The 72,089-nt window shown below is 32.0% G+C and overlaps 2 protein-coding genes across 3 annotated transcripts in view; one reads left to right on the top strand and one right to left on the bottom strand.

Moving 5' to 3' along the window:
• Positions 1-2,972, bottom strand: part of LOC127700831 (forkhead box protein F1-B-like) — an 11,728-nt gene extending 8,756 nt beyond the window's left edge. Inside the window, exon 1 of the mRNA XM_052204517.1 lies at positions 1,896-2,972. Within this exon, the coding sequence (XP_052060477.1) occupies positions 1,896-2,931 (1,036 nt within the window). The 5' untranslated portion in view covers positions 2,932-2,972. The remainder of the gene's footprint in view (positions 1-1,895) is intronic.
• Positions 2,973-46,557: 43,585 nt separating this feature from the next.
• LOC127700823 (protein unc-93 homolog A-like) lies at positions 46,558-64,168 on the top strand. Of its 2 annotated transcripts, XM_052204504.1 has the most exons (6): positions 46,558-46,721; positions 57,428-57,522; positions 58,499-60,135; positions 60,650-60,785; positions 61,848-61,979; positions 62,676-64,168. In XM_052204504.1, the coding sequence occupies exons 2-6, from the start codon at positions 57,513-57,515 to the stop codon at positions 62,924-62,926; spliced, it is 2,166 nt and encodes a 721-aa protein (XP_052060464.1). In that variant the 5' UTR covers positions 46,558-46,721; positions 57,428-57,512; the 3' UTR covers positions 62,927-64,168. The 2 variants fall into 2 exon arrangements, with proteins under 2 accessions (XP_052060464.1, XP_052060465.1); XM_052204505.1 differs by lacking the exon at positions 62,676-64,168 and having other exon boundaries at positions 61,474-61,978.
• Positions 64,169-72,089: the final 7,921 nt, after the last annotated feature.

Genomic DNA, 72,089 nt, shown 5'->3' with positions numbered 1-72,089 from the left:
GCGAGTGTTTTGTTTCTGGTAAACTTAATTAAATTCCAATAAAACTTATTGTTTTTATAAGAATGTTATCATCTTAGTAAGTTATTTAGTAACCAGAATTTTTTCATATATATAAAAGAGAATTTTGACTCATACGAAATTATCAATTTTCAAAGAAAAGTTTTTAAAACCTAATTTTCTAACGTTTAAACTTTATAAATGTCATTCGTCCAAAGCGCTTTTCTGGATTTACCTTCATCAGGAACGCTCAAAGCCAAATATTTGAAAGCCAAGGATGTATAAAAATTAAATGTTATAATTGAAAAAAATATACCAACCGAAAAATAGTTATATTTACAAAAGGATAAAACAAGTTTTAGTAGGACAAAATGCATATATATGAGAATTGTGGTGGAACTAAGCAAATTCCCCACTATCTTTCAACACATGCACATAAGTTCTAAAATTTCTATTTCTCATAAAAGACACTAATGTATCTAATTTTTACACATATACAAATGGTTATATATTAAAAGCGATTTATTTTTGGAAATTTTTATTCAATGTATTCAGTTTTATAAAACATTTTAAAAATTCGGCTCTCAGTATTTTGAGTTAAAACTCTACAAAGAGAATGACAAACGATATGTGAAAAAAAATCGGTATATTGAAGAAAACTTATATCTGTTTTGCTTGAAAAAAGTTGATACAAATGGGATATTCAATCAGAATTAATTTCTAAAGACGAAAAAGAATAATAAACATACTACAATATCGTTTTTGAACAAAGTCGTCTTCCTTTTATATATTTGAAAAAACACGACGAAAAAAGCCCACAGTTTACATTTCATTATTTATATATTTCCATTTGTAACATAATTTGTTTTAAAAAAATTATCATTATGGTATTAATCACACAAAAGATAATGGATTATGTAAAAATAATAATGATTATTACCCTTCATTAATTTATTAACTGCGGGACTAACATATCTTCTGTTAAAATCTGCAGTGCCGCCTACTGTGACAATGATGATACGACACTGACGCTAAAAGGGTAAATCTCGTGCCATGTCGTCATCCCGCAGTGAAGAGATTTATTAGAATTCCCCACCAATATTTTAACTGATTTTGACAAATTCTGAACAAATGATTTGTTTTCTCAATAAATAAAATTACAGATGTTACACTTCACCAAGATGAATGGAGTTTCCGTCAAATATTGTAGAGCTTTTAAAGAAAACTTGTTATTTTTTGTAAAGAAAAGTATATTTTAAGGGACGAATTTAAAATTGTGAATTACAAAACGCCAAACTCTAAAGCCCTTTCAGTAGCCTTGGGAAAATAACGAAAGAACTATTTTTCAAACCTTATCTCTAGGAACAGAATTTTTCTGTAAGTTTGAAATTTGTCAATGTATCTTATCAAAACATATTTGGCTTTTCAGACATGAGTAAAAAAGATAGTGTCATACACCAAGTAGATTAATGTAATTAATGTATTTCCCATTTTTGCCACATGTTCTAACTGCTTTGTTAAAATATACTGGCGTATGAAATTATTCTGGTTTCTCTTAGGATGTTGATTTATTAGAAAAATCTCAAACAAGATGTATTGTATTTGATTTTCGTATGTAAATGAATAAAAGAACGAACCGCATTTAATATTTTATTGGGTAATACAAAAAGGGACATTCAGTTGATGGTACAGCGCAATGTTCAAAATACGGAAGTCAAGTACAAAATTTCCCTCGTCAAATATTTCAATTTTTTCCCTGCAGTCTTGTTCGATTTCAGTCAAATATTTGATGTATTAACGTCTGAGACATCAGAATTTTCATGCATTAAAACTATCATGCTAGTTTGATTCGATTTTCTATTGAAAAGTTGTATTAAAAAAGAGCTTAAAATATTTACCGGCTAGTGCTAAATCCATGGCTTCTGATGAACTTGGTGGATTTGGTCCGTATGGAGAATGGTCACCGGAACTAGAAGGCGACATACTATGGATGGAACCAGTGCTTCCGGAAGGACTCATCTGTTGCTGCTTTAAATAAGCTCTTTGTGCGTTCCATGAATTAGAAATGTTTTGCATTGTATTATGGTCTCTTTCATACATCGAAGGTGTCAAATTATTTGAATTTGTCATATAGTCATTTTCTAAACCAGGCATACCACAGCCGGAAGAGCCATAACGGCCATTTACTGTCATATTAAAGCTACAATTTACGTTGACATTCGGACTTTGTTGTCCCATAGCTGTATAGTTACAGTGAGGTAGAGAAGAAGTAGCAGACGGCATGATATGATTGTTTGTGTCGTACGACTGCGGAACACCTCCAGTGCATGGCATATTCATTGCATTCATATTACTATTTTGGTGAAAAAGATCATAATGTGGTCCCATCATGTTCGGTGCTCCATTCATCCCTAGCATTCCGAAGGGTTTTAAGGCTTGACATTTTCTTCTGAAACCCCTTGGTCTTCTTCTGAAGGACCCCTCCTCAAACATGAACTCTGCTCCTGGATCGACAGTCCAATAATGTCCTTTTCCCGGACGTCCCAGACCTTTAGGTAACTTTATGAAGCATTCATTGAGAGAGAGATTATGTCGAACTGAATTCTTCCAACCTTGGTAAGCTCCTCTGAAGAATGGGAAACGTTGCTGTAAAAATTGATATATTTCACTCAATGTGCATCTTTTATTCGGTGACGCTTGGATGGCCATAACGATCAAAGCAATATATGAATATGGTGGTTTTTCTTGTCTGCGAACTCCAACTCCTGATTTCTTCGTTCCCTTTTGTTCCACTGACTGAGAATCTGGACTAAGCGAACAGTTTGTTGTTGTGGAAATCTCTTCCGAGCTAACTTCCGAGTCATTTTCATCATCTGACCCCTCTGGTTCGATCTTCGGAACAAATTTATTGTCAGTTGGCGGCAGAAGTTGCATTTGCCTAAGTTCTGTGATCTCGTTAGCACACGATACTGCCATTGTTTATTATTATTCTTGCACAATTTGTAAACAGTTATAAACAGTAGTTATATAAACACCGGCTAATCTGTTCACTTCAAAAGTCGATTTCAGTATCAATAAAATCCGAGAAATTTTAAACAGTTTGAAGAATCAATCAAAAGTAAAACTGGAAAATGTGAAAATCAATCTTTTCGGAAATCAAGCATTCTTATCAATAAGATGATGACTTGTTAGACATGGTTTTCTAAGATTAAGATAATACTGACATTGATCTCAGTTTTATGCATAATTTGGCACAGAAATTAACATCGTAAGCGATGCCGATGAAGCACCCTGCACGCGATATGATTGGTCAGCAGACGTGATGCTGGGAGTGTACTATTTAGATATATAGATAATCAGTTTAATTTCCGTAGTAAACAGTTTTAATACACATTTATATCAATGAAAAATAAAGTTTATACTTTTTTATTTAAATTTGTTACAAATATTTTGATAGTTTCGGCGTTAACAAAATCAACTAAGAAGTTTCTTCTGACAAAATAAACTATTTGATTCTAACGTGATTTTGCTGTGAAAAACGAGAGCTGAAGTATAAATACATGACATGAATACCAACACATTTTATTTAAACAAAAATAAACAAATTAAGTATTAATAATGCAATTACTGCCTATTTAATCTACTGTTCATTTAGGTAGAACATGAAGGTAAGAAAAATGTATACCTTCTTTAACAATTGCATTGGTTTAATATGCGTTTGGATTTTAAAATTAAACGAATAGATAAATAATAATAAATAAAAATAAAATTGTTTATAAATTTACACATTCACAAATTGTTTTAATAAACCAATTTATAGTAATAATGAATTCAACTGTAAATAATGTTTTTTGTATTTAAAAATAGTAACTGAAGATATCAATAAAACGAAATCTTCCTGATGGCATAATTTTGGTGTTGTTATAATTGTAATCATAGAAATTTTACTCTAATAAAATTGAGAATGGAAATGGGGAATAAGTCAAAGAGACAACAACCCGACCAAAGAGCAGACAACAGCCGAAGGCACACATTCAAAAAATTCAATCAGTCTTCAAATATGAGGTCAGATATGTTGGATCGCAAATTTCACATTTTTTTTTCTGATCAACAAAACATTATCTATAGGCCATTTTATAGCTTCTGCGTTCTTATTCGCCATCATCATCATCATTATCTAATGTCAGAAATATATTCAACAAAAATCAAGCAATATTGTTGCAAGGAATTGAATATACTATTACCAAATAGCCACCGTGGACAAGATGGCAGCCTGATATGACCGCAATGGTGCTATGTCATGTCAGAATTATCATGTCCATCTTCAGTCAGCAGACGGTATATAACACACGCATTTCTCGGTGATTATCATAGGAAATCATTTTTCGACAAATTGGTCACACCTATCTCATAAGTTTTCATATTCATCCAATCAGATGATCATTTATTGGTCAGGGGTTATCTAGTTTCCTCGGCGTGATATCGTCAAAAACTTATTAAATCGTATGGAAAATGACACATATGAAATACAGCATTCAATTACTTACTGATACCACACACGCCGATGTATTCTTCTGTTTCGTAATGACGTATTTTTAATGATGCTTTGATTCTTTTTTTCAAAAGTTTTTTTTCTAATTTTACAAGAGTTATCAGTATGAAAAACTCCCACAAATGTCAAGGGTAATCATGGAAATACATATATATTAAGTAATTAACTTTCAAACTGAGTACACGTTCGTCATGGATAAAAAACTATATTTCTTTTTTTCAAAGAATATTTTTTCTGCCATGATGTTTTACAGTGCAGATTGGAATCTGAAAGAACGACGTTTTACTGAGATAACCAATAGATTTCCGACAGACTATTATCATCAGTTTTCCAAAATTTCCAAATGTTTGTCCTGTTGTAGTCACGTTGCCCATTCGTCTATTTTGTCCCTTTGAATTACTAATACCAAATATTAAAACGACTATATGAACTGCATCTAAAATATTCGGTTCTTGCTAATTTTCTCGGTTGTTATATATATACTAGTATATAATCCCCCTTTTCATTGTAGCTTTTTTTAATAATTTGTCACAGAAAGTTGTAGAATTTCTTAATACTAGTACCTGACTTTACGACTCTGTTGTTTACATCGTAATGTACATTCAGGGCAATTTACATGTACATGTTTTTCCAGACCCAATACAATAAAATTGAGAATGGAAATGCATATGAAGCTAAATACACAACATTAAAATCGGGAAATAGATATATTAAATATTGAGACATATTTTTCCACTTCAAGTTCAGGTAAGATTATTATTCCAAATAACAAATTCCTCATTTTTACTTATCACATGGTTGGTTGACCAAGTCTTTTTTTAAATGCCAAAGCGCAAGAACACTAAACTGTTACATTATTGTTTGGTTAGGAAAACACGAAATACCTATATACAGTGCTTATAATTCAGTAATAATATCTTATGACATTATGACACTAACAGATCAATGTCTCAATATAGACACACACACACACACACACACACAAAAAAATCAAAAAGACAACATAAAAAAACCTAACCCAAAATCAAAAACGGGCAAGACATGGTAAACTAAGTTATGATAGATGTAGGTATAAATATTCAGGACGGTATATCGGAGTTTCATATCACTCCCGTGCACGGTTCCAAACACTATACACAGTGTTATAAACCTAGTTTCACAACATTCTTCAGTTTACAGAGTTTGGAACCTATAGGTTAAAAAAAAATTAAAAAAAATAAAAGCGCTTCGGACGTATGAAATTTTTATAAAGTGTTGTTTTCATTTTTAATAGCACTGGGTCGATACCGCTGCTGGTGAGAGCAAATAATCGACATATACAACTTGGTCACTTGTTCTTAAATACACCTTTATGTTTCTTATGTATACCCTGAGTTCACCTATGAAGCTGTGCCACTGTAAATTTCAAAAAGACTGAGACCTTTTAAAAATTGCCTTGCCGTGAAAAGAACAACCTGTTCCATTCTTTTTCAATATTTTTTTTATCTTATGAGTCGGGAACTCTAATGTGTATTTCAGTCCTTAACAAGACAAATACCCAGATGAGAATATTGTCGTTTTTTCAAAGTCTAGTATAAATGGAGATGTAGGTAAAAAATATATATATATATATAAGCTTTTTTTTTTATTTCTTATGGCTTTCATGCTCTCAAACCTTTTATACTTATTGTTTCCAAAAAACTGTCGGTCTCGAGTGTATCTGGTGAGGGTTAATTCAACGTCACGCGTTTTGAGAACGGAAATCATACGACGATATATTGTTGAAAGGTAAAATTAAACAAAATAAAAAATTAGAAAGAAAAATAACGCGAAATATTTTAATCGTATTAAGATGATATAAAGCCATTTGAAAATACACACAAGAAATACAAGACGCAAATATATTTTAAATTGTTTTTATCGATACTATTATTCATTTTGTTTAAAAAAAAATTAAAACGTAACTTGATAGAACAGTTATACGAACTAAAGATCTTAAATCCTGTCGTTTCTCTTTACTTATATTTTGACTTTGCACAAGGTCGTGCGTTTCTCAGACTGTTTATGACATCTTTATATTAAATCCGATGGATGTGTACTGATTGATATTTTAGTCTGGGGAGCATGATTTATTTTTAGTTTTAATTGGCCTAGAAGTAGCTTTCAGTAACTGCAAAAACTCTTATTTCGGTGCTTTGTGTCTATTGTTTTTATGTTAGGTGTTTTTGTGACTCGTACCGATCTTGTGAGTTAAGCTAATTGCAACAGCGATCAATTAAAAAAAAAACTTGCGAGAAAAAAGTCATGAACATTTCAGTATAAGTTACGATTAACTTTTGTCGTAAGATTTTTTGTAAAGAGAGCCTGATTTTTACAGTTTTTTCTTATGTTGTGCTGTTTCACCACTGCCTCAGATTAGGAGAGGGTTGAGCACTCATAATCATGTTTAACCCCACCACATTCTTTATGTGCCTGTCCTTAATACCGAACATATTGTGCAGTGGTTGTTGTCGTTCATTTCTGTTTTATTTGTTTTTCGTAAATTGCTTGGTTAAATTAGGCCGTTAGTTTTCACGTTTCACATTTTTCATGTTGGGGCCTTACGAAGCTGACTATGGTTGTCTTTTGTTAGTGTGGTTCATAAGTGTTTCTCGTTTTTTATATAGATTAGACCGTTGGTTTTCCTGTTTGAATTGTTTTACACTAGTCATTTTGGGGCCCTTTATAGCTTGCTGTTCGGTGTGAGCCAGGGCTCCGTGTTGAAGACCGTACTTTGACCTATAATTGTTTACTTTTTATACAGAGAAAAGTAAATGTACTAGTAACTGAAGTGTGGTTCAGGAGTCAGACCTTAAGTTATAGACTGTTACTCAAACTTAGCCTAAATATAGAGATTGTGACTTGGATGGAGAGTAGTCTCATTGACACTCATACCACGTCTTCTTATTTATAAAAATACATTTTTCTCATTATCATAGGGCGTACGGTGGCCTATAATTGCTTACCTTCACTTCATTTTAACTCTGGTGGATAGTTGTCTCATTGGTATTAATCTTACCACATCTCCACATTTTTATATGTATACAATTTTGTAACCGTTTTTAATAAATCTATATATATTTTCACCCAAAATGAACGACGATAAACGAGCCCAAAACGTTTTGCTTTAAAAATAATGTTTCAATAAAAGTTCTCATGAAATTCATTTGTTTTATTACATTCGTTCTTTTACTAAAAATTTCTATATTTGGGCTAAGTTTAAATAAAAGTCTATAACTTAAGGTTTGACTCCTGAACCACACTTCATTTACTAGTATATTTACTTTTCTCTGTTCTAATAGTTCATATAGTTCAGACTTGCCCGATTCCTTCGTACATTATTTAAAATGGAAGACCTTATTGAAAACTATTCCTCAGAAACTGCAATTATCTTAAATAATTTGATAAGTGTCAGATTATTTGTCCAATTTATCAGATTTTCAATTCCTGCTTTGAAATGAACATTCTCGTTAATTTCCCTCGTACATTTCTGATAATTATCATGTCAAGAGAAATATAACATATCCCCGGTGTTCTACGCTAAGTACTTCAAACATGTGGTACTACCAGAGGTAGGCGACTAATGTGTAATTTCAAGTTAAAACCAATTACTTATATTTCCACGTGGTAATTAAATGCTTTTCAACTTGTTCTGGTATACATAAATCTCTAGTTATGAAGATTATCAGAAACTCCCTTACTCTTTTTTGATAGTAAGATGTCGAATTGTTCTATGTTAGATCTTAAGAATTTCTTTGAACTGTTTTTGATCAGTCAAATGCGATTACAAAAAACTTAAATGTGTGGATGGTATATCAGTCAAAGGGATGGCATATCGACCGACCATAAACTATACAAAAATCCCAATATATATAGCTACAATATATATATACTGCGAGTTTCAAAAAGACTCATGTCGCCCGTTATTATATGAATATAAAAATAAGGAGATGAGGTATGATTGCCATTGAAACAACTATATCCAACCTAGTTCAACTGAAGTTGATGTAAGCAATTATAGGCAACTGTACGGCCTTCAACAATGAGAAAAACCCAAACCGGATAATCGGCTATAAAAGGCCCCGACATGAAAAAAATGAAACAATTCAATTGAGAAAACTGACAGCCTTATTTATAACAAATCAATTTACGAAAAATAAATATGGCAGACATGAACCAACGACAACCGCTGAACTACAGGCGGACTTGGGACAGGCACATCAACAAAATTACAAAGTAACGAATAATGAATTTTATCATACCTCCTATTTTTAGCTTAATCTTGTGATATTGAATTGTCAATCCCTTTGTTATCTTTTTCCTCTCTTTCACCCAAGAATAACAAAAAACAAATCAAAAAACAAAAACAGGGGTCGAATTTTTTTTAGATATTACATGCACTAGAAGTCCCTCTTGTCATGAAGTATTTTCACGATATTTGATTTCTAAACTCTTATAACACTAGTATTTTTCATTTTAGAATTGACGACAAATTGAACAGAATAAGTCCGACTTTGTTTAATAAAAAAGAATGACCAACGCATATAGATACAAACGTAAAATTTAAAAAAAATAAAAAAAAAATATGGAGAAAAAAAAAATTAGATAATTAGTCGAATAAAGGTCATCAAAATCATGACATGAGCATTATCCTTTGACCAAACACGTTCCGCTATATCGATGACGTCCTCTCTCTGAGTAATTCTTAGTTTGATGAAAATGTTGATCACATATATTCCATGCATTGAATACCATACGATACAGTTATTTAAGTCAGATTCATATTTGTACTTGGTTATTATCGGTTCATGTTTGTCATATTTGTTTTTAGTAAATTGTATTGTCATATATAAGGCCGTTATATAGTTTTCTTGTTTGAATGATTTCACATTTTTCATGTCGGGGCCTTTTATAGCCGATTATAAGGTATGGGTTTTTCTCATTGTTGAAAACCGTACGGTTGCCTATAATTGCTTACATCCAGTTCATTTGAACTTTGTTGGATACTAGTAAGTGTTTCATTGGCAATCATACCACATCTCCTTATATTTATATTACATGTATAGACGATGAGTGTCGGTTGAGAATTGAATTTATATTAACGACAAACAAGATGATTTCAATTTTCACATTGTGATCTTTCCATTTTTGAACACCGCCTTTATAAGGGTGATGTATTTTCAAGTTGATATGTCCAGTGATTGAGTTTAACTCGTATCCCGATTTCCTTGATATAGGGCAACTGCGTAAAATAAGCCTTTTGAAACAAGTGTTCCAATTGGGTAAGTTGAAGTCATATTCCTGTAGTGGAGCACGAGCTGCTTGATATCCCTAAGCACATGAGTTCACTCCCTGTGTTTCGTGTCGCTGTTATGTTAAGTTGACTGTTGAAAGAGTTGGAAGATACCAAGACCTTGTTGATAAATATTCCGTATCAACTTCAAAAATACTACATGATGGTCTTGAAGTACAGAATCTAGGTACTGACGTTGCTTATCATCTTAATAACGTGTTATAGTGTTCATTTTATTTGTCCTTGTACATTTTTAACCATTACTGTTTAGTCCATTTTTTGTAATATACGTTTGGCGTGGCTCGGTATTTATACATCCCGCCATTGTGTTATTGTGCTATGGTCAATTTTGTATTCTTGTCTTTCATATTTGCTTATGTACTTTGTCTATAGAGTGTCTTTATGCCATTTTGTTTTTCTTTGTTGAAATAGTTATTTGTTTTTATAGTGGTTAAGATTTTATTACAATGTTGACGGCTGTTTACCAATTTTTGACATTTTTAGCTATTATGTTTGTTTGTTTTGCTCACACATTGTTGTCAATATAATAATGGAATTCTACGCGACTGTCATACAAGTGAGAGGTTTAGCTAGCTATAAAACCTGGTATAATCCACCATTTTCAACATAAGGAAATGCCTGTACAAGTCAGGAATATGACAGTTGTTTTCCATTCGTTTGATGTGATTGAGCTTTTGATTTTACCATTTTTATAAAGGACCTTCCGTTTTGAATTTCCCTAGCAGTTCGGTATTTTTATTATTTTACTTTTTGTTTATCATTTCGTTGTTTTTCTTTTTACCATGATGTGTTGTTTGTTTTATTCGACTATAATGGGTTTTTAGCTCACCTGGCCTAAAAGGCCAAGTGAGCTTTTCTCATCACTTGACGTCCGTCGTCCGTCGTCGTTAACTTTTGCAAAAACCTTCTACTCTGAAACTATACTGGACCAAATTTAACAAAACTTGGCCACAATCATCATTGGGGTATCTAGTTTAAAAAATGTGTCCGATGACCCGGTCCGCCAACCAAGATGGCCACCATTGGTAAAAATAGAACATAGGGGTAAAATGTAGATTTTGGCTTATATCTCTGAAACCAAAGCATTTAGAGCAAATCTGACATGGAGTAAAATTGTTTATCAGGTCAAGATCTATCTGCCCAGAGATTTTCAAACAAATCAGACAACCCATTGTTGGGTTGTTGCCCATGAATTTGTAATTTTTAAGAAAATTTTAGTTTTTGGTTATTTTCTTCAATATTATTATAGATTGAGATAAACTGTAAACAGCAATAATGTACAGCAAAGTAAGATCTACAAATAAGTCTACATGACCAAAATGGTCAATCGACCCCTTAAGGAGTTATTGCCCTTTATAGTCAAATTTTTAAAAAAAATTTGTAAATTTTTGTAATCTTTTACAAAAATCTTCTCCTCTGAAACTACTGAGACAAATTTAACCAAACTTGACCACAATCATCATAAGGGTATCTTGTTTAAAAATTGTGTCCGATGACACCACCTACCAACCAACATGTCCGACATGGCTAAAAATAATACATAGGGGTAAAATGCAAGTTTTGTCTATTATTTTTTGAACCGTTATAAATAGAGAAAATCTGAAAGGAGCAAAAGTGTTTAGAATAATGAGCTCTACCTATTGTCCATACACGTCAAAACTGTTAGACACATTCTTATAGGAGATAAATGACAAATTTTACCATTTTTACATTTTTGCCTATTATCATGAACACTATGATATTTAGAGAGAAACATTTTTTTCCCGTTATGCCTTATATGATTTGAATTATAATAGATAAATAAACACTTTAAATCACAAAAATTATCAGCAAGGCAAGATCTATTAAGAAGTCAAATTTTGCTGATAATGTTAGTAGACTGTCACTCTTCATAGGAGTGATTGCCCTTAAATGAGGATTTTTTTTTACCCTCTTTTGTGTTTTGAGCAAAAACTAAAGAAGATAAAGAGAAACTAAACAGACTAAAGGATCAGTAATACAAGATCAACAAAATAGAGATTTTTGTCATGAAGTCTATTCTCGTCTACAATGTTGGAGAGTGTCCTTTGTTTGATATGCACATAGACCAAGGTGAGCGACACTGGCTCTTTAGAGCCTCTAGTTATATTGTCCCCTTGGTATTTCCGTCCCCTTTGCGATAGGATTCAAACGGATCGCATTTGTATATCTGCGCCTCTAGTGTCCTAACAATTGGACGTTCACAAACCAAATAAATAAAATATGTAAACAATGACTACTTAACTCACAATGTTTTATTATTAATTTGAGAAAAATTCCATTGGTATATACAGTTTATATATATTTGAAAGCAAATGCTATGTCTATATATATATTCTTTATTGCAAACCTGTATATCTTGACCAATCGCCTTTGTTTATTGCGTCAACTTTATGATAGTTTCAGTTTCACGAAATATGATTTTAAAATAACTTATTTATTTTCTTGAGTGTTGAGGTGGAACGTTTAGGAGAAGTTCTCAAATTAAGGCAAAATTATGGTTCCTCATTGTTATTTCTCTTAACTTCCTACAAATGGTAACATATCGTCGAACACCTTGAAAATGTTATTGTACCTTAATATTGTTTACACAATTTTAAATATGTAAATTATGTTTGCTGAAAATGGAGCGAAAGTGGTTTAACCGATCACATGTTTACTGTAGTTTGTCTCGGTTCAAAGTCTATATACCATTGGATTTTTTTATTGATATATATATATATATATGCAACACGGTGTCAGTATTTGTACCTTTATAAAAATGAGATTTGGTATATATGATTGCCAATGAGACAACTATCCACAAGAACCAAAGGACCAGGATTTAAACAACTATAAGCCACCGAATGGCCATCAACAATGACAAAAAAAACTATACCGTATTTTAAGCCAAAAATAAATGTGAAACAATTGAAAAGAGAAAACCAACGGCCTGTTTTATGATAAAAACAAAAACACGAAACAAATGTGGTAGACAGCAACCAACGACAAACACTGAAATACTGACTCCTGACTTGGGAAAGGCAAATCCAGAATGTGGCGGGGCTATACAATGTTTGTGAGCGCTCAACCCTACCCCTTAACCTGGGACATTGGTGTATAGCTCAACAACATAAGAACAAACTGTAAAACTCAGTTGGAAATCGATTGACTCATCAAATCGGCAAAATGCAACAAAAAACACAAATCAAAAATAATAAAAAGACAAAAGAGAACTCTAAGATCTATATAAGAGTACTCAAAGTCCCTAAAAGCTAGTTCAGTTTTCTTTTTATATCAACAAATATTTCACTGCACATGAAATTGTCTTAGTTGAAGGTCATACTGGGGTATATTGGGGCTTGTCTTAGTTGAAGGTCACACTGGGGTATATTGGGGCTTGTCTTAGTTGAAGGTCATACTGGGGTATATTGGGGCTTGTCTTAGTTGAAGGTCACACTGGGGTATATTGGGGCTTGTCTTAGTTGAAGGTCATACTGGGGTATATTGGGGCAAATTATTGGGTTGGTATGTTATTTACTATGCTAAAAACATTTTTAGAGATTTTCACTTCAGAAAAAAAGTTCAGAAAGTAAAAAAAATAAATTCCAAGGACAAAATTATCATTTCTGTCGAAACGAAAAATGCAAAGTGAACAAAAAATCAAGTGTGTTCAGTCATATCATTATTGTTTCAAATACCAAAGAGGTATGTCCACTTTCACTCATGAGGTCAAAATCCGAAAGTTGATGCCACTTAGAGAAACAACTTGGAAACTGACATTATACCTCAAATATCTTTAAAAGATCTCTCAACAGTTTAACACATGTTCATAAAATAAAATGTTGTTCAGCATAATTTATACATTGCTGTTGAAGACAATTTTCTCACAAAATGGAAAACGTAAAATCATTTTGATAAAAATTGCATTAAAGGATATATATAATCGAAGGGAATTAAATAGATTTAAAAGACGATGCATGTATCGTCACTTCCGATAGAAGTTTGGTTTTGGTAAAGATTGTTCTTCGTATATTTAATTTTTTTTATCAATATTTCAATATAAAAATAAGTTGTTTTATGATAGACAATGAGACAACTATCCCACCTCCGAGACCAAATGACTGCAACTATACAAGTCCACGACCGTTTTTCAAAATCTATTAAATTACAGTTTTGTGTCGTCTTAAAGATTTTATAATACATTATATCTGTGACTATACATGTTTAAGATACAACAATATATTGTTGCTACAATCTGAAAGTTTATAACTGTAAATTAAAGTAAAGATTGAACACAACTTTTTGTTAATGGTACTGATGTGAAATAAACTCATGGAATATTAAATTAGGTAAAGAAGAGATAAAAAAGAGTTCTTTTTGGCAGTAAAAAAGTAAAAGCCATTCAGAAGATCTAAAATTATCACAAAATATCATCAGATTTAACCAAAAGACTTTCAAAAATAGTATATCGACATTATTTCACTGAAAATAAAACAACGTTAGAGATGATAATACATCATTTTGCGTTTAAAGTCGATGGTTTTGTGTATTGTAAAACCTGGCTTTATCCTTTCCGTTGAGAGTTATTTCCTGATAGAAAAAATATGCTTTTAAGAATATATATCTTAAAGATATTATAAGTCATTACAGTTTTCTCTTCTTGCTGTGTTAGTATACTAACCAAACATGTTCCTTTGCAGACTGCCAGTTGACATTAACTTTCAGATAAATAAATATATATAAAGAACATGTAACGGTCAAAAATTTAATAAGTTTATATAGATATATATATATATATATATATATATATATATATATATATATATATAAAAGTCTAAATTGAAAACAACGTTCAAACCTATGATTGCGTTGGATAAAAACCGCAATTTTTATACGTGTGCATGTAAAACAAATTTCTTGGTAGAGGGGTCTAAATACAGCACAAACAACAATTTCCAAAAGACCAAAAAAAGTGAAAAAGTCTATTTTAACAAAACGCATTTGACTAACAGGTCGAACAACTGATGTTCTTAAACCCTGCTGACTGCCATTGGCGATTGCCAAATAAATTGATCACCAGATCTAACAAAATGGATCTTAATATCAATTAAATACCAAACAGAAAACAATAAACTTTTGGAAAAGATGGTATACCACAAACATGAGGTGCAAAAATTTGTACACCATATCCGGATTTCGACAATTAATGTCTCTTCAGTGATGTTAGGGATCGAAATGGTATTTGGAAGGCCATATAATTTACCTCAATTTAGGATAGACTCTTGGATTTTAAAGAGTCGAAATAGGATGAACGGATCATATAAACCCGAAGGAAAATATAATACAAGCCCAAACGAAAAAATATATAAAAGTCTAAATTGAAAACAACGTTCAAACCTATGATTGCGTTGGATAAAAACCGCAATTTTTATACGTGTGCATGTAAAACAAATTTCTTGGTAGAGGGGTCTAAATACAGCACAAACAACAATTTCCAAAAGACCAAAAAAAGTGAAAAAGTCTATTTTAACAAAACGCATTTGACTAACAGGTCGAACAACTGATGTTCTTAAACCCTGCTGACTGCCATTGGCGATTGCCAAATAAATTGATCACCAGATCTTACAAAATGGATCTTAATATCAATTAAATACCAAACAGAAAACAATAAACTTGTGGAAAAGATGGTATACCACAAACATGAGGTGCAAAAATTTGTACACCATATCCGGATTTCGACAATATATATACATATGAAAAAAAATCCGTTGGGAATCAACTATACATAAATTACAGTAAAAATTTCTACTAAAAAAAAAAGTTTTCACATCTTATGATATATGAGATGACCAGTAATTTGTCAGATTTCTGTCTGATTTTTTGGGTGATTGAAAGATAATTTTCATCTTTCAACAAAATTACAAGAAATATGGCCATTCACATTTCTTTGCCAGCTGGCATTTATACCATTTTACTTGATGGGATTTTTTTTACCAGTTTCAAAGACCACCTGCAAATCAATTTAATACAATTAATCCAGCAGCCAAGTTGGGGAACTTCTTAATTTGTTATTTCTCTAAAGCTAATTTTTGAAACTTCGTTGAAAGGAGCATTTTTTTTAACGTTTGGCATTTAATTTCTTCCGTCTTTTAACAGAGTCCTTAGAAAATATATTTCGATTTTTTTTTGTCCACTAAATTCTAATGAAAGCAGTAAAGTTCTAATAAACACCTCATAATTATTACTGAAAAACGTCTTTCACATTAACTTCTAAAATGAATTTTCAAATTACACTTTTTGACAGATGATATATTTTGAGGATGAAGCTGCAAAATATATATTTTTTAAGCTATTATTTTAAATAAAAGTCACACTTGTTATCTTGACAAGACGTTCAAGTTGAATTAAAATTATTTCATGTAGCGTTTCCGACAGAATTTAAATGTTTTTTCATAATAAAAATTTACAATTAAGGTGGAAATGGTAGAGAATTCACCTTTTTATAATATTATAAATCGTTTAGTATTTTTTACCTGGATCATGTATTATTTTGGTTTTTGTGGAGTTATATGAACTTTTTATTTTTTTGGTTTTTATTAAGCATTAGCAGATTTGAAAATCAACAAACTTGAACAAATAATAAGTTTAAAATAAAATTGTTTCTTTTGAATATTATAGCCAGTTAAAATAAGATGTGTAAAAGGGTTGAATGCGGAAAAAGCTTTTCGGAAATAGAATATCATTTAACGTAAATAAATATTGTATTTATCACTGTCAAAAATAATGCATTCCCATGATGTCTAATGACATAGCTAAGATTCATTAATCAAAATTAATAAATAATTATAACTCTATTAAAAATTTGTTGAAGTTAACTAATTTAACAAATCAAGATGTTTCATTGGTAAATATTTTTGAATATCGCTAAAGATGAGATCCCAGGGAATTATAGTGAAAATATAGCCATAAAGCTTTATGTTTATAGACAAAATATTATCTGCGCAGAGATGGCATTATAAAGCTGGTCAGAATTGTATTAAATTAGCAACTTATATAATTGGTTTGCCTCTTCGACTTGTCATGTACTACATAAGAAAAAATAATAATAACCCACAAAATTCTCTCATCTTCAAGTTAAATGATATAAAAACACCAACGCCGCATATTACAATTTACTTAAAAAAACCCAACATAAAACCTAACAATAATCTATATTAGTTAATCCTGCCTAAATTGTTTTGTCTATCAATCAAGATCGGGGATGTAACACAATTTTCAACTTTTCCTTAATATTTTGCAACCCTCTGGCCTATACCTGAGGGCATTGCATTTTTTTCCATTCAAGTTCTTGTTATTTCTTATACATTTCAAATTATAAAAAAAATTTCCCCGCCATTTTTTTACATTCTTGTATCTCAAAAAGCAAATGCACGTGCCTATCATGATGTACTTTACTTTATCTATTGACTTAAGAAAATGATGTTCTTTGGAATTTATGTAGCAAACATTTCTTTATGCTATTTAAAATTTTTGATGTAGTCATACGATACAAATAAAAAAAAAATGATTGAAAAATAATGATAATGTACATATAAAAAAATGATAATTTTGAGAAAGCTATAAATATCACTTATTTATAGCGGATGACCAACCAATTTGATATGTATGGTTTTTTGTTCTCGTCCTAAAAATGCATGAAATATTTGCCACTGGTCTTTAAACAAACAATTATCAACTGTTATATCAATGTATATTTTTATATTACATATGTCAATTTGATACTTCATTCTAATCGTGACGTATATAAACACTCTTCCGCCTACAAAGTAGGACAAATATGATATATAATACTGAAATCTGCTATCTCATTGAAAAAACATTTTCAAACTCGAATGAACAAAGTGTTTTTCTTAATTACTTGAATTTCTCAGACAATCACATTAATCATTTCTATTATACAGTGAGATACGGCATATCAATTGAACTAATAGATTCTAATCTTAATATCTATGCGCGACACCTTATATATAGAGAAATATACAGAACTTTGTTAAGAATGAAGCTTGCAAAAAACGTAGATACAAGCTTTCTTCTGAAGAAAAGGGTGTAAATCTATTTTATACAGCCAACTAAGAATTACGAGCGAGAACGCACAACTGTACATTTCAAGTTGTTTAATTTTTAACAGATCATCAGTTTATGAAAATATATAACAATACAAATTATCAAAACTTCAAAATAAAAGTTGTAAAAGAAAAAAATATATATTCAGTATAAAGTTCGCATAAAACTAACCCAGAAAGGATTTAAATATGAATGTTTCGAAACGTTTGCTTCGGTACAAGCTGGATATTACATTGAGAGAAATGTATAAAATAATTGTAATAAAAATACATGTTTATAACAAAAATATAGTGTTGTAAGATATTATATCATTTTAGGGCCTGTAACGTGTTTATCGAAGCGCTCTTAGGACTAGGACATGTCCTAAGATCATCTTATTCCTAAGTGGGTTTATCAAACATGTCGTAACTTAGGAAAAGTCATAGGAATCGTCCTAACTTTAGGACACCTATTTATGTGTCTTAAGATGGTCTTAGGATGGTCCTAATTTTAGGATATATTTCATGATGGTTTATTTGTAAACAAATACGACCGCCACCTATATATGTTTATTGATAGGGAGCAGTATTAATAATTTTGGTAGCAATAGACCACTTAGGTACTACAATAGTCCACAGAACTATTTGGGTGACATTGATATTATACGCAAGTATAGATTATCACGTCCGTAACACATGCGCTTAGGAAAAGGATTTTTATTTTTTTTTTGGGGGTGTATTCTAATTTTTTCTAAGTAAATATTCCTTAATATTTTAACTAATTTTCCCTTATTTAATGTGTTCTTGCTCTTATCCACAAGATATTACAAATACAGTAGTATATATATGATGCCCCTTCCTCGTGGAAAATAAGAATAGAGAGGCGTCACATATGAATAGATCACATTAAAGAAATGGACATAGCTTAAAATATTAAAGACTATTTACTTTAAAATAAAAGTTAGAAAAAAAAGATTCAGAAATAGGGGGTCAATTCCCCAAGCGCCTGTGAGTCGTAATTAAATAATTTATGTACTCCGTATTTATATGAAAGATGCACGAGATTTGCCTTTGAACTCTAAAGTATGAAACCGTGACACTTCGAATAAAACCCACTCAAAAATATATAATGATTGTTACCGAGTATCGTTTATTAGCTTTCACTATCTACAAATGATTTTTCAAGTATTATTTAAAAGGTTGTTATATTTTTTGTGTGTTTTTATTTGTTTCATAAAGTTTGAATTGAATGTCCAATTATTAGATACATATTAATAAATATCTGTATTATAATACTAATAATGTTTCTAATTTTTTATTTACTACTGGTAAAATTCGATGCATTCTTAAACATTTAAAATTTTAAAATTCTATTTTTCTTTTCGCTAACACTTAGGACAACGGTTAGGACATCCTAGCTAGGATAGTCCTAAGATAGCTTCGATGTGCATGCTGAGACATGTCGTAAGTCAGTCCTAACATTATCTTAATTTATTCCTAAGATAGGTCTTAGGACAAATCCTAGGACAGCTTCGATAAACAGGCCCCATGGTGCATTGCCAAAGCCACAAATATTGCAAAAACGGGGTAACTGATGTTTAATTCTCCTACAGTACTAGAAACAACACTCTCAGGACGGATGGAAGAAATCACACGGTAGACTTTTTGGGACGATCTATTGTTCAAAAATCAATAAAATGAGTTCCGACCACCCAAATTCCATATGATTGCTGAAACAAAATGATTTTTCAATTATCTACATTCTTTAATTGGTTAAATCAATACACAGTTTGAAGTGCGTTATTGGTTCGCGTGGCACATGTTCTTTGTGCTGAAATGACATGTGTTTTCTGTTTTCTGTCATATCGGAAACACTCGGACATTTTCTTTCTGACGTCATTAAATTGTGGGCAGGCGGAAGAGAATATTCATTCTAAATATAAATATTTAGATTAACTCTCGTGCCACTCACCTTTATTCTGACCCTAACATATTTCTTATGGAAACTTGTTAGAGAAATCAACAATCTGTACACGTATTTCAGAATCTCGTTAAGACTATAATAGTAAATCAACACTTTTGACATTCCTTACTGTATGAAAGAAGAAACCCCACATCTATATCATTCTAATTACTTGGAAAAAAGCTTGTTAATTTTATATATTTTTTCATGAAAACTATTTCTGATATCTTGATCACATTTGAAGTCTTCAAATCTTTCCCTGAAAACATGTCTTAGTACAAAGAAATGTGAATGGAACGTTAATACAACAAAACATCATACGTTTTATTTTGATTAAGAAGTCCCCCCCCCCCCCCCCCCCATAAAAAAACCCAACATTTAGAATTGAAAGTATCTATAGTATATTATAACTTACTACATTCGTTTTCATACTTGCTTCTTAATTGTCGCGCTACTTGATACAAGGTAGACATATTAATTATTTAGTTTCCGTAAGTTTTTTTGTAATGGAATAAAACTGTTTATAACATTTCTAGGACCTTACTTTGACAAAAAAATGCATAATGTATATAGTTCCTTATAGAATTTATTCATCCAATACTAAAAAGTGCTGAAAATAATCTTCTGATGAGATACTTTGTTTAAAATTAAGCTACACCAATCCTTAAATTTAAAGAAAAAAAGTAACTATTGGCATTTATGTATACAAGTTTCATCCTCCATGTACAAGCTTCATTCAGAAAAAAAAATACAGTCTTTTAAAAATATAATCTGATGTCAATCTAACGAAGAGGTCACGATAGTCTTGTAATATTCTGTACAGATTCCGTATGTCAATATCACCTTCTGGTATTTTCTGGTCTGTTAATATCTTATAGTTGTCTGACCTTTAGTATAGCAATGATAGACTTTTTATAATTAACAACCAAAATGTCTTGATATTTCTGACGAACGTTCATGATGACTTCAAAATGTTGTGTGCTCAATTTTGGAGAGAAGGTTGATTCTACGACAATATTTGCACGTAGTACCTTTTTAAAACTAAAAGCACCAGTTTAGTCGAAAAAGATACCACAAATTAAACCTCAAATTTGGAGAATTTGTTTTTAAAAAAGACCTGTTATAGTTTCTCTAAGTTAATACGCAACTGTGTTAGACTATATAACAGATTTTGGTAATTGTATATCGTTCAATACTGTATTCTTACCCCTAGATGTCTTTTGGATATTTGTGCCGTTGAGTTGGTGTCTCAATTTTTTTTTATTGCATATGCAAATATAGTACTGTTCAATGTCAAGGTTACCATTTTCTATGAAAACAAGAATGTGTCCATAGTACACGGATGCCACACTCGCACTATCATTTTCTATGTTCAGTGGACAGTGAAATTGGGGTCAAAACTCTAATTTGGCATTAAAATTAGAAAGATCATATCATAGGGAACATGTGTAATAAGTTTCAAGTTGGTTGGAATTCAACTTCATCAAAAACTACCTTGACCAAAAACTTTAACCTGAAGCGGGACAGACGGACGAACGGACGGACGAACGAACGAACGAACGGACGAACGAACGAACGAACGAACGGACGCACAGTCCGAAAAACATATCGTAAGTTGGGCATAACAATGAAAATGAAAACATTTTAAAGCGCATTTTCTAGATTTACCTTCATCGTAGCTCTTGATTTTGCCATTATATAAAGAGCTTTCCGTTTTGAATTTTTCTTGGAGTTCAGTATTTTTGTTATTTTACTTTTTAGAACCAAAACAGTTAAATATTTTGACCAAAAAGGACATATAATAATAGCTAAATCCATCTGATGTCGATTTGCCTGAGGGAGTTCTTAATAATTTATACATTTATAAAGCCGAATATTTAAAAGTCAAGTATGTAGCAGCAATATACCAACTTCCCCTGCATATAGGATATACTTTCCCCCAACTCATACGGTATTCAAGAGCTTGCACCTGCTACTTAGACTTTATAAAATGTCACCAGTATCTGAGCAGAAAATTGACGAACCAGGGTTATGTCAAAGAATGCCTCGTCCTTTTTCTAAAAAAGTTCATTTGAAGATACTAACCTTATTAATAAATTTTCCATACCAACTTCACAAATAAGGCATGTTGGTCTTGAATTATAGATTCTAGGTACTGACGTTGTTTATTATCTGAATTACGTGTTATAGTGTTCTTTTTATTTGTCCTTGTACATTTTTAACCTTTACTATGTAGCCCATTTTTGGCAATATACTTTTGGCGCGGCTATGTATTTATACATCCCGCCTTTGTGTTATTATGCTATTGTCAATTTTGTATTCTTGTCTTTCATTTTTGCATATGTACTTTTTCTATAGAGTGTCTATATGCAATTTTGTCTTTCTTTGTTGAAATAGTTATTTGTTTTTATAGTGATTAAGATTATAACACAATTTTTACTGCTGTACCCCAATTTTTGACATGTTTACTTATCATGTCTGTTTGTTTTGCTCACACATTGTTGTCCATATTATTGAATTCTATGCGACTGACATACAAGTGAGCGGTTTAGCTAGCTATAAAACCATTTTCTACATAAGGAAATGCCTGTACAAAGTCAGGAATATGACAGTTGTTGTCCATTCGTTTGATGTGTTTGAGCTTTTGATTTTGCCATTTGATATGGGACTTTCCGTTTTGAATTTTTCTTGGAGTTCAGTATTTTTGTTATTTTACTTTTTAGAACCAAAACAGTTGAATATTTTTGACCAAAAAGGACATATAATAATAGTTAATTCCATCTGATGTCGATTTGCCTGAGGGAGTTCTTAATAATTTATAAATTTATAAACCGACAATTTAAGAAAGGTTTGTTATAAATCATGTAAGTACCGAAGTACTGTGCATGACTACTGATCTGATGATACCATCGTGAACTGATAGAATTATTATTTTTCAGTCTTCAGGTAGCGTTCAACATATCCCAAGTTGTATGCAAAATCTTCATAATCTTAACATAACATATTGACTGTTCCTTGACCTTAACGAAAGTATCGGACGTATGGTGTTTATTATAATTCAAAGTTGAAATCTTGCCTATGTATCGTTTTATAAAACATATCAATTAAAAGATATAAGAATAGAAATTAATACAAAAACATTAGATAGACGGGGATACCGGTGATATACTTAATGTATAAGTAATTTCGCCTTTCTGGTGTATCTTATAAGTATACTATACGGTTAAAGAAAAAATAAAAGATGTGTTAAAATCCAGAATATATAGAAATGCTCATTTACTCTCATTTCTTGTCTTTCGTTTCTGCTGTTAAAAATAAAATAAACGGAAATTTAAAAAAAAACCAAATTAACAATCAAAATAAAAAATATTAAACAAAGAGTAATTTTATAATTAAGAGTAATTCATTTGTGTTTCCACTAAACCCCTTTCTGAAGATTATAAGGACATCCATACTTTTGTCTAGAACTGTACTCTAACAGGCTCAACCAAGTGTAGATTCTTAATGATCATAAATATTTACTCGAATCTCTTCAATCCGAGTCACAAACATGTAACAATATCAAAACGTTCGATTTCTCAACATTCCACACTACTATCCCTTTTCATGTATTGCTATTACGAACATGCATAGCTTTTTATTCAATAACATTTTTTGTCTATGAGAATTTAAAACGCAGGTATAGGTTTCTTGCGGAAGGTCGAGAATAGGATATAGAATTTACCAAATGAAAAATTAATTGAATTGCTCGACCCAAGTATTCGAAGGTATCTTAGGACTAATACATACCCTCAGATGGTCTTAATATATCACTTATAGTTCTAAGTGAATGTGCCTGTCAATGGTAACGTATAAGAACTGTCATTCGAATTCGCTTAAATGAAAGAAGTATATTCTAAATTAAACAGCCAATGCAGTACGGTTATGAGGAAAAACGCCTGTAATTATCAGTTCATAGAGTTATAGGGTCGCCATTAATGTTTGTTTTAATCGTTACAGTCTTAGTTTTTCAATTACTTGTTGACCTTTCGAGTCAAATTCTAATTGACATTTAAGGATTTTGGCTTTATTGTTCAGGTCTCTTGTGGTCATATAGCAAGTCAAGAATTTATACATACCCGGCTTTCAAAAGTTTTGCTTCATGCGTTTCTGATGAAGATAAATCCAAAATTTATAAAGTGTTATTTTCATTCACTAGAGACATGGTAACTTTGTCATTGTACCATCATGAATACTATTATATACAGGCTTTTGCATGTCCCTGGCTGATACTGCATGGGTATGCTTTCGGCATCGCATGTAAATGATTCAAGCATGTCGCTGCATGAGGTATTACTCCGTTTTTCATTTTCATTTTTATGTTTGTACCTTCAGCCCTTTTCACATAAAATCTTTTCAAGTTAAAATGACCATTAGTTATAACAACAATGTCGGTAAACATTAACGTTAGTTAAAATGTTGAGGACTTACGGCTGATTTTAATCGTACGATTTTTGTGAAAAGGGCTACTAGACATATAATGTTTCAATTGTTGTCGATAAACTGCCTTCATATTCCTCCCCTTTCATGTTTTTTTTCATAACTTTCTTGAAGAAAATAAGTATTTAATATACATATTCCTATCATATATACCTATAACTGGTATCTATGATGAGTTTATTTACAACCACTGGGTCGATGACACTGTAGGTGGAGTTTTCCTCACCGAGGGTAATAACCCAGTAGCAAGGACTTCTCTGTTAACACGAATAATAATTGATAAGGTCACAATTATAAACTAACTGTTTACAAAACTTTGAACTTTTAAAAACACGAAGGATTGTCTACCCCAGGAATAGATTACATTATCTGCATTTGGCAAAACCTCACGGAATTTTCGGTCCTCAATGCTCTTCAACTTCGTACTTTATTTGACTTTTTTTTAAATTCTAGAGTCCCTTATAAGTCTTTTGTAGACAGGACGCGCGACTGGCGTACACAATTTTATTACTGGTATCTATGATGAGATTATTATCATGTATCATACATGATGGGTCGTCTAAACAAAATCTCTTTTTTCTCTAGACGCATCAAATTTATAAAGTGCAAATATAATTACATTGATATGGTCACAATTATAAATCAACTGTTTACAAAAATTTGAATTTTTCATGTTTGCAATACTATGGATCTTCTACCCCAGGAATAGATAACCGTAACTGAATTGGTTAATCTTTCGAAATTTTGGGTCCCCAATGCTCTTCAACTTTATACTATATTTGGCCTTTTATAGACAAAATTAGCGCCTGGCGTACACAATATAATTGTTATATCTATGATGAGTATATTTCTAGCTCTAGATCTATAAACTAGAACTATAAACAACAAGATGTATTTGACTATTATTTTAAATTCCCCTTTGGTCATCATATATCTAGTCCAGTTTTTAAGTATACATACATTCATGGCTTTCAACATTTTGAGTAACTTTTTTTTTCGACATTTATTAATTGTTATTATCGTTATTTTATATTCAAAACCAAATGCCGAGGCAATAAATAATCCGCACTTTAATTATGTTAATTTTGCATTGAACTTAGGGTTCCCGATTCATATACTAGCGTTCAGAAACTCGCTTTTGATGATTAATAACATGATGAATTGAATAGGAAGAAAGATAATCCGTGAAAGACTTTTTCATACATTAAACATTAACAGTTACCGCTCTTATAACACATTGCAATGATCAAAGTTGGGTTAAAGTTAATTAACAAAAATACCGAAGGTGCCTTTTTAAATGGTATTTTCGGTTTTTCTTCGAATTTTGATTTTTGATTGTCCCTTTGGTATCTCCGTCTTTTTTTATTTAAAAGTAAAGATTTATTTGATTTAATGAACAGAGAATTATCGCTCGTTTTTCCACGAAAATATTCTGTATGTACACAAAGTGCTGATATACGTCAATGCTTCTGGTATAAATAAAAAAAAAAAAAATCTAAATTCATTATGTTGCAATTTGAAATAAATTTTGAATTGAAGTTATTTAACATTTCTTGATGATATTACTACTACCCCCGAATTACATTAGCATTTTCGATAAGATTCTAGTTTAAAAAAAAATAGTCAACTTAAAAAAAAACGTTACTGTCTTGTATTAACTCGTACATCAACCCATTGGTTAATAAATATAAGCATATAAGCAACAATACTTTACCGATGTTCAAATCAGATAATTCGATTAAGACAAATAAACTTAACTAAGAAAACCTATAGGAATCGCATGAACGCCCCAAAACGCAGACCGGATGTTATGTATGCATCACATACGAATCAACACTTCGTCAAAAGAGAGGCGAATGATACCAAAGGGATATTCAATATAAATAAAAAGATGTAGTATGAGTGCCAATGAGACAAGTCGCCATCCAAGTCACAATGTATAAAAAGTTAACAATTATAGGTTAAACTCATATAAGTGGAAAACAAACCGACTATGCCATGGCAACCCCCCTGTCCCCCAAAAAATCCCTACCAAAAGACAATAAACAGTGTACAAAACACAACATAGAAAACTAAAGACTGAGCAACACGAACCCTATACCATAACAGGGACTGGTCAAAATGTCACAATCGAGACTAGGACACAATTGGTAAAATTTCAGATTAGATTAAAAGAGAGGCGAAAGATACCAAAGGGACATTCAAACTCATAAGCCGAAAATAAACTGACAACGACATTTCTAGAATCGTAAGGTCTAAGACACATATATATCGTATCGATTCGTGTTAGTAATCGTAAAACTTATGTAGTGTCGATTTTAGTAATTCTTCCTCACAACTCTATTGGAGCAGTGTTTGCGTAAGGAGCATACCTCTGATTATGAAGCCAATACAGCATGAATATGCACAATCGTAATGTATCAACAGAGGTATGTATACGATGAAGCAGATGATATGTTTCTTTGGATACCACTGCTGGTGGACTGTGAGTCCCCAATGGTATCATCAACTCAGTAGTCCGTGCTTCGGTACTGACATGATTTGTAACACAGTTTTCGTAAATTCTTTCTTGATAATATACGAAATTATTAAGAAACTCAGTTCCTACTAGTTTTTCTATTGTCAAATTCTTAAACATCATTGGCTTTCAAATATTTTGGTTAAAACGATCCTAATGAAGTAATATCCAGGAAAGTGCTTAAAGGGAAAATTCGCGATTTTTTACTTATCATCTTATTATGTTCATAATACCATAAAAAACATATTCACCAAGTTTTATCTGGATATGAAAACTAATAAAGAAGAAAATTGGGAATTATTAATTTTATTTATTCGAACTTCCTGACTTCTGTGACGTAGTTTAAGTCTTTTTGCATGCCGGGAGTGGAATTAATCTCATTTAAGTCTTGTTCGTTAATCATCTAATAACGCGATTTAAAGCGCATCGACGACTTTTGGCGTAGCTATTAACCAACTAATAATTAAGAAAGTAAAGTGATCAGCCGTGCAACTTTTAAAAATAAAATGTACGATTTATATTTTAAGGATTTCTGATATGATTATAGTCATTATAGTAATAAAAGTAAATCATACAATAGAATATTTTTATGAATTTTTTTTCCGACGGATATTTTCAACAAACATATTTAACTGATAGTGTATTAAAAATGCATGTTTGTATTCTCACCTTTTACTTCAGTTTAGCAAACATTTTCCGCTAGTACCGTGTAAATACAATGTGTATTTTACTGTGACACTTAGTGACTAACTGTTGAATGCGTGGTTAAATTCAAGGTATTTAAAGGTTTGCATTCTGTAATTCTAATCTTTTGATCTTCACTCAGTGAATTTTAGCCGTCACGGTTCACCGTTCCAGGTGTGAACATCATTTCGTATGAATGATAAACGGGAGTGATAGTTTGAGACAGAAAATAAAAAAAGAAATATAATTATTTTGAGGGAGTAATATGGTGGCACAATAACTGGATAGCCGTGGCATATTTTTATATTTTCCGTAAGCTCAGTTTAAAATGAATTATGACTGCTGAATATTTTTGTAACAATGAAATACTGAATTAATTTAATTGAATAAATAATAATGGCATTCTAAACACGAGTGTATGAACTAAAAATTGTACTATTTTAAATTAGAATCGGTAACCTTGAATATTTGAAATAGATAATTACCAACTGCAATTATATAATTTGGTCCGTCCAAAGCGATCTTGTTTTACATATTCAGGAATTAATGTCCTTATCAAAATATTTTAAATCTCACAACGTATAAATACTTCAGCCATTTGAAGAAAGATAATTAAAAAGTTGACAGGAAATTTAAGGTCAACTTTGTCTTATTGGAATGAGATCGAATAATTAAGAACAAAAATTATTTTCCGGTTTGAAAAACATAAAAAAAAAATGATAAAAGAGAAATGTGGGTTTGAGACAGAAAAAAATAATTATTTGGGGAGGAATATGGTGGCAAAATACCTGAATCGCCGTTATATATATTTTTTATATTTTGCGTTAGCTCAGTTTTTAAATAGATGGGTGAGTACTTTGTTGTAACATCGGAATTCTGAATAACTTTCAATGAAATAATTTTATAAATAAAAATGGCCCACGAAAACGAGCGTATAAACCAAAAACTGTGCTATTTTGAATTATCATCGGTAACCTTGAATATTTAAATGTGCAGGGAAAATTATCAGTTACATTAATATAGTTTGGTCCGTCCAAAGCGATCTACATTTACCTAATCGGGAATGTCCTTATTAAAATATTCTACATCTCACAACAAATACTTTAGCTATTTGACCAACGATGTTTAAAATTGTTTTACAGAATCAATCTAACGTCAACTTGCCTTTATTGAATGGAGACAGACCGGCGGAATCAATGTTCAATGTGCTTTATATCTTGTACCTTTGTAAGACTTATCATTCATTCATAAACCATGTCTATACCGCAGACATATATATACATATGATTATATGTCTGTCTTAACTGACAAGAATACTCCTGGTTTTACACTAGTAATTTGTTGGGGCCCTTTATAGCTTAATTGCTGTTCGGTGTGAGCCAAGGCTCCGTATTGAAGACCGTACTTTGACCTATAATGGTTTACTTTTATAAATTGTGACTTGGATGGAGAGTTGTCTCATTTGCACTCATACAGAACTACATCTTCTTATATCTATAAGCAGTATTATCTTTAAATTTCTGTGATTTAATACCAAGAAAGAAAAAAATCCCGAAATTAATTTGATACTTTGATACTCAATATTTTTCCTGGAAAATATTCACATCCTCATTCGGTCTGAAAATAAGATAAGAAACTGGTATACAGAACATGCAGAAGTGTGAATGTCATAAAACCTTGTTATATCAGAAAGCATTATAAATGTGAACCTGTATACGTAAGACCTCATGGGACGATGTACCTAACCACATACAGGTAATATACAAGTAGCTCTGTTATACCCGGAAACGTCAAGGTTAATCACTACCGATACAGAATGTACCGATGCAAAGTAAATTCTGATGATTGTGAAGCATGACCATTCATGATTTTAGAGGAGTATTAGGTGGGGGATTGTCGGAACGATTTAAATTCTGACTAGATTTTTTCTCAATTTAAATCACTGAACTAAAAAAAAAAGAAAGGAGAGAATAAACGTCCAAGAACAGAATTCTTATTGTAAATTCATAAATACAACGTTCTTATTTTGTAACTTACGATAGACTTGACCTCCAACCCCCTCCCCCCTCAAACCTGGGAACATTATATCTAACAATGTTTATGTTCCTGCCCAAATAAAAAAAAAAAGAATAAAAAAAAAAAGAAAGAGATGAACCACTAGAGATGAACGGTAAGTCACATCAGATTCAGATATTTATATAGTTGATTGTCGTTAACTAGAGATGTATAGTTACATGTCTCTGCGTTAACTGATAAGAATAACAGGAAAGTATAAACTTGAAATAGATTTATGATGAATAATATGCAACTGCGGCACCCCTTTTTATCAAAGCGTACATGCATGTATTTTAATGACTGTCCGTTATTTCGATCATAATGACAATTGTACGTGAAATCCTATAGTTGGTGAGACTTTTTTTTTTACCAGATATGCGACTTTTCGTATTTATATTTTCTCTTATATTACTCTTATTTAATATTTTATGCATAAGTGCAATAGTGGGAATGGTTTATTCCCCCACAAGCTAACGTAATAAATTAATCAACCCTCAAGCTGATCAGACGTTAATACAACTACTACATGTATCAGTCTATCCGGAGTGAAGTTTCTTTATTTCTTCAATAAACTTTTGGGGATCATTAGTGTACGTCCAGTGGCATATATATTACATGCATGTCGGAACAGGAAAATTGGCATAAGGTTCTATTAGAACCATGTTCACATTAATATACATTATACCCAACAATTGTGATGATGACGAATTTCTTCAACTGTTCGAGAACAATCTAATTGAAATATAAATCTGTGATTTTACTATGCCCATAACTTCGATGAACCAAAGCAAGTTAGATATCGACCTGTATTTAAATCAAATTGGTTCTAGATGTTCTTTCTTATATTCAATATACAATTTTAAATTGCGACTATCTGTAGTTCCGTAACTTTCTATCTAGGCGTATAAACCAATGATCGACAAGTGCGTATTTTTTAAATCAATAGTTTTTCATGTTTCAAAATGTCCATCATTATTGACAACGAGTATATACTTACATTTTCCCCAATTTACCCTTTGAAAAATATGTAAATAGATTTTTATTTTATCCAATCTTTTTTTGGAATTATTTAGATTTTCATAAATATCATTCTTTACACTAGAAATGTTATTTATAAACAAGCGTATGAGTTTAGTAATGACTAGTATATCACTATCGGACACGCAAGACAAAGATGTATATTACACCTGATAGTTTTAAAATGGAAAGTTACAAGTTATCGGCCGTGTACACTAATCAATACCCTCAGAAGTGAAGCGATGCATGAACATGCTTTATGTAATTGTGTAATAAGAGTTTTTAAACCCGGCAGTAAATCGCTTGAATACCTGGACGTGTCACCTCACAATACCTCAGGGAATAATTCCTTTAGCCATGCTGGTGATCAGATAAGAGAAGGTCCGAATTTATTTAAATAAGTTTATTACATAAAAGAATTATGAACAAATTAGATTTTCGAAAACGATTTTACACGGAACACTTATTTATGACTTTGAACTTTGACTTTTTAACTAATTCCCATATAAATTTCTTGTTTCAAAAACTTCGTAAAGAAAAAACAGTTTTAAAACGACAGACCATAGTTATTAAAAAAAATAATAACATTTTCCGTATCAAGTTAGTTAGTCGGATAAATGCGACTACGTTAGGTTACTGCTGGTTTTGGTCCTTTGTGGTTTATAGATATATCGGGGTTTCTAAACCGAGAAGATGTCAAAATGGCCGCACGCAGAGAATTGATACTCTAAATTTAAAATCGATGGTGATCTCTTATCTAGCAGAATAAAACTTTAATATTTATGAATTTGTGCTTTTTTATACAGAATGGACATAATATCAATTTTTTATTTTTTTGCGAAGTTTCCCTTTAAGACGGAGATAAAATAAATAAAATTTTACTTTCATTTACTGATATGAATTAGGAAGTTAACAATTTGAAAATTGATATCATCACATTTGTTATAGATTTTAGTTTGAAATCGTCCACCTGTGTGAATATCAATGAAAAGATCAAGATATGAAGCAGACCTTCTAGCATTGGTAGTTTCTTTAATTTCAAGTTCACTGGGATATCTAAGATGTAAGCACTCACTGAAATGTGGATAACTGAGAAACAGGACATTATCATTTAATTGGATAGTGACTTCCAGAAAGTTTTGTATGAATTCTGCTTTATATGAGTACAAATCGATTCAGCCAGTAGAGGAGCACAAGTAACCGTTGGAATACCGACTGTCTTTTTTGAAATTTCAATCGAACAAACTCAACAAATATGCTGTCGATTAAGAAGTAGCATTTTGATGATGTCTTCTTTGGTGTTTTTGGAATCAATGCGGTTCATAATTCGATTAAGAAGACAAATCAGGCTTACCCACACAAACTGGGGGAATCGCAAGACCTCCCAAAAGAGCAAAACAGTATGCGTCGAGAGGGAAAGCATCATGCTATGCATGTAACATCTGACATGCGAATCTAACTAAGTCAATATTTCACAATTGGGGAAAGGACATAATTGTTAAAGATTCAGACTAGACGACTATTCTGGTATCTAAGTGACAACACTGCGAACACATGTTACTAGTGCGTTCAGACACAAACATATCCTATCGGTCATTCAATTTTTGACGGTGATCGTAAATCTAATGTAGTGTCTATTTCAGTCTTAAACCTGTTGGAACATTTTTTGTATAAGGGGCTTACTCCTGCTAGGAACGTATGAATTGAGATATGAAATAGCCATTTACGATGGAGGAGAGGATGTGTAACTGCTGAGAAATGGGAAGTTGACAATTGACAAGTAGAAATTATCACGTTTGTTGTAGATTCAATGTGAGGTCGTTCATCTGTGTCACTATCGAGGAAGAGATCAGATATAAAGCAGATCTTCTAATTTCGGTATTATCCTTATAATATAAATTGGTACCGTTAAAGTTATTAATCACAAGTTCACTGTGATATATGGGATGTATGCAATTACTGAAATGTAGGCTATTGAGTGACAGGACATCGTCAATATATTGTCTTTCACAAGGTTTTGTATTAAGATTTCTGCTTAATATGAGTATAAACACAAATTTTGCAACTAAATGTGCAAACAGTACCAATTAGAATACAGTCTGTTTGTTGAAATATCAATCCACCAGGCTGAATAAATATATTGTCGATCGAGAAGTCCAGTTCGTTGTATTTGTTTCCAAAATCAGCGCGGTTCTTCACAAAGTAAAATTTTTTCATGACTTAAAAAAATAATTTTGTATCTACGATTCCCGTTTTTGTAGAAAAAGCTCTTTTTAATGAGACGCTGTATCCGATCTTTCGAAAAGAACAGATGAAAAGTAAGTTTATATCATTTTCACAAAATTCCTTTTCACAATTGATACTCCAACTAAAATTGTACTACTCTAACGGACATAGATTTAGATTCTTAATTATATTATAAAAAAAATATTTAGTCGAAAGTTTTTAACCATAGTCACTGAAAATTATGAATCGCCAGTATAAATGTGCCTTGTGTATGTCTAATTTGTATTCAGATAACTCTCATGTTCTTAAGACAAGACAATATTTTATTTGAGTCTCACCTCTTATAAAACATTTACATAATATTACAGCTTCACATATACAACAAGAGCCACTCTAAAAAGAGTTATGAGAGACTATAAAAATGGTATATACATTTACATATTTATATACACACATAATATATAAAACATAAAACATAATAAAAAGTAAAGGACTAGAATAAACGTTTAGAACCCCTAATTTAAAGTATCTTTGTTTTAATTTTAATATTTTGATTTGATTTCATTAATTAAGAGCAAGAAGGATAACCCATGGCCGAATTTTCATATACATAAAACATTATCAGTTATCGCTCTTGTGATATACTAGTTATAGGGGTAAATTCAGTAAAAACTTTATGACTTTAATGCAAATCTATGTCTTGAATTAAATTTATACCTGGTTTACCTTTAGAAATCAGCAGCTTAAATATATCATTCATTAAAGTACAAATGTAGCCCCATCTTTTGCAGGAATAAAAAATTAGGGCCATGCGGCATTTGTGGGCATTCACATGGCCTTGTTTACAAACACTGTTAATTCGCACTTAATTCCTATACTGACCCCCATTACCTTTCAACCCTGTTGTAAATAAATTAAGTGCATTCAGCATTCATTCTAAAAAAAAATTAACTCTAGTTTTGATCCATCTATCAAAAAATGTTTTATTACAAATATTACCTACCAATCAGAAGAGCACAGGACTTCAGTGTTATACAGAAAGCTTTCCCCTAAATGGGCGGTCCCTGATGACGTATATTTATTTACTGAATTTACCCAAATAGTCAGTTATGGTGTTTCTTCTCGACATCATTTACTTAGAAAAAATTAATAAAGGTGCACATCTTATTTAGAAAGTAGAATTTTTTTTATTTGACATAATGAGCAGCGAATTTTCAGATCGTTTTTTTTTTTTACAAAAATATAAGTAATGAACACAAAATGCAAAATATATCTCAATGCTGACGCCACTACAGAAGTTTTCATAATAAACCGAATGGTCATGCGAAAAATCTAATTGGAAATTTATTTGCTCAAATAAAGCCATCTTCTGTAAGAAAAAAAAGTTAAAATGACTAAATATATTTACTGGAACTGAAATAAGATGATTAAAGCTGCTGATTGTCTCCCTGAAAACATATATCTAAGATAGATAATCAGATGGGGTATGATTGCTGATGAGAATACTGTCCACCAATGACCAATGGATTAGGATGCAAATACTATAAGGCATTGCACGGCTTCCAACGTTAAGGCAAAATAATACAGTACAGTAAATAAAAATAACACTTTATAAATGTTTATGCGTCCGATGTACTTTTCTGAATTTACCTTCAGTAGAAACGCTCTAACTAATATATTTGAAAGTCAGGGATGTATAATTTCTGTGTCATTTGGTCTCTTGTGGAGAGTTCTCTCATTGGCAATTGGCACATCTTCTTTTTTTTTTTTATATGTAAGGACATAAAAAGAATAGCAAGATTCGGTAAAGGTCAATTTTGTCTAAGTGAGTTGGACATTTAATTTATTAATTTATTAAATGGAGAGTTTAGAATAAAATATGGCATACATCATATCGGTACCAAAGAGCTGACTACAGAACTTATGAATAGCTTCAGAAAATAAGAGTCCATAAGCAGTGGTATCGATCCAGTGCTATAGAAAATGAAAATTACACTTTATATATTTCGTGCATCCGAAGCCTTTCTGGATTTACCTATATCAAGAACGCTCAAAGCCGAATATTTGAAAGCCACGGATGTGTAAAAACGTAGGAACTATACGACTATATTGGACCTAAAATAGTCTTATTCGGTTAACTATTCTTGAAGGAGTTTACACATTAATTTCTAAGTTATTTCCTAATCTATTAACGGGGATTTTTAGAAAATATGTTATAAAAGATGTCAGTACCGAAGCACTGACTACTGACCACTGACTACTGACTAGATGATACACCCGGGGTTCACCAGCAGTGGTATCTACTGACTACTGACCAGATGATACCCTCGAGGTTCACCAGCAGTGGTATCTACTGACTACTGACCAGATGATACCCTCGAGGTTCACCAACAGTGGTATCTACTGACTACTGACCACATGATACCCTCGAGGTTCACCAGCAGTGGTATCTACTAACAACTGACCAGATGATACCTCGAGGTACACCAGCAGTGGTATCTACTAGCTACTGACCAGATGATACCCTCGAGGTTCACAAGCAGTGGTATCTACTCACTACTGACCAGATGATACCTCGAGGTACACCAGCAGTGGTATCTACTGACTACTGACCAGATGATACCTCGAGGTACACCAGCAGTGGTATCTACTGACTACTGACCAGATTATACCTCGAGGTACACCAGCAGTAGTATCTACTGACTACTGACCAGATGATACCTCGAGGTTCACCAGCAGTGGTATCCTCCCTCTTTATTAATGTTGTGCGTCGGAAGCGTTGTTCTGGATTAACCTACACCAGGAATGCTCAGACCCAAACAATAATACAATAACAATATACTTTATTTTGAAACACTCCGACACATATATACATGTGTAACAAGAGGCAAAATACATAATCATATTTATGGGTTGCTACAGAACAATGTTTATATAATCATATAATTTAGAGTATAATTACAATATTTTTACTAATTTGTTAATGAAAAATGATAAGTTCTTCATAACTTTCAAACTGTTGAAATCAAGGGATGTATAAATACGTAGAAATGTATATGGAGATATATTATTAAGATGGATATAAGTCAAATCAGGAAAGACAGGAATATGAAAGTTGTTTTCCAGTCATTCCGTTGGTTATTAAAGTCTAGCGTTTTGATTTTGTCAGATTTTTTATATCCCCTTTCTGAATTAAGTTTGGAGTTGGTATCTTTGTTAATATATTTTTTTTTCGGCTAAGTCAACTTAGCCTGAGGGAGTTGGTTTTTGTCTAAAATGAAAGTGGCTGCATTCGTGTTCAGTCTCAACCTTTATATATGTTATGTATCATCATCAAATACAACATATATTGAGACTGAACACAAGTGCGGCCACTTCCATTTTAGACAAAAACCGTCTAAAAATTAGCACAAATGCTGAAATTATGAAGATTTCATTAATTTTGTATGAATTAATGATGCTGGTACCTGATGCATGTGCAGTGTAATGTCAAAAACAGCCAATGATTATGTAATAAAAGTATTCTACTTTCAAATAAATAGCTAAAAGTTTACATTTTTAACAAATTTTTGAAATGCTATATTTTGGGGCCAAAAAGGGGTCTTACCGGTCCTACTCCTTTGACTAACGTCAACTGTGACTGGGGGAGTTGATACTTTAGTTTCCTATTAATTTCTTAATCTTTTTTAGTAAGGTATAAAAAAAAACATGACAAAATGTGATAAATTTGGGTTCGGCCCAGAATGCTAGGTGGCAGAAATTAATTCGTAACTCCAAGTTCCCCGATTGAACATCACATTCATTAGCTAATCGAATCCTAACTTTGGAATAATGGCGAGATTGTGGAAATTGTCAGTAAATGCTGACAACCGAGGAATGGCTTTTTGCAGATATAAACATTCGTTTATTCAAATAATCAACGTATTACACAAACTGACGGTTACGAATGAATTACACAAATTGACGGTTGCGAATGTATTACACAAATTCACGATTACGAAAATCTTATTCTGACTCCGAAGCTAAAAATTCGAAGTTCAGTTTCGGATGTCCTTCTTGTTCATTTTTTGAACACGTACTCAAAATTGCAAAAAACCTTTAAAAAAATTGTAGTTTTCAGCTTTTTCCTAGTTATAATCAAATAAATAGTTATACATTTTCAGAAATACCACACAATGTTGCATCAACCTCAATGTATACAAATGTAAAAGAGAAGCGAAAGACACTAAATGGATATTCAAACTCATAAGTCGAAAAATAAAGACTAGGCAATACAGGAAGTTGGATACTGTAAATTTTAAGAAAAGACTGAAAGTCTTCTTAGACATGGCCCTCGTTTAAAAAGACTTCAATCAAAATCAACCCTACCTCTTTGCTATTTTCTGTACTTCTAAATCAAGAAAGCAAAACGATCATAATACATTATTAATGACATCTGACAGGATATGTGAAAGAATGTTAAAAGATTCATAATATACCATAAATGTCGAGTTCTAGAGGGCAACATGCATAATATCAAATACATGTCTTATATAATTTTTTAACGATTTTAAGTGCATTAAATACACGTAAAAACATTTTTAAGTAAATGGTCCTTTTCAAAAATTCTTATTTATTTATACGTAAGATAATAAAACAGTGTATAATAATAATCAAAACAAAAGTACAGTTACCATAATAGTAATACATATATATAATAAAAAGAGAGGTCAGTGCAGTATAACATATTGGGTAGATTTAGTTTTTACCCTAGGAGATATCATTAAAGGACATATTCTACTTTGGGATATGTACATTCCGACTTAACATATTTGTATATCACAGCTACACATACATTCTTGTCTGAAGTAGTTTTTAGCTGTATCAAAGAGTAAAGGTGAACTATTAGTCCCAGTAAATCATTTAATATAATTTGAACTTCAGTTAATGTCTTTGTTAAAGGATAAATACTCAACAAAATATCACCGTATAAATTTGGTGCAGCCGAAGAGCTTTTCTGGATAAACCCTTTATCAAGAATGCTCAAAACAAAACAAATTGAAAAATTATACTTCAAGAGCTATGTGACTAAAGGGTACCTAAAGTAATCTAACTTGATTAACTTTGCATGAGGGTGTTGGTACCGTATTAAAATAAGTAGATATGGTAGGATTGCCAATAAAAAAACTACCAAACAGATTTCAAATGACGTGGATATAAGCAATTATTACATTGGTAGCATTGAATTACATTGATTTCCCAGTCAAATAAAAACCGATAATTTCACATGTGAAATAAACGTGGTTATTTCACTCTCTGACGTCATACAACAATAGGCGTTGTCAAGACGTCAATAACGTCGGATCAAAACAAATTGTGAATGCGTAGAAAAAAGATATAGTTCCTTACATTTTCTACATTAATTTCATTAAAAACAGCTATTTACCAATGTAATAAAAAGAATAACTAATCAAAGAATTCAAATATCGAAAAATATTCAACTCGTGACCGAACAACACTGATAATTAACTCATGCGCTACGCGCATTCGTGAATTAATGTGTTGTTCGGTCACTCGTTGAATATTTTTCTCTATTTGAATTCTTCGATTAGTTATTCTATAATTATAGGTCACCGTACGGCCTTCAACAATGAAAAAAACAAAAAACCATTTAGTCAACTATTAAAGGCCCCGACATGAAAATGTAAAACAATTCAAACGAGAAAACTAACGGACTAATTTATAACAATATAATTTACGAAAAACAAATATGACAGATACAAACCAACGACAACCACTGAATTGCAGGCTCCTGACTTGGTACAGGCACATAAAGAATGTGGCGGGGTTAAATATGTTTATGAGCGCTCAACCCTCCCTCTAACCTAGATCAGTGGTGTACCAGCACAACATAAGAACAAACTGTAAAAATTAGTTGTAAAAGGTTTAACTCAATAGATCGGTACGAAGCACAAAAACATGCAACTTACACAAAAGAAATGACACAAAACTCCGAAAAAAGAGTACTCGCAGTTACTGCACGCTAGTTACAACTAATGAATAAATATAGATTTCACCACTGCAACAAGTGTGTTACGATATTTCTCCACTCGAGACAGTTAAATTTTAATATTTAAAGCGCGAGGCTTGCCGAGCTTTTTAAATAATTAAAATTTAACTGTTGAGAGTGGAGAAATGTCGTTATAAACGAGATATAGTGGTGGAATCTGTTTCTCTAAAGATTTTTATCCTTCCTTTTCAAAGATTTGCAGAAAGTTGTGTTCTTTATGTGTGACGTCATCAGGCATGGTCGCCTTTTTTCATGACGTCACAAAAGGGAAAATTCAGAAGAAACCAAGAAAATTTGACGTCATAATTAAATTTCGACCAATCATTTGCCGAGAACAGATATTTCGCTAGTGAGGAGAAATATTTTTCTCGCAACGATCAAGAAATGTGAAAATAGCACAAAAATTAGAGAAATCATGTTCTCCCTTAGTTTCTTCACAATTTAAAATTATTGAAAAAAATTAAGTATTGCAGTTTTGTACCATCTTTTATAATTTGGATACATATTTAAGAAAACATCATAATGTTGTTACAACTTCAAAGTATATAAGGTAGGCAATATGTTAATATAAAAATAAGAAGAGGTGGTATAATTGCCAATGAGACAACACTCGAACAGAGACCAAATGACATAGAAGTTAACAACTATAGGTCACCATACGGCTTTCAAGTTAGTTAATAGGTTTATAGAAGAGGACGGATCAACAGATATAGAATGGAAACATAATTACCTTAAATACTACAAAACAAGACAAATTTGAGTAGGTTAGAAATTTTTTCATTGCAAATGAAATTAAGAACCCATCAGGAAGAAAGATTGCAGGCCAAGCATTTACAGAATTGCAGAAAATTCAAAGTCTCATTCAAATCAGATTTTTATCTGTTTTTAAACATGCACTTACCGCAAAGTCGGAGCCCCTCTTTTAACCAATATGTCCTATACATTTTCTTTATATCTAGAAGCACATCAAATCTAATTAGCTGCTACCTGACCTCAATGCATGTTTATGCCCATCTAATCTTTGATTTTGAACGTTCGTTTAAACCATTTCATAATTTACAACAATTATGTTCTTCAGTGGTATATACTATTTCTTTTTTGTTAAAATCAATTCGAAATCGTAAAATCATCATCTGACCCATTTGCTGTTGACTTTTTTCTAAATTAACAAAACTCTTAGACTATAAAACTGAGAATGGAAACGGGGAATGTGTCAAAGAGACAACAACCCGACCAAAGAGCAGAAAACAGCCCAAGGCCACCATGGGCCTTCAACACAACGAGAAAATCTCACACCCGGAGGCGGGATTCAGCTAGCCCCTAAACAAAAATGTGTACTAGTTCATAGAAAATGGACGTCGAACTCTTAGACTAGCTTGTTTCAAATTGACTAGGTTGACTCGTTTTCTAAAAGTTAAAAAAAATATGCACATTCTTGAATAATTGATTGTTGCATGTTACAATCTTGATAAAATGATAGTTCCATGTTAAATGTCTAGTGGCAAATGTTTCATGCATATTGAGGACAAGTACAAAATAACAATTTATAATTTTATACACTAGGTATAGTTGCTTCAAGGTGTATCGACTGGGACTAAAATATTTGACCATGAATTAAAGTCAATTGTTGAAGTTCAAACACTGTAAACTATCCTTTCCAACATAATGTTTATATGTTAGCTATAGTAAACATCGAACTTTTGAACTTCTGAAGTTTTCATCGTACGATTGTTAAACAGACTATGACATCCACAAACAAGACATGATCAAATACTCAAATATCATATAAGAATAAGAATATGAATTGTTCCAATTAATGACCCTTGATGTGCAGCATGACATTTATACACACAAAACAATAATTATTATTTTGTAAAAAAAAACTTAAAAAAAAATATGAAATGAAATATTAAATGTTCATATAATTTTAAACCTATATGTACATATATTTCTTCATCTTATATAAATCGTGCATATTTTATTCCAGGCAGGACCAGAATCATAAAATAGTTACAATAATCGTCGTTCTTAAGTATTTTATTTCACGTTTTTTACACGTATGTGTACATCGGTCTCACCATCTGTCATGTTAACACGTATTTTTCAGTGCATATCGTCTATAACTTCATTGAAGTTCAGAAGCATATTCGCATTTGATATTTATGTTAAAGACTAACTCCCTTTGTACTTATTTCAAAGCAGGGTAATCTCTTAAAAGTTCTTGAAGATTAATAAAAATTCAAAGTATCACAATTTTAGTTGCGTACTTGAATTTTTTTATTTAAAGCTTTGAAAAACACATTTCTTATATTTTTCAATTCTAAATAATGATTAGGAAAAATACACTTCATACATAATCCAAAATTTCACGCAATGTGTTAGACTCGATAATATAAAAATAAGAAAATCTGGTATGATTGCCAACGAAACAACTCTCCCGCAGAGACCAAATGACGTAGAAGTTAGCAAGTATAGGTCACCGTACGGCCTTCAACAAGTTATATTTTATGGATATTTGTCAAAATGTTGGTACTTAAGTATTACATTTCAACTGTTTTATACCATATAATAATAAAGATCAAATTTCCGACATCCGTGAATTAAACAAAAATAGATAAAATTGCCATGCCTCTTTATGCTGGTTGGAGTTTCATTGAATACTGAAACTATAAATGCTCACTTATTCTTGTATAAGCTCCAAACATATTGGTTTACAAACTATAAATGCTCATTTATTCTTGTATAAGCTCCAAAAATATTGGTTTAAATGGTTAAATTATTAAACATTTTGGTTTATATGGTTAAATTATTAAGCTGTTTTTCTTTTTTGTATTATCTATATTGTAAATGATAATGTTCTAATTTTGCCCATTATGGATACTCTATTGGAATAAAAATAATATCTCATACCTCTGTATAGACTATAGAAAAGAACAATATTCACATAATTTTGTATTTGTTTACATGGATTTGGTAAATACTTCGTACTTTATTGATTTGTGGTGATATTCCCTGACATTCAAGGATAAAGCTTTGTTCAGTTTAATTTAATTTACATGTACGTATTGTCAAGTCGGATCGATGTGATATTGATCGAAGGTGTTGGAACTATTAACAGCTTTAGCATACGACTTGAACGTTTGGCGTCTGCTTGTAAGTTCATCGTTTCTTCCAACAGCCAGTCCCAAAGTAAGAAATATTAGAGATGAATCCCAAATAATTCTTCCAATAGCCTCTACAATAATTATTTGTCGATTTTGGAGAGGAGATAAAGGGTATAGGCCATTTCCGTGTCAAATACCAAACTAAACGTCAACGTAGTTTCAACTATGGACAAGTGTCTTTACAATACTTCAAGTTCTTAATTATCCAAAGTCTAGAAAACTTGTGCATAAATTTGTCGAGATTAATCACCAATTCCAAATTTCGTAAATGACTAAAAGTATAGATATAGCACATGACAACAACTGACGCAGTTCCGGACTTTGGAACAGGTTTAGTTTTAAACTTCAACCCTCTTATTTTCTGACCAGAGTATTAAGAAAACGTAGATTAAGAAAATGACAATCAGTATATAGATACATCATTTTACTCTATAATACTGGAATACATGTTTATAAGACACCGATCCAAAGGAACAGCCATACTAAACAATAACAAACTATATAGTATATATAATATATAGTTGTACGTGATATTGTGAAACTCGCTTTCTTTTTAATTGCATTTAGTAAGTTAATATACATGAAAATTCATCTTAAGAACTACCAGATCAATCAGTTCAAAAACATCATCAGTCAAATTAATTTCAAATTATTGGAAAACAGGAAATTGATACTGGAGATCTGAAATCACTGACATTTTAAAGCTCCACACAGAACAAGTGTTGTATAAACCCTTTGTCTTTAGCAATTCAAAATATCTTTATAAGAACCGGGTACAATAAAGTTTTGATTATTTTAAAGCAAAATTTAGATAAAACACTTGCACAATGTCTTTCCTTTTCCCGCAAAAACCAAGGACACATAAGTATCGAGTATAGGGTTACAAAATAACCCTCAATGAATTTATCCAACGAATACCTCTACTAATGAGGGTATGATAATATCGTATCAACGAATGCTCACAGATACAAAAAACAAGCCAAAAATATTTAACCAGCTGACATTAAATCATGCCGTTCTGCACTCAAATATCCGTCACTGCACGTGGAGAATTTTTTAGGAGCAACGTCATAAACAGTTCCTTGTGAAATGCCCAGAATAAATTTTGCACAGACTGATATCATTCACCTGTGGTATATGTTTACCTTCCATATATTTATTAACTTATTAGGAAACTTCAAATAATATTAAAGTAGAAGACCGATTTTTAATTTTGCACCCTCAACAAAAAATGGAACATCAATACCATATATTGCCAAAATAGAAAAAAAAATATTCTTCTATGACCAACGTCATCTGATACGGGTCATGTTTCTTCGTCACATTACTCGAAATATACATAACCGTCAAACGGACGACTGACATATACATACCCGTCAAAAGGACGACAGACATATACATACCCGTCAAACGGACGACAGACATAATACATACCCGTTAAAAGACCGACAGACATATGCACACCCGTCAAACGGACGACAGACATATACACACCCGTCAAACGGACGACAGACATATACACACCTTTGAAAAGGACGAAACACATATACATACCTCCAAAAAGGAGGACAGACATATACATACCCGTCAAAAGGACGACAGACATATACACACCCGTCAAACGATCGACAGACATATACATACCCGTCAAACGGACGACAGACATATACATACCCGTCAAACGGACGACAGACTTACACATACCCGTTAAAAGACCAACAGACATATACACACCCTTGAAAAGGACGAAAAACATATACATACCCTCCAATAAAATTCGTAAGGGTTCCGCGGAACCCAGTGTCTCGCCTACCTTTGCTGTTAGTCGCAGGCTCAACAAAAACGGGGAAAAATTATTAGAAATTTTCCTCTATATACTATCTTTTGATTGTAAGAAGTTCTGTTCAAGTTCGGTAAAAATCAAAGAAAGTTTATGAATCTAATAAATGTTTTAAAAACTTTAACTGCAGACTGTACGTAATGCTAACTGGAATAAAACTAAGTCCATTTATAATTAATATACGGAAAAACAGGAAATAATTTTTACAAAATTTCCTTCTAGATACTAGCTTTTGATCATTAACAAGCTTCTGTCCAAGTTTGGTACAAATCCAGGACAGTTTAAGAAAGTTATTAAAATTTTGAAAGCTTTAACCACAGAGTGAATGTAATGTTAACTGGCAGAAAAACTAAGTCCATTTATAAGTAAAATACGGAAAAACAGGATTTTTTTTTAACAAAATTTACTTTTGAATAATATCTTATGATCACAAACAAGCTTCTGTCCAAGTGTGGTACAAATCCGGGATAGTTTAAGAAAGTTATTAAATTTGAAAAACTTTAACCGCAGAGTGAATGTTATGTTAACTGGCAGAAAAACTAAGTCCATATATGAGTTAAATACGGATAAACACGATTTTTTTTTACAACATTTTCTTCTGGATACTATCTTATGACTATAAACAAGCTTCTGTCCAAGTTTGGTACAAATCTAGGATAGTTTAAGAAAGTTATTAAAATTTGAAAAACTTTAACCACAGAGTGACTGTAATGTTAACTGGCAGAAAAAACTAAGTCCATTTATGAGTAAAATACGGATAAACAGGATTTTTTTTTTTACAAAATTTACTTCTGGATACTATCTTACGATCATAAACAAGCTTCTGTCCAAGTTTGGTTGAAATGCAGGATAGTTTAAGAAAGTTATTAAACTTTAACCACAGAGTGAATATTTGTGGACGCCGCCCACGACGCCGACGACGACGACGCCGACGGAATGTAGGATCGCTATGTCTCGCTTTTGCGACAAAAGTCGCAGGCTCGACAAAAAGGACGAGAGACATACACACCCGTCAAACGGACGACAGACATATACATACCCGTCAAACGGACGACAGACATATACATATCCTTCAAAAGGACGAAACACATATACATACCCTTCAAAAGGACGACAGACATATACACTCCCGTCAAACGGACGACAGACATATACATATTTTTTTTTATCCCTTCAAAAAGACGAAGAACATATAAATACCCTTTAAAAGGACGACAAACATATCCCGCCCCTTTGAGAAGGACGACAAACATATCCCGCCCCTTTGAGAAGGACGACAAACATATCCCGCCCCTTTGAGAAGGACGACAAACATATCCCGCCCCTTCAGAAGGACGACATATACATACCCTTCAAAAGGACGACATATAAATACCCTTCAAAAGGACGAAAAACATATACATTTGTCATATATATACTGGATGAGTAATTTATTTCGACGACTAACAGGACGTCAAGTTAAAAAATAGTTTATGCATAAACAAATTAACAATAAAGCTATAGGTAGATTCTGCAAAGTGGTTGGACCAAGATTTTTTTATTTTTTTTTTTGGGGAGGGGGGGGGGGGGGGGCAAGAGGATTAATTACGAGGGAATATACATTTTCACTAGCTGCTAGACTGGCTTATAGATTCATTTTCACTTTTGTACACAGTTTTTTTCTTACGTTTTTCATAGAACCTTCATTTACATCCCGTTTTGCGTAATACTATTTTTTTTAGTGCTTAAGAGGCCAGAATATTCATTTCTACACCCAGATCAAATGTTCGTCTCCTTAAACATAAAAAAAACAAACAATTAAAAAAAATATGAAAGTGTCCTCATTAATAATACCCCAATGTTGATAGAGAAAATGAAGAAATGTGTCCTATAACGATATTGAAATTTTTTTTTTTTGTAATTGATGACGATCCAAATGTATCAATATCAAGGATTACGACATTTTTCATTGTTTGGTACTAAATTATCTGTTTTAACGTGGTAACTACATGTATAAACACACACTATTTTGTCCGTTTACTTCAATTTTTACAATTAAATGCATAATAATCAATAATAATTACAATGCCGGATGACCTGTCTACATTAAATATTGGGCATAGTTTACAGTATCAATATTTATTGGTAATAACATGTAATTTCCGTTCCTACTGTAATACTGTGTAGTATGCTGTATTGATCTTTTTATAATCGATCTGGCGAATACACACGCACAAAGTAAGCATTACACAGCTGGTTGATCACTTATCCGATTAAATTTAGTAACATAGCCTGTGCCTAACCTTTTGCTTTGTGTATTTTCTACGTTCAGAGAATACATCCCTATAGTTTTCTGTGTTTTCAGCTAACTCGAATTTGTTGGCTAGAACTGGTTTTAGCTAGATTCCCCTTGCAACAATTCTATTTAAAATTTTAGACCATTACACTTCCATATAGGGGAGAGTTTGCATTTAAAAATAGAATTACGTATAATAAACAAAGAAACAGGTGAAAGTCTTGACTCTTTATATCAACCTGTAATCATATATAAATTTGAAACCATTTTTTAATTGAAATGGCTTATTTACTATCAATAGAATATATGAATCCAATTATCTATGTTTCCATCCGCATGGGTTAGCCGTTTGTAGCATGCGCAGAACAGTGTAAACAAAACTGATGTTTCAGTGTTGCGGTATATTCTGGAAGAAAGAAGTTTTATTCGAATAAGATAAAGCACGAACTATTATATATTTCAATTTTGGTAAGTTGATAGTTTATCTAATTAAAATAATAAACATATTTATATGCATTAACAGCATCCTTGTAGATACCGGGTACAGCTGTTCAATATTTCCGGCTGGGGAACTTAGAATACACAAAGGTACAAAGGCTTCTGTTGTTATTGATAAAGTGTAATCAAATAATTTCTTGCATATTTCATAAAAATTGTTTTCCTTCTTATTCTGATATCCTGCTTGAAATACCGAAATCTCATGTTTAGTTATTTATCATCTTTTTCTCAAGTTCTGGTCAATATTCGCCCCTGTCCTTCGTATGACCCGAACAAGAGTGTTTACCTGCATAATGTACAATAGCTATTTATGAAACTGACAAGTTATTTACTAGTTCATTGGGTTAGATAGTTAGAAGTAGTCGTTATTTCCTCATTGCTTTATAAATAGTATTATTTTACTTTGCTTCGTGTAGGCTTTATACTGACTGATCTGGTTATGTCTTGAATTTAGCGGTTTAAAGATGTTTTTAATACTATTGCCCATCTCTTAGATCAATTTTCCCGGATCCAGAACAGAATCTTTTGCACAGGTATAGGCGGGGTTGGTATCGATATCTTTGTTAGCAAGTAGACACGACATGTGAGAAACACGAATAAGTCTCTTCTTTTATTATCTAGACAAATGTCTAATGTTCACTAACTGAAAATACGTTAAAGAAGCAGGATTATTTAGGTGCCAAATTTAGTCCAAAAGCAATTAGAATTAAAAGAGGGTTCGTTAAAATTGATACAGTTTCTTAATCGTCGATTTATAAACAAATAAAATTGAATATTTTTTTTTAGTCAATTTTAACTACGAGACATTGCATCATCTCAGAAGTAAAATCTACTTTTTTATATTTTTTGTATTTTTCTAAATAAAACATGCGTAATTTCATAATACAGTATTAGGCAATACGTATAAAAATGACGCAACACTTGTAAATTGAGAATGGATCCATTCCACATTTATCATATGTATTACAGGAATATTAAGGCAATGCTTTAATATCTTCCAAAAATAATAAATCGGTTTTTTTTTTTAACTTTATCTACAAATTTATTTTCTATATCGTGAATTTAGAACTTTTATAACAATTTTCCGTCTATATAGAATAACACTGATAATACCATAAAACTCCACAAAATTGGTATTGGTATTATATAGTCTTAAAAAACATTTCATGTGAAAATAATGTCTTATTTTATGACACCAGATCATTAATTAAAAATTTTATACAATTATATATTTGAACTTCAAGATCAACTTGCCATCTAATCTATTTTGATGTTTGGGTTTAGCCACATGAACTCGGTCAAAATATCAGTAATTTTTACACATTAGAATTATTTTGCAACTTCGAAAAATTTGCAAGGAAAAGGATTTCCTTTCTTAGCCAAATAAAGTAATCCATCTTGACTAAAATAAAAAAAAATGTCTCCTCAAAATTTCTACATATAACTTAGCAACAGAATTTTGCAAGGTATATACATAAACTCATCATAGACACTAGGCTTAAAATTATGTACACCAGACGCGCGTTTCTAAAGACGCGCATTTCTTCTACAAAAGACTCATCAGTGACGCTCGAATAAAAAAGTTAAAACGTCGAAAAAGTATGAAGTTGAAGAGCAGGACCCGATATACCGAATTTTGTGGATCCAATGATTTATACTACCAAGACATTTTTCCTCTACATAAAAATATGAAATATAAGGCATGATAAGACCTCCTTCGGACATAACCACTTATCTCTCTACTTTCTCCTTCAGAACCCCTTCTGGAGGGTTGATAAAGTAAAGTGTACTACAAATAAATAAATTCGAGTTATAACATGCATGTAACATACGTCGATCAGTTTTTTGTTGTTGTTGTTAAGTTCGATAAAAAGCCCAAGTCTACATCATATAATCTTTTCAGATGTCATGGCTACATATCACGACACGAAACATTTACGTGATCTCAATGTTAATATTTTTCTCGACTTCTTTCTGTACTTCAAATCTAATCACCCATTACATGTACAGGGAATGATTTCATCATCGCCCACTACATGCACAGGGAATGATTTTATACAAATTTCATCGCCCATTACATGCACATGGAAGGATTTTATACAATTTTCATCATCAATTACATGTACAGGGAATGATTTCATTCATTAACTTTTATAAAAATATCTTTTGATTTTGAAATCAGTGAGATGAAGCAACTAAGTAAAATGTAAAGATCTATGAAAAAAGTGTTAGAAAAGACTAGAATTTTAAAATATTTCATAAAAGGTACTTGAGAATTAAATACGTTTAATATTGAAAAATATAGGGTTGCTACATAAGCTAAATATTTTAATGTATAATCTAAGAAAAAGCCAGAAGGAAAGTAAAGTATGAGGAATGTTCAAAACTTCAGAAACGAAACAGAACCAATGTATAGTTTATGGGTTTTCAATGCTCTTCAACTTTTGGCCTTTTTGAGAAAAAGAGAGGCGAAAGATACCAAAGGGATATTCAAACTCGTAAGTCCAAAACAAACTTACAATGCCATGACAAAAAAACGAAAAAACGACCAGAAGACAAACAACAGTACACAAAACACAACATAGAAAACTAAAGACTGAGCAACACGAACCCCACTTAAAACCTGGGGATGATCTCAGGTGCTCAGAAAGGGTAAGCAGATCATGCTGCACATGTGGCACCCGTTGTGTTGATTATGTAAGTTAAAACGCGATGATTAGTCTAATTCGGTAGGTTACCTCGAGGAAAAGATTACGGGAATGTGATTACAACAATTGGAACATATCCGTTGTCATCTGTGAAACAGATATTCCATAACGGTCAACCAACTCGTTATGGCACCGTGAAATTTTCGATGGGATGATGTCAACTTCACCACTTGAAACTCTTGGTTAAATAACTTCCTTGTAAGCAGCAATCCTCTGTCAAGGAAATCATGATATGAAATGCAAGCCCTGGAATATCGTATCAGCTAGGAGATATCTACTCCATATGCAGGCGCTGCTGGAATGTTGCTACATAGAAATTTAAAGTTCACAATTGGGAAGCTGAAATCGTCTGTTTTGTCGTAAGCCTTTGTTCTAAACCAACCCTCATTGTCAATTTCTAGATGCAAGTCAATATATTAGGCAGACTGTATCTGATGTATCTTTTATTTCAAACTAGATTGGATAGATGCGTCCATCGTAGTCATTAAACTTTGTATCATTTAGTGAGAGGACGTCATCTAAATAGCAGAACTTTTAGTTAAACGATAATGCTAGTTATTCATTCTTCCTTAGAAGCTCCTGTATGAAGACATTAAACTGTATTATTGAGTGAGAGGACATCATCTATATAGCGGACCGTGAAGTTAAAGGATAATGCTAGCTTCATTTCACTCTTCCTATGAAGCTCCTGTAGTCAGTTTCATAAGAAATAAAGGAAACAAAGTTTTTTGATTCGAGCGTCACTGATTTGTAGAGGCGTACATAATTTTAAGCCTGGTATCTATGATGAGTTTATTATGTGCACTTATGAATGCGTAAAAATGATCCTGTAAATTCCTAATTAAATTTTTGAAGGACGAGACTAATCAAGGTTGCACGATTTGGCTGCTGCAGAGTACTGAATCATTAATTGCAGTAAAAATAGAAAACAGCATTGACTAAGGCTGACAATCTGCCTTGGCCAAATTTTATGCCATGAAAACTGCTTCTATACATAAACAAACATGCATTGATTTTGGCGTTCCTTGATTTACTAGTCCAAACAGTACATTTATAACTCAATTAAACGGATGAACTCTCAAAGTATACTCTATGTTTCTACAAGCTCTAAAGAGATTATGTTTTACTGTATTGTATGCTTTTTACCGAACCCAAGGAAATTTTATTTTATTCTTGATATGGAATATATATCAATGTCGCTTTCATCTGTCTTCAGAAGTGCCTAATAGTGATTGCCCAGCAAAAAGGTTACAATATAATCATAGTCAACACATACAAAATTCAATTAAAAAAATTTCCACATCATATTTGAAGCTGTTAATCGCCCTAGTGTAAGCACTTGACGAAATGACGGAAAAGACTTCAACAGTAACTACCGAATTCCCGCATTAGAAAATGGACAACCTTGACGGTGAATAAAATAAAGTAGTTATGACAGTACCTAAGCATCCCTCAATAAAAAATTAAATCAAATCCTTTATTGGTGTTAAATCTAAATATTGGACCGTTACCAAGACATACACATGACAATATTTACCAACAATAAAATTCAAATTTTACAAACATTAATATTATATATGTATATCATCTATTTAGATATTTTGGAGGAGGTTATACTTTTGCAAGTTGAAAATAAAAGTAAAATATGATTAAAGAGGTTGTTAAGAAATATATATGTAATAAAAATATTCACAAAGTTGTTAACCATAATTCTAGGTTTTCCTGCCAGATGGGTAATTTCTGATTACATATAAGTCATTTACATGCTATAAATTCGACTCGACATGCTCGGTCGAATTTATAGCATTTCTTTACTAAATTACTAAAAATCTAGCTATTGATTTGGTTGATCATAGTAATTTCTTTTTTTCTGGCAAAAAATGTTCAATAACATAATAATCTAATATACAATATAATTACTATATTCAAATATGTGACAATATCCGGCGAACTGACTGTCGTAGTTACTGTGAGCACATTCGATGAGCTGAAACCAAAAATTTCTTTACATAATATAACGGAACCCCATCTTTTAAACTGTCAAAGTATTTCACGTACATAATTTACCCATATATTGAATTCCAAAATAACAAGAACCCGTTATTATACAGCTACTCTGACTTGTTATGAACATATACATAAGATGACTATAGCACAGGGAAACAACCAGTCTAAACGAAAAGAAATAAAATATACTCCCTTAACAATAAATTTACTTATGGCATACTCGTTAAATGTAACAATAAATGTATACTGTCCTCATCAGACATTTTATGGAAAGATGGGACAATACTTTCGACCTCCTGAAAAAGTTGTTGCCTACTTTTTTCTAAAATTTGACATATTAAAATAAAATGAAATTCATCTTTAATCCCATCCTTATAGAAGGGACATAATTGTTTTCAAGGGTTTATTTGCGGTGTCTACCCTGTTCAATAATTGAATTACTATTACTTAATCCTATTGTAATGAAATTATATAGCATGTACCGGTCTACATCTATCAATATTTTATTTTTCTAATTTGTAATCAGTTTTTAAATTTCTATACGTTCTTAGTTTGTCTCAATTAAAGTTGTGTTGGTCATTATACAGATATTTTCCCAGAAATCTATATATCTGTCAAATAATCCCAACAGCATACATCAGCCGTATCTTATAGTATTTTATTTCCATATACATGATTGAACCCATTTTTAAGTCCCCTACCGACGAAGTCGAAGAAGACTTTAGGTTTGCACTCCGTCCGTCTGTCTGTCTGTCTGTCCATCCGTCAGTCCGGCAAATCAGTTTTCCACACTTTTTTTTCTTCATGCTTGAAGATATTGATTTGATATTTGGTGTATAGTTTTATCATGACAAGTTACAGATCAAGTTCGAATTTTGTTCCGGTCTGATGATTTTGTGCAGAGTTATGGTCCTTTAACTTGGAAAATCCACTAAAATAATCAGGGTTCCGCACTTTGTTTTGTCATTCTTGAAGATATTGATTTGATAATTGGTATATTGTTTTATCATGACAAGTTAAAGTTTAAGTTTGAATTTTGTTTCGGTCTGATGATTTTGTGCAGAGTTATGGTCCTTGGACTTAGAAAATTCACTCAAATAATCAGTTTTTCGCCCTTTTTTTCGTCATGCTTGAAGATATAGATTTGAAAATTGGTACATAGTTTTATCATGACAAGTTACAGATCAAGTTCGAATTTTGGTCCGGTATGATGATTTTGTGCAGAGTTATGGTCCTTGGACTTAGAAAATTCACTTAAATAATCAGTTTTTCGCCCTTTTTTTCGTCATGCTTGAAGATATAGATTTGAAAATTGGTACATAGTTTTATCATGACAAGTTACAGATCAAGTTCGAATTTTGGTCCGGTATGATGATTTTGTGCAGAGTTATGGTCCTTGGACTTAGAAAATTCACTTAAATAATCAGTTTTCAAAACTTTTTTTCTTCATGCTTGAAGATATTGACTTGATATTTGTTACATAGTTTACACCATGACAAGTTATAGATCAAGTTAGAATTTTGTTCCAATACAATGAAGTTTTAACCGGTAGGGGACTATGTATTGCCATGCAATACTCACAGAATGCTTGTTGAAATAGCATTTTTAGTTGCAACACAATCATTCTGTAAATTTACACTTCATTCATAAGCAATTGAAGCATAACTTCCCCATGATATGACATATAGCATTATGTAATGGCTAACAGTACCACAAAACGAGCCAGCAAATAACATTGATCTATATCATTCTTTGCAAAAATCTATTTGTGTGATCTTTTCCCCCAACCTTTTGTTATTTGAAAATACGAAGAAACATATTTTGAACACAATGAAACCTTTCAGTGGTTTATCATTTCTTATAGTTATAATTAATTTTGTATTCTACACACTTATGTTGTCTCTCATCTTAAGCTATTGGCAAAGTTTCTAAAAGTTTTATTATAACTGTACCGTTTTTTATTTGAGCAAAAAACCTTAATATTTTGAAGATAATTATGCGGAACTTAAAAATCACAATTATGAAATGAATAAACACAACTGCAACTACATACTTTCAATTCCTAATGATAATTGAATGTCATCTGTTCGACGATTGTGAGTTTAAAAATGAAGTCGTTATCCTTATTGTAGACACATTTTGTAACAACGTAGGGAGGAATGTAAATCAATTCATTGTTTGGTAATAATTTTCCTAATCACAACACGTTATGAAAGAGATGTATAAGAACAAGAATAAGGATATTTATTGTTCCTATTAAGGGCCCTTGATGGTCAGCACGACATTTATACACACAAATACACTATGATTTGTAACAACAACAACAAAAAAAACCCATTTTTTTTTTACATCTAAATGAAATATTAAATGTTCATATAGTTATAGAGCTACAAAAATTACTCATTTCAGAGATTTTAAAAGATATAGTAATGCTGCAATAAGATATAGTATTGCTACAATAAGATATAGTAATGATACAATACGATAAGCACTTTATTTTCAAAGTAAGGAATATGAGACTGAGGGAATAGGTGTATGTCTAAACATTGTAACTGCAACTTAGCTTAGGTGAGCTCCAGTCTAAACATTGTAACTGCAACTAAGCTTAGGTGAGCTCCAGTCTAAACATTGTAACTGCGACTCAGCTTAGTCCAGGCTGGGGGAATAGGTGCATGTCTAAACATTGTAACTGCGACTCAGCTTAGTTCAGGCTGAGGGAATAAGTGCATGTCTAAACGTTGTAACTGCGACTCAGCTGAGTTCAGCTCCATCAGTTTTTGACGACGTAGTGTCAACTACAAAAGGATGGATTAAAAAGAGTTACAAGGTCAAAGGTCTACAATTCAGATAAAAAAAAACCTTGTAAGCAATATATAGGATTTAAAGATTAGTGAATATATATCCTTGGCCTCTTTAATGATGATACCTATTGATTTTCAAGGTTATTGGTGAAATACTAAGTTAACGTCCAGAATCCAGGTCAAAATATTGTTTACATACCAGTGGAATAGTCGTTATTTTGTTTCAGAAGTATAGAATTAGAATAAGAATAAAAATATATAGTTCTAATTCAAGGCCCTTAGAGGGCAACATTACATTCACATACACAAGCATTACACTATGATTTCGTAACACATTTTCACATTGAAATGAAATATTACATGTTCATATAAACATACTAAAACACTAAAGGCTGTATTTAAATTACAGAAATCTTTATCATCTAACAATCAAGGTTGTTAATTGTAATTCCTTTAAGTAGATTATATCATATCATCTTAGACGTAAAATGTTCTTCAGATAAATAAATCCGAAATATGACATGCATATCATTTTTTTTTTATTGTTATGTTCCATGTTAAGTCTAAAAAAATAATCTTATTAGATGGCATGGCTACATTTCACGACACGAAACATTCACGTAACTGTATATCAAATTTCATTATCCATTACATATACAGGAAATGATGTAATGCAAATTTCACCAACCACTACATGCACAGGGAATGCATATTTTAAAAAGGGCTTTTCATTTTCAAATCCTTGGATTGAACAGTTGTAAGGCTGTATGAAAATTATATTAGAATAAATTACAATTTTAAAATATTGCCCCAAAAGTACTTGACAATAAACTTATATTAGATACCAGGATTAAAATTATGTACGCCAGACAAAAGACGTTCGAATCAAAGAAATTAAAAAGGCAAAAAACAAAATGTACGAATTGACGACCAAAATTCTAAACGGTTTTGCCAAATACAGCTATGATAACCTATCCCCGTGGTAGAAAATCCTAAGTATTTAAAGAAATTCAAAGTTTTGTAAACAGTTAATGTATAATTATGACCATATCGATGATAATTCATGTCAAAAAAGAAGTGCTGAGTACTGAGAATTTTGAAAAATGTAGGGTTGTTGGGCTAAATGATTCAATGTATAACATAGGAAAAAAAACAGATAAAATTCAAAACTTGAGAATCGAAACAGCTCCAATGTTTTGTTTATGTGCACTTGTAATATGAATGTGTGGAAATGCTCTCGTAAATACACAATTAATTGTCTGAAAGACGAGAACAATCAAGGTTGCGCGATTTGGCTTGCTGCAGAGTACTAAATCATTAATTGCAGTAACAATAGAAAACCTAATTGACTCTGACTGACATTCAGCCTTGGACCGATTTTATGCCACCGAGACTGCTTCTTCTTATAAACAAAAATGCCTTGATGTCGCGTTTGTTATTCAAACTACATATTACCGCAATCAATCGGTTGACATCACACATACAACACATGTTAAATATGATTTATATTTCTTTTATTTCTACAATGAGATGTTTTCTTTCGAATGATTAGTGTACGATTTGCTGTTTCGTTGACGTCCACATATCTGCAAAGCTATATATGTTGTCGTAGAAGTTAGAAATAAAAAGTACAGGTTCCAGCCCCGCTCGGGGAGGAAGTAAAGGAACAGATCTACTCTAACATCGTTAGGTTGATTTTCTATGCACTTTATATATATATATATATGACTACCCCTTCTTCCCTTTCCCCCCAAAAAAACAAAAAAAAAACATTTGTTAAAATTCTGGCATAACTATTCCAGTATTATTTTTGAAAATTTAATATTTTGGAAGATATGTGGATCTTGAAATAAATATATAAAAGGTGTTAACAGACCTACAGATTCCTGTTTACAATCAAATTCACCTGTTTGACGTCGGCTAGTTTAACACATTTTGTAACAACATAGAATCGGGAGAAATTTCAACACATTATGAAAGAAAATATAGTAATGATACAGTACAGAGCAAACATTCAAAGAACATTAACGGTACCATTTTTTTTAAATATACACCTTGACTTTAGTATTCAAGGTTAGCTTCCAAGTTCAAGCTGAGAGAATATGCGTATAGTTCTAAACGTTGAACCTGCGATTCAGCATAGTTGAGCTTTAGGAAGACAAAGTGTCAACTAAATAAGGATGACTTTATAGATTAACAAGGTCAAGGATCTAGAATTCAGACCAAACACCTTGTCAATACTATACTGGATTTACAGATAAGTCATAAGTTTAATTATGATACTTTTTGATTTTGATGATTATAGGCGAAAAAGTAAATCTAACCAAGAATTCAGATCAAAATATTGTTAACATGCCAGTGGAATAGTCATTCTTCCTCGAACTCATATACGTATTGCCAGTATATAATTAGTATAGGAGTGAAAGAAGTCTATTGCAGGGAAAATGTGTATCTGTGTTCAATTGAGGACATTTACGCTTTCTCTGGGATTACCATCTTTATAGGTGATAAATACCTTAGTATACTTTAAGTCTGAAAAGGTTGGATACAAATCAACACATAAATTATACTTGCTACTTTTATGGATAGTTGGGCGTGGCTTACTTGTGTCAATCTAATCGTGAAAACATTAGCATGACGTAGATTTCGGTCTTCTATAACTATTATTAATCATGTCTTGTACGGCTTCATGAGAAAAAGCCAGGACATACACTTTTATTTTCAGATGCTACTTTCAATTAACTGAAACAAAAGTGTACAGTATCTATACATAAAGAATTTTCTTGGAAATTTAAGAAATAAAATAGTCTGTGACATGGCATCAATACAGCATAAAGCAGGGAGATTGTATTGATTCATTAGATATCCTACTGGTATAATAATGTTCTATTTAAAACCATGTAAAAGCAGATTTAATTAATCTAGGTTAATTAACCATGAAATTAATCAAAATAATTTCTTAAATATATCATAAAAATAAAGTATAGAGATGGTACTTATCTATTCATTGTTGAAACATTTCGATTCTTGACATCAGGGGAAAATATACAAACGAATGGACAAAAGAGCATTGACTTTTAATTTACTGTAATGCTTAGTCATAAGCATTTTTAACGAAAAAAAATACGTTCAATGAACCATTGTGTAAATTTATTTTCAGTCTGCGAAGTTCAAAGTTCAGTAAAGGTTAAAGAAGAATATAGCAACATCGTGAATGGTCAGTGAATGGTCATTACATTTGAGACATGGATAACGGTAAGAACTTTTATAAAGTTAATAAACGTTAACGCCATCATATTAAAGTAATCAAAATTACAACATTGCTTTGGTTGGATAAGAGACATATATATAATACAATATATTGTAATATGTGTCTCTGGTTGGATAATATCAGTAATATAAACATCTGATACCGTTCAGTGCGCATGACACAACGTCATCAGGTACAAAAGTGTGGGGACCAAATGCATATAACATTAACAGCATCGAACAGAACAGTTGTATTCGTATAACTTGGGCTTTGCTGAAGTAAGTTACAAGCTTAATTTTGATAAAAGTTACATAGTTTATGAACATCGAATGCACAATTAGCCCATACGTGGGTACGAGACCGTACCGACAGACGAGCAACTTACTGGAGGGATGGTATGGTCAACTGACAGAACACTTGAATTTTAATCCACCATTTTGTACCTATGGAAATGCCTGTACCATGTCAAGAATATGACAGTTGTTTTCCATTCGTTTGATGTGTTTGAGATTTTAATTATGCCATTTGATAAATATATAGGATATGAATCGAGGTTTGGATTTTTTTTCTTTTCTTCAGTTTGTTTTCTTAATTTCGAGCGGTAAAAAAATCATTCACATTTAGGATTCTATAGTGTTACAATAGATTGGTAGGGATATTTAAAAATGTCGTTTCTGCATGTCACCTATTGAATCCTTTGAAATGATGCGTAAGGCATTCTTTGACATGCTGATTGCAAACAGGGACATTTTATTAAACATCCTCCATCTGACTGTACGTAGTTGCGTATGTATAAGTACGAATGTCCAATCTTCAAGGGGCATTGATTCTTTATCAGTATTCCATATACACTATACAGTGAAATTTGTTAATTCGATTTAACAGATTATAGATTATTACGGTAATTAAACAAATTTACTCATTTCTGTTTAGGTTAGGTCTTGTCCGAGTATTTGCAAACATTATATACTTATTTTGTAGATAGTGACTATGGTGGAACCTACTATATAGAATCGAAACAAGGTCAGTTGGGTATGGATTCACTACCAACAATTGTCACCAATGGAACGATGGAAGGTAGTTTACATGTGAACATAAAGAACGATAACACATCTGATCCGTCAGCAGGAGAAAAGATAGAAAGTCTGGAAAACCCCGAGTACACGGACTCTGTTACCAGTAATGAGAGCGGGACAGCATTTTTAGTACGAGATAAAAACAAAATATGGGAAGATAGTGAGACCGGATCAGAAGACGACAATGCTAACATTCACTTACTTGAAAATCCGGCATACATCGATTCTGTTACTAGTACTGAAAATCAGCTTGCTTCCTTACTAAAAGGTGAACAGGAGAAAGAATATACGTATATTCAAGATGATGCGAAAGAAAATCTGTTTCAAGAATTTATAGAAGGATCGACTAAGGGGTTCGAAATATCCATTGTCGAGATTGTTCCTCATGTACACGATGAACTCAAGGTGGATCCGCCCTTGTGGGAAAGTAATGCATACATTGATGAGTTTTCCTGTCCAAGTCCAGGTGTTAGACGACTAGAAAGAGTTTGTAAAAACGCAATAATTAATCTAAGTCAAGATCTCTCGTGTAAAAGTTCAATGAAAGGCTCCACTTTACTACCAGTATTAATAAATCAGGTTCCAGATCCAGTTCAGATTGAAGAGGAGTCTTTCTTTGAAGGAAATGAAATTAAGAATCTCTTAGTGATAAGCGTCTCAGTATCATTAATGAATGCTGCGTTTTCATCCCTCAGAAATCTACAGAGCAGTCTTAATCACGATGGTGGTGTTGGATTATACTCGTTAACAGGGAGTATGGCAGCTTTTACATTTCTCAGTTTATTTACGCCTAGTCTTATCCAACAATTTCGACCAAAGCGATGTCTCATCTTGTCCTTGTTCGCCCATTTATTATACGTTGCTGCCAATGTTACTCCAAACATTTATATCCTGGTACCCGCTTCAGTGTTACAAGGAGCTGCCAGTGCTTTGATGTGGAATGCTGTTAGCACGTACGTGACTTACCTTGCACGATCAACTGCCATTAGAAACGATAAAAGAACCGTCCACGTTGCAGGGAAATATTTTGGTGTATTTTTCTGCTTTTTCCAGTTGTCTGTTGTAGCTGGTAACTTGATCTCATCCATTGTGTTAAATGACCAAAATGATGTTACGAACAAAACGATCTCAACAAACACTGATCTTCAAAATATTGTATACAATTCCGTTTCCAATTTGAATGATTCTATGAACATGGACATTCCATTTTCAAACCTATCAAAATATGAACAGAATAAAATTAGTATATGCGGGTCAAAATACTGCCATTCATATCCCATCGAACTTGGAGCTCTAACTGCGACGTCAAGATACAATTTGTTGGGCATTTATGGAGTAGCCACCGTCTTGTCACTCATTCTACCTCTGTTTTTAATGGATAGATTGAAAAACTATCGGACCTCAAAAATAAACATTAAGCATATAGCAAACCAAGCCGCGGCCGTCTTGCGTTGCATTGTAGAACCAAGATTCCTGACTTGCTTTATAATGTTCTTCTACAGCAACATGGAACTTGGTTTTGTGATGGCTGAGGTTACAAAGGTAATATTGTCTTGTTATATTAACACGAAAGTCATTCAGTTTGTGATTTACCGTACATATTATACATTTACCAAATTTAAATAAAAAGTGCAGATATTTTGTTTATGGTATAAAGTTATTCTAAAATACAAATGAAATTGTAAGTATTAAACAACCTTTTTATTCAGAAGCAAAAAAAAAAAAAAAAACAGGAATCATTAATTTTGATAAAGATTGTTCGCACAGCCTGGAAATATTTTAATTGTGGTGGTTCGGTGTTTGAAATGTGAAATTTAACCACTATGAAAAGAGCCGGTTGAGCTCAGGCTTTTAATTATTTTAAGCGAAATACTTTCAGCTTTATTCGAAGTGGTTCTCGTATTGATACAATACTCAATAGATTAAAACAATTAAAGTAAAACATTGATTCAAAATTTAATAATCATAGAGGGGAGACGATAAATAGTTGATAAATAAGGATCGAAAAAAAAGGGTATCAACATTAATTTTATAGATAGATTTCTCTATTCTACAGGCTTTTGTAACTTGTCCACTCGGAATCCATATGGTTGGTTACACAATGATTTGTTTTGGAGTCTGTGGGAGCATAAGCTCATTTGTGAGTGGGAAACTGGAGAAACATGTTGGCAATGTTAGTCTCATTTCTGCAGGTAATGTCGTATTTTGATTTTAGATAATATTTTATTGGTATCGGATTTTATTTTGCATGAATAGCGTAATTTACATTTGATTTCTATTTATTTGATTGCAGATGCCATGTAAATTTTACAATCCAGGACGGGAGTACTTACATATTTATTCATACGTTTGAGACTCGGTCACACTAGGGTTTACTTGGTCGGGATTCATAGTAGATTAACAGTGAACGTTCATCAAATATTTACCGGTTTAAATACTTATATTATGGATTAAATAAATTAATCCTAGTATAATGTTTCTATTAGGTATCAGGACATTCATCTGAGAGAATCCGAATGACACAACACAACTTGTAGACCATGCAATTTATTTAAACAGCAGTATTTGATTGAAGGTTATTCTTTAAAAATCACTGCAAAGACATTCAAGATGACGAATTACCTTCAAAATCCGAATAATCAAAGAAATACTCAACAATATTTAATAGAGCAAAGACGCTTCATGTGATAATAATAAAATATTTGTGTTTATTGCAGGTGTACTCTTTTCCTGGTTTCTATTTTACTAATCATACTTTTATTACATTTTACTAATCAGACTTTGATTACAGATCCTAACTTCGTCCAGTTGCAGATTTACTCTCTGTGGCAACCGTTGAGCTCCCAGTATGATCCTGACACCTTGCACTTCTAATTTCAGTTTTATGTGTTTAATAAACACATCCAGGCATATTTGTCTGTCCAGAATTTATGTACCGGAAGTCTGGAAATCATGAGAAGGTTACAACATGATGTTTCCGATTGTAAGAATGTACCATACCCGTTAAGGCTCTTAATGACGAATTATCGGTGAGTTTACAATTTTATTTCTGCATCCGGTTTTTCTTTCGGAGAGCAGCAACTTGATTCTCAATTGTAATTGACCGTGTCAAGTGTTGTTTTCTTATGTACTCATAGAAATTGTCAGCATTAATTTCAAATAAGGGTTAGGTCAGGCTTTTATAAAGCTTCGTGTCTTTTCAACATTTCGATGTACTAGTATATAGTCTGACTTTATTCGTTTTCCTTTTACAGCAACCATCATTGATTTGGTTTTGTTGGGTGTGATGTTGGTATGGCAACCGAACCAAGAACACTTGTATTTTTACTTCCTGTTGCTTGGTGCTTGGGGCGTTGGTGATGGAATCTGGATGTCTCAAGTAAACTGTAAGTTTGAAACGGCAATAGTTTTCCTATATCAATATGTATAAATATTACATTTTAGGCTTTCGCAGTTTAGACTCCATGTTTTTTTCAGTGCCAGAACGAATAACTGATTTACGTAAAACAGTAAACGAGCAAATTAAATACTAAATGTGATATGAATATGAGGCCTGCTTTGTACTAGAATGAAACGCTGAGTTTGATTTTTTAACCTGCTAGTTCACTCTCCTCTTGATTCCGCCGAGCCGACCGCTTAGCGGAGAAACAGCAAATACTAGTTTTCAAGTCTTTGGTTTGACCCGGTATCAATCTTTTTAATAACATTACAAAAGAGAATCATATACTTCAAAATTTTCATTTTCAAAAGTGAAGCAATCGAAATAAATATGCAAGAAATTTGAAATTCGGGTCAAATTCTGTTCAACACTGCAACTGAACTTTGAATTAAAAAAATATTAATTGGAATATTTTGAAAAATTACAGAATCATTACTTTCATCTCAGGGACTATTATGGTAGTCATAAATGAATTCTCATCTAAGTTGGTATAATAATATGCGACATCTTCATTTTTAATAAAAGTACACCACCTTATTTTCTGTGAGCTCAAATTCTAACCTTAAGTTTACATCAAGACGTTGCATTAAATAGAAGACAATTTGTTTGCAAACAATTGGTATATATTTACTGTTTTACACAGGTGTAATAAGTAGGATTTTTCCTGACAAGCTAGAAGAAGCGTTTGCCTCCTTGAGAGTCGTTAATGGACTCGGGATGACCTTTGGATTTGCCTATGCCAGCAGTGTGTGTATGACCCATAAAATATACATACTCTTTGCCACCTGCTTGACAGGAACTGTAGTATACGTCATTGCAGAAATTGTGCGCAAGTGCAGAGCCGATAAGAAAGAGAAAGACGACGGCTATGATTGGTCTACTGATGGACTTTAAACAAGATAGTAAAAGTTATTGTTTATATATGTAAATATTTGATCATAATTAATAGTAGCGGGTAAACTCATTTCAGAAAGTGCTATTTGTGTTCCTATTGTAAATTACGTTTTGTTTGTATATATTGAATGTTGTATTTTAAGCATTTAAAAGCTCGCTTTGCATATTGCAAATTTGATAGTTGTATTTTATATATTTAAAAGCTCTTTTTGCATATTGCAAATATGATATTTGTATTACCATACATTTCATAAATGTATATTTATATAAGTTATACATCAGGGATAATTGTTGTCTCCCTAATTGTTTTTCCTTTTTACAAAAGTCATGATAGTGACTTATTTTATTTAAAGATCTGAATGTTTTATGACAACTTTTGTCCATGTTGTTGACGTTTGTCATCATCATATTTTTATAGTCTACAACATGTATCTAAATACATAACGTCCAGAGCAAAATGAAGAGTATTGAAGACTTGAAAAGTTAAGTTTTAACAATGAAATATATAGGCCAACAAGTTTTTGAACTGAAGTTTACTATATTATTACAGAATTGTTAAAGTGACAGATCACTTTGGGGATCTGAAGAATGGATTTTTATTTTAAAAATGAGCACATTTTGACAGATCTGTTAGACCTAGTTATATCGTGGTGGATCTTTATTTTTTTTATTACATTCAAACAGAAAATAAAGTCTTTCATAAAACTGTAAACGGAAAGCATATTTATTTACGATTAACGGGTCTATGTTATTTATCGTAGAAATTTAATTGGACTGAAATATTTTAAGAGTAATCCATTGAAAGTGAAATATATGTTTTTATATGCATGCTAAAGAGTTAATTTTAAAGGCTTCTTTAAAATATGGTATTGTTTTGTAACTTTCGCAATTAAGGTTTGAAGGTTTCTACTCTCAGCATTAACTTTTATCTTTTTAAAAAAAAATTTAAGCATTAATTGTATTAAATTTGATGATGAAATGAAAATAAAAAGTTTCAATTAATGTTGATAGAAGGAGAAAATTGATGTATTTGAAGACTAATTTCAGTGGAATATATATTTTATAATGATGTATTTTATGTATTTATGAAAGATACTCTACCACATACTTAGTCCAATCAGATCATTGTTCATATCTGTACAGGGTTATGATTTTATTGTCAAATTTATTTGTAAAACATTTGTAGAATATTTCTATACATGTTGTTAAATAAGGTTGTTGACCAATAAATATCGAAGTTTTCATTTGTTATTGTTTTTAATACAAAGAACTGTAGTATGATTGTCAATGAGACAAAAGAGGGGCGAAAGATACCAGAGGGACATTCAAACTCATAAATCGAAAATAAACTGACAACGCCATGGCTTAAAAAGAAAAAGACAAACAGACAAACAATAGTACTCAAAACACAAAATAGAAAACTAAAGACTAAGCAATACGAACCCAACAAAAAGTGGGGGTGATCTCAGGTGCTCCGCAAGGGTAAGAAGATCCTGCTCCACATGTGGCACCCGTCGATTATCAAATAAACTCATCAGAGATACCAGGATTAATATTTTGTACGCCAGACGCGTTTTTCGTATACAAAAGACTCATCATTGACGCCCGAATCAAAAAAGTTTAAAGGGCCAAATAAAGTTCGAAGTCGAAGAGCACTGAGGACCCAAATTTCCGAAAGGTTTTGCCAAATAATCTAAGGTAATCTATTCAAAACCGAGACCAAAGGATGAGGATGTAAACAACGATAGGTCAATGTACGTCCTTAACCGATAAGTAAAACTCATACCATGTAGTAAGCTATAAAAGCCCCAACGTGACAAATTGTGAAACAGTTAAAACGAGAAAACCAACGGCCTAGTTTTAGTTCGTGAATTGGAGCCGGCACAATAATAATTTGGTAGGGTTTTAAACGTTTTGAAGGCCCAACCCTTCTCTTTACCTAGGACAATGGTGTAACAGCACAGCATAAGACCAAACTATAAAATGTTTAATATTTGTGTATTTGAACAGGGAACATATAGATTACAAATAACCAGGGAACTATGAACGTAATTGGTCAACAATGAAACACAAGTAAATATGTAACACCAACTTGTCAGAAAAAGAAAATGATAGAAAAAACTATGTTAAAATGAAAAATTCTTTAGTCTACATAATAACGGACACCTCCCCATTGTTTCCCAAAAGAAACAAATGGAAAAGAAATCCGAAACAGCACCCCTCAAATAATTAGAATGTAAAGATCCAAATCGCCTTAAAGTAAAAAAATAAAACAAACACACACTGAAGAAAAAATCAACACATGTCTTTTACTTAAGGTAGATCATAGGTATATATTTCTTGAGATAGAATTTTCTTATACTTTGCCAAAATGAAGATTTTACTATACTTTTTTCAAAAATATAATAAAAAGTATGGGTCACCGTGCTATTTTCCAAGCTATGAGTCGTTGAAAATTGCCTAAATTTGGTTAGATTGTTCATGAAAAAACACATTTGTGTGCATACAAAAAAATCTATGAGATAGAATTTTGAAATAAATTGTGAGAAGATAGGTTTTATAATATGTTTTAAGAAAATAAAAAGAAAAAATGGTGTCACCGAACTTGTTTTCTTGCTACAAGTAAAAATTAAAAACTTCCCTATCATTCCAGTATATATTTTTTACTAAAAGAGTTATCTTCCCTGAAATGGCTTATTTGAAAAAATTGATTAAAAAAACACAAAATTTGATATTTGTTTAAATATTTTGCCTTATACAAGAAATCACCAATTTTTATTTACGTAAATAAACAGTCTAACCAATAAATTGTAAATCTATCTCCAAATTTGCAGATTTAGGCAAATAACTAGACCGATTTTGTACTGGGATTGTACAATCCAAGATGGCGGTATACCATGAATCTACCTTAATATTGTATGTTGTCCTCTAGATGTGTTTTGTTGTGTCGTTGGGTTGCAATTTCGTTGATGTATACCCTACATATCATTTAATTCATATTTTAATTTACCGAAAAGGATTACAACATAAAAACAAAGGTGTTCAAAGGACACCATGCCTCGGAGTCGCTCACACTTTCATATGTTCATGTTCCGTGAACCATAAAATCTTATTTTGGCATATAATTTCAAAAGTTCACATCATAATGACCATGTGTACTAAGTTTCAAATTGATTTGACTTCAACTTCATGGTAAACTACCTCAATAAAAAAATATACTTATTTCACACTTTCACATTTCTATGTTCAGTGCACAGTGAAATCATGAAACGAATTTGGTACTGTTTACGGGTGCAATAGGGTTTTGAATACATATCTCTAATAGACAGCAACCCAACAGCAGTTCTTATAGTCTCAGATAAGGTTAGGCCTATGCTTTCGCTATAGAACTTTATAATTCCAGGTATACCTACGTCTCGAATAGTTTATAGATGTATTAGGTATGTTGATTTATTCCACCAGTTTATAGATGTATTAGGTATGTTGATTTATTCCACCAGTTTATAGATGTATTAGGTATGTTGATTTATTCCACCAGTTTATAGATGTATTAGGTATGTTGATTTATTCCATCAGTTTATAGATGTATTAGGTATGTTGATTTATTCCACCAGTTTATAGATGTATTAGGTATGTTGATTTATTCCACCAGTTTATAGATGTATTAGGTATGTTGATTTATTCCATCAGTTTATAGATGTATTAGGTATGTTGATTTATTCCACCAGTTTATAGATGTATTAGGTATGTTGATTTATTCCACCAGTTTATAGATGTATTAGGTATGTTGATTTATTCCACCAGTTTATAGATGTATTAGGTATGTTGATTTATTCCACCAGTTTATAGATGTATTAGGTATGTTGATTTATTCCATCAGTTTATAGATGTATTAGGTATGTTGATTTATTCCATCAGTTTATAGATGTATTAGGTATGTTGATTTATTCCATCAGTTTATAGATGTATTAGGTATGTTGATTTATTCCACCAGTTTATAGATGTATTAGGTATGTTGATTTATTCCATCAGTTTATAGATGTATTAGGTATGTTGATTTATTCCACCAGTTTATAGATGTATTAGGTATGTTGATTTATTCCACCAGTTTATAGATGTATTAGGTATGTTGATTTATTCCACCAGTTTATAGATGTATTAGGTATGTTGATTTATTCCACCAGTTTATAGATGTATTAGGTATGTTGATTTATTCCATCAGTTTATAGATGTATTAGGTATGTTGATTTATTCCATCAGTTTATAGATGTATTAGGTATGTTGATTTATTCCATCAGTTTATAGATGTATTAGGTATGTTGATTTATTCCACCAGTTTATAGATGTATTAGGTATGTTGATTTATTCCATCAGTTGATAGATGTATTAGGTATGTTGATTTATTCCATCAGTTGATAGATGTATTAGGTATGTTGATTTATTCCATCAGTTGATAGATGTATTAGGTATGTTGATTTATTCCATCAGTTGATAGATGTATTAGGTATGTTGATTTATTCCATCAGTTGATAGATGTATTAGGTATGTTGATTTATTCCATCAGTTGATAGATGTATTAGGTATGTTGATTTATTCCATCAGTTGATAGATGTATTAGGTATGTTGATTTATTCCATCAGTTGATAGATGTATTAGGTATGTTGATTTATTCCATCAGTTGATAGATGTATTAGGTATGTTGATTTATTCCATCAGTTGATAGATGTATTAGGTATGTTGATTTATTCCATCAGTTTATAGATGTATTAGGTATGTTGATTTATTCCATCAGTTGATAGATGTATTAGGTATGTTGATTTATTCCATCAGTTTATAGATGTATTAGGTATGTTGATTTATTCCACCAGTTCATAGGTGTTTTAATCCTGTGTCTGTTTACAATATAAAATATCAGCTGTATACAATACCCAAGAATCCTTTATGATGAATGCAGCTTCTATGACTCTAAGCAAACATTTGCAATAGAGAGAAAAAATGAGAATGGAAACGGGGAATGCGTCAGAGAGACAACAACCCGACCAAATAGCAGAAAACAGCCCAAGGCCACCAATGGGTCTTCAACACAGCGAGAAAATCCCGCACCCGGAGGCGGGCTTCAACTGGCCCCTAAACAATAATGTATACTAAATCAGCGAAAATGGACGTCACACTAAACTCCGAAACATATAAATGAACCAAAATTTAAAAAAAGATACAAGACTTGTCTGCTCTTTATAACCTAGTGTTAACAGCTTTGATAAGTCTGCAGTGTGACTTTTAAAGTACCAGACTTTCTATACAAATATGTGATAATTAAGTTATGTTAATTACAATTAGAGGACAAGACAATACCATACTATTCCAAAGGGAACAAATCTGTCATTAGAGTAAGTTTCAGAGTAAAATTTTCCACATGCAAACTGTCTAGGGTTGACGTTCAAACACTGATAAAGATGTCACAGACAGTCGGATAAAATCTAGCTAGTCCGACCTACTGACAGTGGTCGTTTAAAGGGGAAAAACAAAATTAAAGCCGGACGTTTTGACACCTATCTATCAGGTTCAAAACCAGTGAAACACCGAGAAAAACCCAATTATCAAGTAATTCAGACAAAGGATGTAAATCAGTGCAAGTTTAACCAAAGTAGTCTCGTTCTACCCTGAATTTCTTATAAAAAATGAAAATAACACTTTAAAAAGGGCTTTTCTGGATTAACCTTTATCAGGAATGGTCAAAAACAAATATTTGAAAGCCAAGGATGTATAAGCAATCAGTCTGTAGAAATACATTTCTTCAACTCAAATCTAAAATCCAAAATTCAGAAAGTGCAAGAGTGGAATATCAGATCATGAAAGAAGACTTATCCAGCGACCATTGGAGGACCTAAATGATTTCCTGTACAAAGGGGAATAATAACGTGTAACTTTAATCACAAAAATTAACTCAGACCACCAGGGACTAGGCTTTTATCTATAATCAAATAATTAAGAAAACTATAATATTTATTAAACAATACACTATCAATGAAGACAATGATACACAAGTATTGTTCAGCTGCAATGTCTCTTGGTATAAATTCACAGACCTGGAAATCACCAGAAGTCTATAACTTTGTAATGTCTCAAATAATTCTCTGATCACAAGTTTCAGTATTTAACATATATAACTTTGTTTCTCAAATGTGGCCATTCTGATCAGGATTTGCATTTGAAACTTACTTTATAGACATTGAATTTCTGTCTCCAAGTTCAAGTACTAGTCATAGATTTAGGACATGTAAACAAATAATGACCCTGAACTTTTATCAACCCGTTCCAATCTATATTTAACTTTACACCAAACGACTGATTATCGTTATCCGTAGACGGACAATTTGTTTCAGAAATAGAAATTATGAAGTATAACAATAGAACTGGGGTGTAAGTTAAATAACAATTAAACTCAGCTCATTATTTAAGTATTCAAGTCAATGCAATGCAAACCCTGACCAAAACTAGCCAGTTTTAGTTAACCAAATATACATCACATTTGGAGGGGGTTCATACCTAGAAAATGTCTAAATCAACCTTGTCTTCATTACACTGAATAACAAGAATACCCGAACTTCCTCACCAGTCGACTTCAAAACTAGACTTTTAGTTATATGTTTTATTTCCATTAATATAAGACATTAATAAGACAATAACAAAAAGAAACAACAATAGTCTAGTATACATACAAAGAAAAGAAAAGGCAGTTTGAACATCATGAACTACACACATATAAATATATATAAATATACGTTCAACAGTGTTTCCCTCCTTCTCAGGTACACCCAAACATGAAAAAGTTCCTAAAATAAATTGGCAATGTATTGGATATTTAACTTAACTGCAAAAGCCACCAATGGACGGTGCTGCATGGCAAGGTGGGAGATAGACTCACATGGTATACATGAATATAAAATAGATAATTTGGTTATGATATTATGAGCAGATGCACAAACCTGGTATGTCATCCTCGTGCCTGATGCAGAAGGGGTTGATACATATTGTAAGATGACCCGACTGCAAGAGGCACCAAGGGACGATGCTAAATGACATGCCAGTTTTCATAGTACAAAATAGAAAAATACTTAAAAATAATGTATATGGGAATAATCCTGATTGTCAGTGATAAAATAAATACAGGAAGGTACATTATTATTATATAGGTGAGTCTAGGTAACCACCATGCCATCCTCGTGCCTGATGCAGACAAGCTAGATCTATATTTTGCCTTCATCGATCAGATCACAAACAGATATTAATATATCAACATTCTCTACATTAAGTAGCCAGATTAGTTTTTGGCTAGGAATGAAGTGCTTAAAGTTAGGACACAGGGAGATGATCATGGAGTACATGCAGTTTCTTCTAGTTAAAGATGATGGACATGAAAATAAAAAAAATGTTTTTCATCATCAATTTCATTTGAGATGCACCTGTGACATATTGTGTTTTGTCGAGAAACACCATGATATCTACCTTGTTCAATTCTAAGTCTATGTGACGAAATACGCAATCAAGTAAAATTTCTTCTCCGCTCAGGGGATCGCAATAAAATAAGATATCTTTCAAGACCAAAATTGGTTTTGAAAGTGCTATTATAGTTACAGAGCTTTCCATCAGAACAGTTTTGCATTTGGAGTCTCCACTGATCCTCATAGTACTGGTACAGAATTTTTTTGTATAAAAAATTTAAAGCTGTAATTACTTTTAGAAGCTAAATTGCCAACCCCTTTAATATTCTTTAGAAAGAAGTTTAAGGATCCATACCATGAAGGAATTTTTGACTCATGTAGTAATTTTGACTCTAAATATGCTTCCTTTAGTAGTGGAAAAGATGATCCCAAATTTTCAAGCCTGTGCCAGTATCTGATCATAGACTTTGCAATGTCAAAATGCTGAGGGAATGTACCTAGTTCAGAAAGAGTGGCAACATTTGTTGCCCTTTTGGTAACGCCAAGTAAATGTTTACAAAATTTAATGTGTAGTCTTTCTAAAAGAAGCTTAGGATAAGCCTGATCTACATTTGTAGTCATAGATTTTATATTTTTTTTGAAAGGGATAAAATATCCCCAAATTTCTGAACTGTATAAGAGAAATTTAATTTATATGTATAGCATATCATTCATTGTCATTAATTTTCTCTTGTTATGCATTGTTTAATTTACATTATTTTTCATGTTGCATATGTAATATATGTTGTACACTTGGATTACGCAATTTATCATATGTGCTTTATCCAATAAAATATTTGAATTTGAATTTAAAACAATCGCAAACATGGTGGAAAGTTCTCTCTAAACCTACATTGGTCCTCACACCTGATCTGATGAACAATTTCCAAAAGACAATATCTAAATCTCGGATTGGTTGAGAAAAGAAAAATATTTTGAACGCCAATGCGACGTCACCAAGATTTATAATTGAAAAATTCTCAAAGAAGTTAAATAATGATAATCTTAATTTCCTGATAAAAATAAATAAATAATCGAAGTAAAAAAAATTAACAATACTTATGTAAATTAAACAAATAATTTTAGCGACCCACATACGTTACAGTCAGTGTCACAACCATAATTTGGCATGTTTTAAATTTAAAAGTTCAGTTCATATCATAATGAGCAAGTGTACTAAGTTGTAAGTTGATGTCAACTACCTTAACTAAAAAAAAAGGCAAGGAACGGACGACACATATTGCCCCTTTCTATCGACATGTGCACAACAATCGGTATCATACGCCGGGTTTTTATCAATAAGTTATCGCCCTTCAGAAGTGAATCATGTGTCAAAGATTTAAAACGCAGGTGACCATGTATGTATATGTACTACATGTTCTCGGGAAACGAAAAAATCATTACTGAAAAATGCTGTTATCTAATTTGTCGTCACGTTTTAAGTTCAACATTCCTTTTTTCCAGTTGACAGATGCATATAGCCCGTTGTGTGACCTTCATTTTCAAGTTAGTCGAAATATATCAACAAACGTAACATCTGAACTGACCGCTTAACATGTATATTGTAAAGGATGGAATGTTAACATATTTTTAATATCATCGGCAATTTGGTTTCAATCCCATGACGAATTCTGCGTTATTCAAATAAAACATTATATGTGACGGAAGTTTCTGACAAGTGG

Source organism: Mytilus californianus, unplaced genomic scaffold (genome assembly GCF_021869535.1).
Source record: "Mytilus californianus isolate M0D057914Y unplaced genomic scaffold, xbMytCali1.0.p SCAF_5, whole genome shotgun sequence".
Lineage (NCBI taxonomy): Eukaryota > Metazoa > Mollusca > Bivalvia > Mytilida > Mytilidae > Mytilus > Mytilus californianus.
Note: the sequence above shows the minus strand (reverse complement) of the source record. Positions and strands in the feature narration are given on the sequence as shown.

Excerpts from the sequence above, each read along its gene's own strand:
- LOC127700823 (XM_052204504.1), top strand. Across the intron at positions 60,136-60,649 it reads TGATGGCTGAGGTTACAAAG|GCTTTTGTAACTTGTCCACT; the intron begins GTAATATTGTCT and ends TCTATTCTACAG. Across the intron at positions 61,980-62,675 it reads CTGGATGTCTCAAGTAAACT|GTGTAATAAGTAGGATTTTT; the intron begins GTAAGTTTGAAA and ends TGTTTTACACAG.